A 72,089-nucleotide genomic window follows, 5' to 3' on the forward strand; every position below is an offset into this window, starting at 1 on the left:
TTATATGGTAGAAGGTAGAAATATGTTGAAAGAAATAGGCTTTGATATGTGGAGGATCATTCCATTATGAATTTAATAAAAACAACGACGTGCGCATTTGATTATTTCATTGCAACAATCTGATCGATATTATGACTGGACCTCTATTGGACTTTAAAACAACAGTCAACCTGTCTGTTTATAGCGTAGCTCTGCTATCACAGCACAGCCAGTTTTGACTAGAGGAAAGGTCAGTGTAAGTCATACTCAACTGAGTTTTTGTTTTAGATTACTCTCCTGCCTACTTTATTTACAAGGTTTAATTGTTGCATCCAACAGTTATGGTGTCCAACAGTTTGAAATATTCAGTGCAAATTCCTTTGAAGAGTGTCTAATCTGAACGTCCACAAAAATTTACAGTGAAACTTTCTGACGAAAATCCCACGTTTCATGCAGTAACATCACAACTGTGTAAAGTGTTGCTGGAATAAGTGCTGTGTGTTCTTACAGGGTACACTGGGTAAATACCAAAAAGAAATGGAAAGATATTAAAAGTATTTTAATGTTTTTGAAACTTCACCACTAATCTTCCTGACCCACTGCATTTCTTTCGCAGAATCCACGGCTGCTGGATGATGTCAGTTTCCACCCATGTGTTCGGTTCAAGCGCTGGGAAGCCGAGCGGATCCTCTCCTTCATCCCACCCGATGGAAACTTCCGGTTGCTCTCCTACCACGTCAGCTCTCAGAAGTTAGTACTTTGCTGTGACACAGGCAACATACAACCGTTCATTTTCTAGTTCAGAATCCTGCTTTAGTTTGTGGAATCTGTCTTACTTTCCTGTTCACCAGAGAGGGGTGTTGCAGCCCCAGCCAGTGATAGATAGACAAAACTATTAACTATAGTCAGTGTCCTAAAATATGAATAATTAGTTTAACTGGCTAGTAGCAACATTTAATCCCATAGTTGACTCATTACATATATCTAATTAGGATATAAACAGAAATGCTAATCCATAAAGTAGGATTCCACTGTCTAATAGCTGATGTTGTTTTATCACCTTCAGTTTGGTAGCCATCCCAGTGTACGTGAAACACAACATCACCTTCCGGGAGGGAAGTTCCCAGGGGCGTTTTGATTTGACCCTGGGCCCCAAACAGACGATGGGCAAGGCCGTGGAGTCGGTCCTAGTCAGCAGCCAGCTGCCCCGGGGCGTCCTCAATGCCAACCTGAACCCCTCCCAGGGAACATACACCTTTGACCCAGTCACAAAGGTAACTTTGCAGCAATCTTTATATCACAAAAACACAGATGAAGGGAAGTGTAAATGATAGAATGAATAAATGTATAAACCCGAATTATCTGAATATGTTTAAGAGACAAAATATTTAATTCTGTCATCTTGGTGCATTTTTTTTTTCTTTTTAAACCAGTTGTTGACATGGGATGTTGGCAAGATCAACCCACAGAAGCTTCCCAGTCTGAAGGGCACCATGAGCCTGCAGGCTGGAGCATCCAAACCTGATGAGAACCCCACCATCAATATTCAGTTCAAGATCCAACAGATGGCCATCTCAGGTACACACACACCATCTGAACCTCATGTTCATGTACATGTGACTGTTGCCTTTCAAGAATTCCTTCATTTCTTATTTGTGATCCTCTCTCTTCTTGCACTTAGTGACCAAGCTGAACATTGAATGAGATTCACAATTTCACTGTAATAATGAAAATGAGCTCCACTTTGCTTTTTAAACCACAGAAAAGTTAATTCAACCCCCACACAGTTAGGCTCAGTCTGGTCAGCTGACAACCACCTGACAGTCCCATTGTAGGGGAACAGTGAGATGGTGACCACTAGATGGCGCTACACCCATAAATAAACCTCCTTGCATGACACCAGGAAATAGATTTTATTTTCAGTGAAGTATAAAACAACCATCTTAGTTTTTCAAGTTTCACCAAGGGTTGACACATTTATGAAAATATGATGTTTTACAGTGTGACACAGAATGTAACGGTACTACTAAACTCGGAGCAAACAAAGCCTTTGGAGCTTTAGGAATCTCTTGTTGAAATCTCTGTAGAGGTTTTAGTTGAAACATCTCTAGAAGAGCCCTCCACCATCAAGCCAGATAGTTAACCCTGGTATTTGTTCTGTTCCAGTAACACATAAGTCTAATAAATTCTTGATGTTTTTCTCTCCTTCATCAGGACTGAAAGTGAATCGGCTGGACATGTATGGTGAGAAGTATAAACCTTTCAAAGGCATCAAGTACATGACCAAGGCTGGTAAGTTCCAGGTCCGGACTTAAAGACTGCTTCTCTGTGACAACCGGACTGAGCCACCATGAGACTAAGGGGTGATGTGATGGGAAAGAGGAGTTGGTACGTTCCTTGTGCTTTAGCATTTACCCATGAAGGCTTACCAATACAAACTGGAGGCTCCTTGTAGCAGTTCTGAGTGGACTATTACACATAGACATGAAACCTCTGTTGTAGAACTTTGCCTAAATCAGGCAAGTTTGAAGCAAGTGTCCTAAAACATTTCCAACACTGTCCTTGCTGAACTCAGACAAACCACACTAACCCAATAAAGATTTGTCCATATAATACACCGTTTACAGGATTTTCACTGACGGTGTTAACAAACCAAATCCATGTATTTAGATAAGGCTGGATTACTGGATAAATGGACCCTAGAGTATATTAAAACAGAGCTTCTACACAAAGAAATTAGAATTAATTATCAAGTAGTGACCTGTACATTATGCCAGGAATCTACGATTCTAGGTTCAGATGACTCTGCAAGGTAAATGGTATTGACAGTGCTGTAGCACATTTAAGCAGTTAAATTCAAATGAAATGGCACGGACCTACAATAACGGTCTGAGCTCCAAAGAGTCCCAAAGAGTTGTTACTGCCAGTGAAAATCCACACTATACTTCTTATCCTGCTGTCCAGGTTTTCTTTTTTTTTCCCCAGCACCCTGGGCCTTCTTTTTTCTGTTTATTCTGTTCTTTGTTTCTTCTTTGCTGCAGTTTGATGATATTGTCTGCAACACTGGAGTCAGCATGCTGATGTATTAGACGTGTCTCTGAAACGGTCCTCAATCTTTGAAGTTGTTTGTTTGTTTGTTTGTTTGCAAATAAGAACGATACAGTGATATTTTTTTGTTTTTGTTTTTTTTTAGCTATTTATTACCAGAAAGCCACGCATGTTCACCTCTTTTTATTCAGCTGTAATTGTGATTAATTACAGAATGTTGTCATTAAATTTCTTGGAAAATAAGGTTGATCCTGACAGTTTGGTGCTTAACCCTATGGTCCAAATGCTCCATAAATGTTATCTCAGCCTTTATAGTATGATGTGCATTTTTGTTTTAAGTTTGTCTTTGCATACATTGTATAAACATAAGATTATGATTGTCACCATGGAAACTGGTGAGCTGGATGAATCAATAAGAGTGTAATAAAGTGATGCATCTGTGCCTCAGGGTCTCGGCTGGAATCAGCCCACCATCACATTGTGGTCTCATAAAGCTGGCTTGGAGAGTCATGGTTGCTACAGATACAGTTTGGTGTTATCAGCTCAGAGTAGAACGAAAACAAAAGTGTGTTAAGATATAACAGCGCGGTACCTCAGAAGAAATGCTTTGTGTTTACAGCAAAATGTTTGTGTTTCTTACACAGTCTCCAATGGAGTGTAAAAACGGTGAAAAAAATAAAGAATTTCATGTGTTATAACCGAGCAATAACACTGATTACTCAATGTGTATAATGTGGTGTTTTCCACATATGGTATTGTGTTACAAGAGTCAAACTGTCCTTTGAAGTTATGATTACATCCATCAATGAAGCAATTGGTTTAAGGTTGTCTGTTTGCTTGTACGTGTGCGATTACTGGAACTATTATGAGCAACCCTATATGAAATTGTTCACAGAGGAGGGGCTTAGCCCAGGGTGATTGGCAACCAAAAACAGATGCCAGTTTCTGTATTCAGTGGCTTCACTTATATAGAACAAGAAAATAACATTTGGCATCATATCTTCAAAGTAAATTAAGAGAAATTAGAAGACACTGGCTTAATGTCACAATCTAATACAGATTCACACATCCTTCTGGATCCAGGAACTCTTACATTAAATAAAATTTAATGCATTGTTTGTAGGGAATATCAAGTGTTTTGGTGAAGGATTGCAGTCTTGGAGTGCGGTTTTTTTATGACAAAGTGAAATTAAAAAAATAAATGAAAGATTCTCTTGACTGCATATACAGAAAATGCGTCCAGTTTTGAAGTTAACCAACATTAAATGTTGCACATACACCCAGCATAACTATCAGACATGCTCAGCTGTAGGTGAGTTGTGGATGTAGGTTTCTAAAATATGTAAATATTTAAAAACACATTTCCATTTAAGCAAAGATAGGAGGAGTGCCAATTTGTTAGATAAGATGGCAATGTTTTGTTGATCAGAAATTACTGATAAGTAATAACAGTCCTGTTTTTTTTCTAAATGGGATTAAAGTATTGTTGGGTTTTTTCATGATGTCAAAACATCTGGTTTGAAACACACTAACTGCTTCTCAAGATCTTATATAAAACATCATTTTTAAAGGTAAGACTCTTTGGATTATTTTATGGTGACTTCCACTTCCAGATGTGTGACATCAGCCCTGTGTCTTTGCTCCATCTGGCTGGACTCCAGTCCATAATTTACTTTAACCCCTCCAAAAGACAATCTACTACCTTTTCCTCCCTCCCTCCCCCCCATCGACCAGACTGAGCCGTTTAAAGTCAGTTATGTCATTTGGGTCCAACTTTGTCCTCACTCTTCTCCTTCGTGCATCGCTTTTTTTTTTAGCACATTTCTAAACTTCTTTCTAAACCTTTTTTTCCTTTTCTTTTTTTTTATCATTTCGAATATTCACATTTTTATTTTTATTTTTTCTTTCGCTTAACTTTGTCCATTTTCAAACACGTTAAAGGCTGTCGCGACAGAGGAATATCGCGGCATTTAGTGGTAAGTTATCGCTCGCCATTATAATAATGTGGATGTTTTTTTCCCTCACAGCGGCGATTTTGTTTGTTTGTTTTAACAACCGAGAAACGAAAAATTCTGAGCAGCACACGTTATATGTTATATACCAAAATAACGCTTTCCAAAAAAATAAAAATTAAAAATAAATGTGCAGCTTCGCATTAATTGCCCACAGCAGGTAAGTTTTAAACATGAATATAAATCAAAAATGTGTATTGAAGCTCGGCTAACGTGCCGTTTTTGGCACCCGGGGCAATTAACCGCGTGCCCTCGCTTACAGCCCAATCTGCGCTTTGTGTATTGAAGGCCAGATAATGGGCATTATCGTAATGTAAATCTAAGGATGGCTGTTAAGTGTTTATCTGATTGCTTTGATCGGTGTTGGCCGGCCGGGCGCCCTGCAGTGGTCCCTGTCGGTAAGCACGTGGACATACAGTAACAGTAATAACAGCAGTCTGGGTGGGGAGGGGTGCTCATGCAGACTTGACACTGGCCGCAGCACATTAAAGAGACGACACAACTGCTGATTAACCACGTGCTTCTTGAGTAGTTGCCGGAGCGCGTGCTGCGGCTGTGCAGCGCAGTGTTTGTAGTTTAATATCCTAGCTATGAGTCAGAGTTTATTTACACTGTTGCATGTTTACACAGATAATGGCACTTCAATAAAATTCTTCTGCAACATTGTCACCGCTTATCAACTTCCAGCTGTTGCTTATCAGCTAACTGACAGCTACGTGAGCGACTGCCATTGTGTCCTTAAAAAGTAGTGCCACTGTAATGACATTAGCTGTTATTCCAATTTCATGTTACTTTAATGTTAACTCTACGCTGTCTTGCTGCAGAGGACATCTATAGGTTTGTCTTTACACCAAATGTTATAGAAGTAATTGCTAAAGTTTTTACGCGGAATAAATCTGTTTGGTAGCTTAAGGGTGCTATCTAGTTAAGGTTAGCTAGGAAACAAAGCTGCCAACTAGCAAAACTTCAAATATAAGGGTACTATAAATGCCTCATAGACCTAGATTTACAGGTTGTAAGTAGTTGGTTTGTCTTCCATAAACTCCACATTTTGCAAACTGATGTTAGTTTTTGGCCATACTTGGATGAGGGGGCAGTATTTAGTCATCAGCTAATGCTAGCTAGTTCGGTTAGCAAGCTCTGCTCATTAACTGTACTTGTGCAATGGACAGACTCACATGTTTACTTATAGGTGCTTAGTAACAGACTAATAAAATATCAGAATTTCACTTACCACAAGGGAAACACCACCTTTGTGAACCGTTTGTAGGACTGCTACACAGCCAGTAATATTATTTCTCAAATAAGTGGATTAAAATGTTCCAAAAGGCACAAACAGCACAGGATCCTGGAATGCCACAGTTCAGTGAACCTCCAATTAGAGGAGGTCACGTCCCTAATCCAAGTATCCAGATAGACGATTGTCCAGTTATAAAATAACAGCGTTACTATAGATTATTTATTAAAGGGGAAACTGTCCATAAGAGGCAAACAAATGTTTGTTGTATCAGGTTGTATAAAAGCTCCTTTTTAAAGCTCCGAAGGTTGCTTTTTAGCATGGAGTCTATGGGGAATGACTTGCTTTTGAGGCAGTTCATCTAATGGTCTCAAGTGGCCATTAGATGAACTGCAGTTTTTTTAGCAGCTCCACTTCTTCTCAGTCTCAGAGGTTGTCACTTTATATCTCCCCAGAAAATCATTGTGACCTCTTTTTAAATTTCCCCACCCTTGAAGGCACTCGTATATATTAGAGATCATCTAAAAGTTACAATAAACAGCATGTTCATTGGAGGTAAAGTGGTTTAGGTTGCCTTTGATATGTGCTAAAAGCACCTTGTGAGCAGGCTGTGAAACCAGGCAATAGCAAAGAAACCGTGGGTTTTCTCAGCACAATTCACTTTACTGATGGTTGACTGGAGCATGCGACTACAAGACAAAGAAGACTGTCCCTGGCTTCAACTTATCACCCCCCTCCTTTCATTCAGGGAGACATAAGCCCCCCTGTCCATGTGGGGCCTGCCATTATAACACAGTATCTTCTCAAACTGCTCACGTAGGCTTGTATGGCTATGAGCCAACTGGATGCACAGCACCGACAGCTGTGTTCAGAAACCAGACGATATCCAGACAGCAGTCAGGCTGAACTCTAATGTTGGGCATTTAATGTGAAGCCGCCAGTTGTATATAAATAAATGTGTAAGAGTAGGCAATAACACATTCAGACTTTTGGGCCCCACGCTTTAAACCTTGCAATGAGAAATGTATGAAAACTTCTTTTTGTGTTTTGATGTTGATTTTAAATGTTTTGTCCTCTCCCTCTTTGCCTTTGTTGTCTCTGCACACTTAGACAGAGCCTGGCTTCCGTACACAAAGCCATGAGTGGGCTGCCGGCCATACCACAGGGAAGCTGGGATAGATGGACTCCAGACTGGAAGTTACCACACAGATTCTCCAGGGCCATTCCTGTGACCAGCAGCACAAACATTACATTGATAATGCCATCTTACCTGTAGACAAAATGAGCATCAATCTAACTTGTGTAGCAGCAGCTGGTTTAATATCCAAGTTAAGTTATCTTCAAAGACTAATCCAAGACAAGTTATCCATCTCCCAATCTTTTTTTAAGAGCAGCCAAATGATTATGCCATATTGAGATTTTAGCAGATGTTGCTTTTAAACTCTACTTTTTAAACTTAACTGCATGTATATCGACTGTTTTCAGTCTTTTTAAATAATAGAACTGAACAAATAAAGCAGGACAGTCATTATGCCCAGGCCGAAGGGAGGAACGAGTCTGGCACCTGAGAATGTTTACGAGTTCCCCGCGGACATGGAGGAGGCTCAGTCTCTTCAGTTGCAAAGGAAATGCATAGAAACAACATCCCCATTGAGCAAATATATCGAAGCTGAGCACCAGGAAGCAGGGCTCTTCTCTCTGTCTCCATTGGACGCCTCACTGGAAGCCACGCTTGACCTCCAGAAGAAAAGAAGAAAGAAATGTGGAGCCTGCACTCCTTGTCTCCGCAAAGAGAATTGCGGTACCTGCGCAAACTGTTTGAACCGTAAGACGGGCAAACAGATTTGCAAGCTGCGCAAATGTGAACAGCTGAAGAAGAGGCGGGACGAGTGGGAAGTGGTTGAGGTACTGAAACGCTTGCAATCTCATACAAACCGTTAGCACTTCCAACCCATCAAATTCTGATGCTTGGTCAGGACCTATAGGATTAGCTTGGTGTGCAAGGACTGTCTGAAAAGGAAGCTGAAAGCCAGTGTCATTACTGTTGTAGGTAACTAAAGAAATGGAAGGATGGTAAATGTGTTGATAGGAAGGAATGTTTAAACCCAAACCAAGAGTTTTTTTCTTAACCCAACCTAACTTAACCTAACTGTGACAGAAAGAGCCAAGTCAGGGCAGAATTTGACTTCCTGCCTTCTGGTTGGAAGTCATTTGATGATGCAATTAGATGAATGACTGTTGTTATTCACCATCATCTTTCAAAACTGCATTCTGAAGCCTTACCCAGCATGTAAATAAAATATTTTACAGGAGTAAATAGTAAGGAAAAAGGATTCCTAATCAAGCATCAGTATATGACAAGTTGGGAGTGAAAACATCTTGTCTCTTAACTTGAGTTATCGTAATACTGCTTATACTGTAGATTTAGAATACCAGAAGTATCAACGTGCTTTGTGTAAAATGTTTTTTTTCTTCCTAAAGGCAGGCTGAAAAAACCTGACCACAACAGTAAAATTATGGGCAAATTATCATACAAATATTATCATATCGATTAACATCCATCCATTTCAGTGCATTTCATGGGAACGTTCGTTCATAGGACATCAAGTAAAGCACAAAAACTGTTTTTCTTTTGTTTGCCTGAGAGTGTTTGCTGATTGTCTGCCTAAAATACACCAACATCATTAGATTGCAAACTTCCATTAGAGGCTTTTCACACTGCAACTTGTTCTGCTTTTTAGCCAGAGAAGCACGAAAGAGCGAGCATTTATTACAGATCATTACATGATCACAAATGTCTTCTTAGTGATGTCCGTTCAGACGGATAGAAGGAACCTTTGCTGGACTATAAAGGGACGGACAGTTGCATGCGTCATATATGGAGAGTTCATGTTAAATTAGTTACTTTAGAGGAAAAATTCCTCACAATGTGAGTCACAATGTGCAAATCAACCTCAAATGACCCAAATATCTCGAGGTACTACATTTTATAAAGTGATGCAATGCTCTGTATTATAACAAACAAAACAAACTGCTTGGTAGAAAAAATTCCAAAGCATTTATTTGCAAAAATTTGGACAAATTATATATATATTGTTAATTTTAGAAGTAAAAAGAACAACTCCTGGACAACAGCCCCACTGGAAACTATTCTATTGGAACTAAATTGTTCACTCTGTTTTGAGTAGTCAGAAAAGTAGATAGATCTTTATCTACTTTAAATGTAGTTCCACAGTGGGAGTGTATATATGTTGTGTGTGATACTGATGGGTAATGTTGAAACCATCAAGGTTTTGCAAGTGTTGCAGTTTACATGAATATTCTCCGTAAGATAAGGCAGTGAAAAAGTCAACAAGACAGTTGAGCAGACCGAGTGGACTAACTGTGACGGTTACCCAAGATTCCGGCAGTTGCCTGTGCTTTGTCCTTTGACCTCTTGAGGTTTTCTAATGAGGGTGGGGGTTAACCTCGGGCCGTTTTTTCTATTTGTGTGTGCGTGGGGGTGCATGTGTGTGTAAAGAAAGAGAGAGACAGAGTGCGGGGTTTTAAAAGTGCTCACTTGTGTGTGTTAATGGAAGTGCGCGCGTGGGACTATGTGTGTTTTTACATGCACCAGCATCTTAACCCAGGGGGATGGGCCGTAAAGTCAAGTAAGAGGAGGACGGGAAGATGCAGTAAATGGTCAGCAGTATTGGAGGGGGAGAAGCAGGAAAAACCTACAAAAGCATGACCAAGGAAGGAAAACACACTGCGCCAAAACAAGCACCTTGAATTTTTTGAATTTTTCCCAACAAATATGCCTAGAAAGACAATTGGATTTGTTTTCATATGCTTTAAGATCATTATGAGAGAGAAGAATTTGCACACTAAAATAATAGAATTAAAAATTAATCATATATTGCACAAGCAACAGATTGTAGTGTTTAAACTGCACAGTGTTGGAATGATAGCACCCCACTGATAATAACCAGGTTCCTATAGGCTGTAATCTGCTTGACATGCTTCCATTTGCGCATACAAAACTCCCTGTGATGGGATTTTTGCTGTTGTTTTGGCACATACTATTCTATCAGTCTCTTATATGTGTCAATATAAAAGTAATGTAAATAACACACCGCAGACAGTTTGTCTAGGAGTTTAAACTGACAATCAAAATCTAGAGGAAAAGGTATGATGTTTGCTTAGCCACAAACACAAAATAATGGTTACTATCAGCACTCTTCTGGCCTGTCCTGTCTTGTCTGTTAAATGGCTTCTGAAGTGGCAGCAACAACCCATGAACAAAAACCATGCAACACAGCAGCTGAGCATGAAAACAGACAAATGACGCAGTGTTTTATGATGCCACTTTTTGGTGAAAAAAGTGCATGCCTTTGAGACAAAGATATGACGGGAAACTTTTTAAACTTTATATCTGAGCATAGCATCATGGTCAGATACGATCTTACTACAGGCAGACAACAAAGTCAGGATCATCCCACAATTCCAGCAGAACAGCTGAGCTAAAGCTTAGCTGAGATCCTTATGCATTCTACTAGCAAATATTACATAGGGTGCACAATTTAATTTAGCTGACCTCCTGTTACTGTGCACTGTGGAAAAGTCATACTACAAAAGTGTCTCATACCATTCACATCCTTGCTAACAATGAACTTTACCATATACGTTAAACTGACAGAGAAATAACTTTGGTTGAGAAGTTTATCTATTTGTCTTTTAGGGCAATAGAAGTCTATATGTGCCATTTCTCTAAATTCTCTCACACTTATTGTTCAACCACCCGTTTCACTAATTTACTCTGCCTGTATTTTCTGAGCCACACTAGTGACTGAAAACATGCATATATTGATCTGTGCTTTGGTCAGTCCATTTTGGTCCAGACTGATGGATTTCAGCAGCCAGTGGATGAATTGTTAAGTTTTTAGTGCACACTTATTAGGTCATATAAGTACTGTTTCAATGTTGAATTAAACATCACTATTTGAAACCTGTTAATACAAGTTCAAATAGTGAGATCAGTCTGTGTAAATGTAATCCCTGGCAGCTAAAAGCTCAGACTTCAGACAGCTCTAAACACTGTTTCAGACATTTTTTCTGCTTACTGGAGCACCACCTCCATGCTGCTCCAGTACAGTTGCACATACAGTTGTGGTCATGATTTTGCATACATACACTTTGCATACACTCATCATGGTAACTAATGTCTTGGTATTTTTTTTAAATGATTTCTTTCAACTGTTCTTTCTCCAGGGTGGAATCATTATACAGCACACATCTTTACTGACCTTAAATAATAAAAATTGGGCACACAAGTTTGGATTTATTTGGGATTTTTTCTAATCCACACAGGACATACAAGCTTAAATATATAAATTTAATGTTTCTGGCATAATTCTGGCTGGATATTTGACCTCTTTTCCTTGAAGAACTGCTAGGGTTCCTTTAAATTGTTTGGTTTCCTTGCACAGACTTAACTTTTTAGAACAAAACACAAATTTTTCAGTTGTGTTGAGGTTGGGGCTTTAGGAAGGGGTTCCACAAGCTTAATTTTAGCATGTTTTAATGTGTGTTTGGGATGATTGTCCCACGACGTTCAAGTATGTTCAACTTTCAACCATCTAGCTGTGCATTTGAGGCAAAGTATTTGGAGATAGTTCTCCTTCTTTATTATTCCAACCACTTTGTGCCGTACCACTGGCAGCAAAATAGCGCCTGAGCATGATGCTACCACCACCATACTTGACAGTTGGTACGGTGTTCTTAGTTTTGAAAGCTTTACTTTTACTCCTCTAAACATTAGTGTTGTCATTATGATCTTTGCCTCATCTGACCCTAAAACCTTTCTCCAGAAGGCGTTTGGCAAATTTGCAGGTGTCCACATGGGCAATGTGGACACCTGCAAATTTTAGTTAAGCCTTGAAGATGTAGATTTTGGAGCATTGCCTTCTTTCTTGGTCAGCTTCCTCTCAGTCCATGATGAATGTAAAACTCGCTTCACTATGAACAGTCTTGAGTTAATGGCAGGCTTGTGCCTTGATTGATGTTTCATGGGTTGTTGATAAACATCCTTACTAGTTTCCTGTCAGAGTGACAGTTTGGGTCTTCTTTCAGACCTTGGCAAAGTGACAGGTTCACTGATCCATGTCTTTAGCCAGTAGTGTAGTTCAAAAAATACTTTTGTGCACCCACAAAATTCAAGATAGAGTAAATCAATAAAATCAATAAATTCTTGTGTTTCTTTAAATCATTAAAAATGTATGCTGGACATTTTCCACCCTGGAAAAGGAACAGTTTCGAAATCATTAAAAGCCACAAAAATCTTGATGTTGTGTTGTAATCATTTGCATATTTCTGTCCTAGTCACTGCATTGTAAAACTGTGACTTTCCCTCTAAAGATCAGCGTGTCGGTATTAGCATTGCAACTCAAAGCTCAGCCTAACAGAGCTGCTAGAAGGACTAGACTCGTTAAAAAATGCATGTGTGTAAAACTGGAACCAGATCTTATTGATCGTGGGGGTATGCATTATTGAAAGTGTCAAATGTCATCGAGTAAACAAAGTGTATATGTAGCATGAATTAGGAGGTACTACCAGTTTATGTTTACATTTTTCAGTACTTTTAGCTACTCCTTTATTTCTGCATGTTGGCATAGATTTTCTACCAGATGCCTTTCCTGACATAATCCTCCCATTATCCAGGATTGGGACCAGCACAAGGGTTACACTAGGTGGTGACCCCTTGACACTAAAGATACACTAGCTTGTGACCCTGTGTGTAAGGATAATGTGTTGACTGCTACATAGAAGAGCCACAGTTATATGGTTTATATTTCTTCATTTTTCGCCAAGACAGCAACACGGCAAGGGCCAAGATTCCATGTAGCCTTCAAAGCTATAAGGATATGCAGTGTTTTCCACAGATTCATTCAAAAATGATCTCTTCTGGAGGCTCAGAAGATGTGCAAAAGATGTGGCCATCCATTCATCATTCATTCGTCAGTATCCTTCCCCCGCAGTCCCTCTATCTCTGCCCTCTATCCTCTGTATGGATGCAGCAGCTGAGTTCCTGACTGGCTGCGAACCGCATCCTCCATTCTCTCCCGCGAAACTGCAGCTCACTGTTGCATGTGGATAATGTGCTTTAAAGGCTTTCTTTCCCTTTTAAACCCCTCGAGACAGGTGACTGTTATTGTTCATGTGAATGAAGTAGAGGATTAGGGTTCATAGAAGGATGTGGAGCATAAAGAGCTGGGGTGCCTAGCCCAATCAATGCTATTAATTAGACTTTGTCTAATTGCAGGCCAGCTCTGCCCTCCACCTGCAACCTCGTGAAATTTAGACAACACACAATCAGAGGAGCTTTAATGAGCCTCTCTGTGGTCTGTCTGTGAAATAAGTGTGTTTGTGTGAGTTGGTCCAAGTCTGGGAAGACTCTAATTGCAGGTGGCAGCGAAAGGCAGGACCTGTGTGAATGAAGCAAAGTTAAATGAAGGCATGTATAGTTTGGGATTATGGCACTGTCTGGGGCTGTGATTATGCTCTGTCAGCGACTACCAGGTGTCTGCTGGAGGATGGTAAAAAAGACTAAAGGGGGGAGGAAGGTTTGGTGTTTGGAGAGATGTGGTGGATTATCTTCTTCCTCTTCATTGTTTAAGGAAACATCCATCCAATTCAGTCAAAGCTTGGCACCATATAGCAGAGGATGAACTTCTTTACAGCTCTGCTAATATTTCTACTTCTACTATAATCAATGCTTTTGCTTTGTTCTCTATAGGCGTTTTCTTTATTCCAACCCACAGAAACAGATTCCATCATCTACTATCTGTCTCACCACGCTTACTCGTATTCCTGCCTTTACTAATACACCTTGTGCTACCTACTACTGGCTAAAGTGCGTCTCCTATGCTGGCCTACCTGTAACGAAGCAAATTAAAGCCAAGCAGCCACTCGCGCTGTCCAGCTTGCGACCAACACCACTCTGCTCTGACATAAACACACACATTCATCCACACACGTGGCCCCCCATCTGACGTAAGCAGAGGGGATTTCCCGTGCCATACGAGTGCGCAAACACTACAAAATGCTGTGTCACCGTGTGGCTGCCTCGCCTCGCCTCGCCTCACCGCGCCGCGCCGCCCTTCAGCTCCCTCTCTGCCTTTTTCTCTCAACTCTCCCTCCATCTCTGCCCACCTCTCGCTGTCTGTCCATTTTCACCAGGCTGCCTGAACTTTCGCTCGCTTTGTCCCGTCTTTGCACAGTTTTCTAATCCATCAGCTGCCTTTTTTCTTTCCCCCCCCACTGTCTCATATCATTGCCTATTTGCAGAAATACATCGCTGCCCTCTTCTTCTTTTTAATCGTTGCTTAACTTCCCATTTCATATAAAGTTGATTGGTGAAAGTGCATTCTGGTTGCGGTATCCGATCGCTGATTTAGACCGAACAGTTCCCACACACGCACACACACGCACTCTCCGATCCTGTTGGTTTTCGGAGATGATGTTCAGGACTCGTGCTGATGTCGAGTTTAAAAAGATCCAATCCAGAGATGATCTTTCATACTCAGAATATAAACATTATGAGCGCAGGCCTTCGAAATATGCTCGGCGTGTCTTTTACACAGAGACCGTAAAAAGGAAACGCAAGTTCCTGGCAGCCCTTTAAGCTCATGTTTGCATGCGAACACAGTTGCAGGTGATGATGTTACAGGAGCGCACAACAGCATCGCTTTTAACAACAGCACTTCTCTTGCTTTGAGTCAGCACACTGGGCTTTGCTGTGTAATTTTGCCCATCAGAGCGGGGGTGTCTGCTGTCTCCGAGAGTGTTTGTGTGTGAGAGAGTGTGTGTGTGGGTGCATGCATGCGTGCACTGTGCAGTCCAGTCCACTTATTGCAGGCAGCCCTGACACAGATGGTGCTCGGCAATACCACATACCAGAGGCATTGTTTAGGGAAGGCCAGTTTCAGGAGATAATTGACAGGCATAGAGAGGACCCATCCCCCCCACATCACATACATACATACACACACACACACACACACACACACACACACACACATAGCCAGACACACACCTCCCGCCCACCTTCACTTTGTTTCTTTATGTCTGCCATTCTTATATGGTGCTGCACACACACAAACACACACATGAAAACGCAGACCCTTTCTTTTTTTTTTTCTTTTTTTTTGACCTGCTCTTATTTTTTTCTCTCACTCCGATCTCTCCCTCTCTCCCTCTCACCACCCTCACACGCTCTCCTTCGGTTTCACCCTAGCAGCAGCCCAGCCGGGCCTCTGATTGGTGGACGTGCTGCCTTTGTGTGCTATCTCTAGTGTGACGTCTCTCCGGCGAGCTGTGTATATGTGTGTGTGTGCATTTATCACGAGTGTATATGTTTGTATAGAAATAGAGAGGGGGGAGGGGGTGGTCGAGGGGACATTCACAGAAAGAGAAGAGAGAGAGAGAGAAATATCAGCAGGAAGGAAAGAGCGATAGCGATCGTTTAGAAAAAAAATCCCTCTTGTATGTGTGTGTATGTGTGTATGCATATGAACGTGTGTGTGTGTGTGTGTGCGGTAGACCTATTGGCATACGAGCAGGAGCGAGAGAGAGAGGGAGGGAGGACGGGGGTAGAGCAAGAGAATAAGTGAGAGAGAGGGAGAGAGAACGTGCGTACGAGGGCTCATGTAAAGCCAGAATAAAAACACAAGATGGCTTCCTGAATGGGCTGCTGCAACACAGACGGGAGAGAGAGAGACCGAGAGACCGAGAAAGAGGAGTGGAGCGATAGAGAACGAGAGAAAGAGAGAGAGAAGAAAGAGAGAGAGAGAGAGAGATAGGGCTGAAGGAGAGAGAGAGAGAGAGGGAGCCGGAGTCTTCTGATGGGGATTCGGTCAGCGGACGGAGGAGTACAAACCGAGGCAGCTCAGAGGCTTGGAGGGTAAATATTCATCACTCCAGACTATTTTAGGTTTGATAGGTGGGTGGGTGGGGGCGTGGAGTGGAGTGGTGTGGTGGGGGTGGTGGGGATTTGGGGTGGGGGGGTGGGGGGGTATCGGAGGTTGGCGGGACTCAGCTCGAGACACAACACACAATTTAACATTGGGGTCGTGTAGACAAGAAGGTTTTTTCTTTGGGGGGGGGGGGTTGCTATTGTTTTCCAATAATAATAATGATCAGCCCTGCTTTGATCTACCATTTCCATCTATTCCATGCCTCTCTCACTTAACCCGTCCACTTTGGATTCTTTCACCTTAAGATTAAAGGGGGGGCGGGGGGGGGGGGGGGGTATGCTGACATCAGATGATCAGACATATATATATTAGAAAGGTTGCACCAAGTCGGGATACAGACATTACATAATTCTATAACTGAAATCGAATCTATTTTGCGTCTCTCATTCGCTGTCCCGGCAGCAGAGGGAAGTGCCGGCTCACTGTTTGAGCAGAAATCAAAGAAAACAGATTTGGCTTTTTGATGGTCGCTGAGGTTGACAGGAATGGGATGAGGAGACTGCGGATGGCAGAGCCCGTGTGCCATTGTGCACAGCTGTAAAGGTGGCACATTAATGCTCAATGATGAGTCTTTTTGAACAGGCCCTTGTCGCATTATTCTATTGATTCTTATTCTTCCCCTCCTCCCTCCCTCCCTCTCTCTCTCTCTCTCTCTCTCTCGCTCTCTCTCTCTCTCTCTCTCTCTCTGCCCCCCCAATCCCTGTTCTGTTGAATGACTGTAAAGGTGGAATATTTGGACGACAACGGTCAAGGCTGCTTGGGAAGCCCAGAACTGGCAGCTGAGGTAAGAGATGACACTTGATGGGTGGGTTTGAAATAGTGTTTGTGCCCATGTCTGTCGTCTGCGTCTATGCATAATCTCTGCCCGTTTGCTGCTGTTGGATGAGGTGTTAATGTCACGGTTAGTCAGCCCAGTGATCACTTCCTCTTCTCAGTCTGTCTGTATCTGTTTGCCTGTTCTTTAAAAAACAACAAAAAAAAAAAACTTGATTACGCATGTGTGTAAGAATTGCTTTAACCAGTTGTAACTGTTACACAGCTGTGACTGTCCTCGCTCTGTCGCTGGTATGTCATGCACTCCTCTCCCCGGCGGATGCCGCGTTATCCCTCGTATCATCTCTAAGTGGAATATAGTTGTGCCAGATCCCTTTAGTCTCGTCTTCACACCCGGTCTTTGCCGCCTGGGAACTGACTCTGTTTAATACAGTTCCTCCGAGTTTATCTCTGAGGCGCGCCAAGTTAAAGCGCCCTTACTGATGAAGTGGCGGCATCCTCAGTTTAAAGCGTCCCACGCTGCCCGCTGATTGGTGCCAGAGCAAGGCATGTGTAGATACAAGAGGCCGGGGAAAGGAGGAGGGGAGGAGGAGGAGAAGGAGGAGGAACTCTGCACGTTGGCTCATGAGCTGGGGAGGCCGTCCTGCTTCTCCTAGGTTCTGGAGTCAAATGAGGTAAAGGGAGTAAAAGTTAGTGGGTCACGCATGCGTATACGCAGTTGATTGTCGGGCGTAGTAACCTGTGGCGTGTCGCTGCTGAGTGCTGCTGTTGCCTCAGCTCGCCGGTCCGGGGCACACTCGTCTGTTTATGTGGAAAGGCATGTAGACGGATGGCGTGCGAAGTTTCATAAAGGAATTTACTGAACATCAAACAATTGTCTGAGTTCTAAGAATCTTGTGAAGTCCTCTCCCAAAAGGGGAAAAAGACAGCTTTGATCTGACTTCTGTCACGTGCGCCGAGAGCGACCTAAAATCCTAGACGAGCGAAATAGATTCACCTTCACATCTACAGTGATATATGTCAGTGAGTTTCAAATGTCATAAATAGGGTTAGCATGGTTCTATGGTCTACTTTAGCTTACCTCTAAGCTGCTTTAATCCCAATCCATATGTGGGCAGGCTCTTTATCTGCAAGGTATATACGACCATCTGGTTTAAAGGGGGAATATAATCTTTTTTGTGTTTAACAAGTTTCTCTGCCTTTATAGTTGTCCTGAGCTCCTGTTTGCAGAGGGTCATGGTTGCCGTGCGTATCCTGGGTGGAGTGTTTATCTCGACCAAGATCTGTTTCCTTGTCAAACATTTCCCTGGTCGCACACAAGCAAACACAGTCTACACCCAACAGACCGAGGGCACCATTTTAGAAAACTAAAATAAGCAGTTACAGAGTATCATTAGGCATGTACAGCCCCAAGAACATTAAACAAAATGGTTTAAGGTGAGTTTGACAGCAAGTTTGTTTTTCTGCTGTTCAGGAAGCAAAGCTGAATTGAGAGGTGTACCACAGTGGGTTACAGACAGACAGACTGCGCTCGTGTGATTTCTTTCTTTTCTTTTTCTTTTTTTTTTCCACGCCTATGCACAGGATTTCCTCTTCATGCACGAGGCGAACTTCACACAGGTGGGAAACGAGTCAGAGACAGAGTAGAAACCCTGACGCTGCTGTGTACGTGATGGCACATGGAATGTTTATTAATCACTCGTCGAGCTTTGGAATCCCCGGCCTCTTCGGCAAAGGGTTAATACTGACCTAGTTTCCGTGGCAACACTGAATGTCTGATGACATCATTGCTTTAATTTTAGCTGGCGTTCGGCATCCAAGGTTGGTCACGTGACCAGCTAGCCGGCACCACATGTGCGTATTGTGTGTGTGTGTTTGTGTAGTAAGTGGTTTGGTGTATAGTACAAACTCAGGAAGTGGAGGGTTTGACATCACCTCTTCCATTCAGTGTTAGCTTTCGATGTATTTACTGTTCTGTGAGGTTTCCACTCAGTCAGTAAAGAAGTTAATGGTTTATTCAAATTTGTGTAAACTGTGACTGTGAAGAATTCCCGTAGTTGGTAGACTGGCCTACTTTGAACAGATCTTTCTTGTTGATGCTTTATTTTGGGCATTTGTTATGTTATGTAACAATATTAGTTTTTTTTTCTAAGAAATGAAAGATGCATCTTTACTTCCTGAAAATACAAATTGTATTATGGGAAGTAAAGACTATTTAAACAAAACTACCAAATGGGTTAATAATAACATAGCTTCTGCAATCAAATGCACATTATTGTGAAACAAGCCACTCCTCCTTTCTTTGTGTTTTGCCAGACTTTGTAGTATTTTTTTTTAAAGCGGTCTTTAAAAATGCAATAGTTCTCCAGAATTTCAGAAAGGGTTTGTTTGGACAGAGGCTGCTTTTTCACTTATTTTTTCAGCATAAAAAAGGTTGAACCAGTATTATATCTAGTTAGAAAGAGCAAATTTTAAATTGTTTGTAGGTGGTTTGTTACAAGCAGCCTGTCACAATATGACCCAATTTGTTCACATTTTGTGAGTTGAATCTATAAAAAATGTCGAGGATAGCACAGTTTGACAGGGAAAAAATAGTATTTTTGTACCAATAGCAGATTCCCAAGAGCCATCAGCCAAAGGCAAGGAAAAAAATCCAGCAAAGACCTGACACAAGACCTGAGTGATGCATCTAGTCCTGAAATATCTTGTAAAATAATAAATCCAACTTTTTCACACCGTCAATATGGATACAGGAGGTCAGGAGAAAGGTACAGCAGTGAGCGTCTACTTTATCTGTAAAACACGTTAGAGGCTCTGTCATGGTTTGAGGCTGCATTTCAGTCAGCAGTGTTAGGGATCTTGTCAAAATTGATCATAATACGAACACAGAAAAGTACGTTTCATTTTTAATCCACCATGCAATACTGTCTGCAGACAATTACAATGATCCCAAACACACTGCCAATGCAGTAAAAGCATACCTGGATAGAAAGACACATAATGGAAGTAGAACACAAAAAGTAGAAACATCCATAAAAGTGATCTGAATGTCATTCAAGAAACCTGGAGAACTATTCCTGAAGACTACTTAAAGAAATGATAAGAAAGCTAGAAGCAAGAAAGAATAAAGATGGCCATACCAAATATTGACTGTTAAGCTTTTAACAACCTCAGTTTTAGGGAACTTTTGAGATGGATACCTCATGAGTAAAACCTCTATCTGAATGTTCTGAATTAGACAGCGAGCTTGAAGCAAGTTTTCATCAAAACAAGCTGGACACATAGCACTGTGCAGCACATAGACTGTCTACAAAAAGACAGATAAATAATTACCCAGTGTACAGTCCGCATAATCACTTGACACACCTCTGGTCTTACACTGAGGACAGGCTGTTCAGAAGTCACTTTAGATTAGGGCTGGGCCATATCATACCGTTCACGGTAATACCGGTATAATGTTGGGCAACGATAAGAAAATGAAATCTCGTGATAGAATATGGGTAAAACGCGCATGCGCAGTGCCTTTGTTTTCATACGCACATGGCGGAAAAAGCATGGCGGCGACGGAGAATGAGAAGGGCGAAAGCGGATTGTTGAATGAAACGGATGAACCAGAATTGGTTTGTGAAAATGTTGCAGCTTCAGTGGTGTGGAACTGGTTTAGCTTTCGTCCGTCAGATACACAACAAAGCACTATTTTTGGTAGCGCATGCTAGCGGGCCGTCGTTATTACCGTGTTTTTTGGAAAATACGACACACTTAAAATCAATCCTTTGATTTTTCTGAAAATCGACAGTGCCCCTTATAATCCCGTGTGCCTTATGTATGAACTCTGGTTGTGTTTACTGACCTCGAAACGATTTTATGTACACGGCGCTCGAAAATCTGTCAAATGTTTTAGTACGACTTTGCTAAGCTACAAAGCCGCACCGCTTGATGGATTGTCGGAGCATTATGACTATCGTAGGCAGGCGCCTCGCGGAGTGATACGTACTGTGCTTCAACATAATGTTACCGTATTGTGTGTGTATAACCTCTTTTTAAGTTTTGTGGATGTTATACATGGTTATGCTGAGTATATGTCGGCCAATTTCCACTGGAAATGCCTTTTGGTCAAACTGTCAGCAAGGAATTTGCATTTACACTGTTAAATTTTTATATAACTTTAATGCACATAAAAAACAGCTGCTTGTTTAAGTGAAAATACATCGATGGGGGTTTTTTTTGTTTTGTTTTTTTTGCACTAATAAAGTTGTGGAGTTGTAAAGTGTTTTGTCTAGTGTCAATTATATCGTCAGTTATATCGTTATCGCAAATTTTCAAATGTATATCGTGATAAATATTTTTGGTCATATCACCCTGCTCTACTTTAGATGCACTGGTTGAAAAGTACATGTTCGCCGAGATTGTAAAAGAAGAAGCACTCCCAGGATTTCAAAACATCACATCTCATAGGTCCTTGTGGAATTTGATGTGACATTTTAATTTATACAGTCACCAATAATTGCCTCACTTGTATGCAGTCATTAAGGACTTGCAAAACCCTGAACTGTTGTCATGTTCCATTTCTAATTAATGACAATTAGCAGACATTTCTCTCGGCACTGCCTCGCTGTGCTGCTTTGGGTTTCTGTTACTAGTGACCAAACCTGGCGGGGGCCTGGATTGGTATCCTGCGAGCGCGATGAGTTGCGGTCGGTGGCATCGTTGGTGGTGTCTGATGTTAGAGCGAGGTCGTCAGCCGCACGGTGCCACAGTTAATAAAAAATGAATGGAGGGAGAAGGGGGAGGAGTCATCAGCTGTTGCTTGAGCTCGAACTCTCGCCTCTCTGGCGGCTGCTCTGCTGCTCCCACTGGGCACCCAGTTTAAACAATCCTGAATCCCACTGCTGCCAGACGCTGCCAGGTTTTATGTAATACAGCCCAACAGCTGTGGGAGTTTTCATGCCATAGTATCAAAACGCACACACAAAAAAGGACGATATTAAAGAACAAAGTCTATAACTGGAAACATACAAGAAAAGCACCGCATCTTCCCAGTTTCCAGTAGTTATCTGTTATGAGCCCAGCTTTCACTGGAATGATTAAAAATACACGCTGAACCTTCACATGTGTGTTGATATAGACCATCAGCAAACACAGTGAAGGCTTTCTTGTTTTGCCACGGTCGAGCACTGGCCCTTTAAGTCTGGCTACGCCTGACTTGAACATATGGGAAGCTAATCTTAGCCCGAGTCCTGACAGAGAGACAAGGCTGGCAACCAGCCACCGTGCAGGGGCTGAGGCAGGTTTCTGTTGCTTTATGTCTTTCTCGCTCTCGAGTCTTAAAAATTAATATTGCAACCCAAAAGTCATTACCAAGCCTCTCAGTCAGTGTTTCACCTGTCAGAACACACTCTGCCCATCTTTACTGCTGCGTTCTGTTAATGATTACATCACTGTCCAAACAAATCTGACCACTCAGCTCTTTTTCAGCACTTGGCATACAAAAGGCGAGCAGGTAGCGGTACGCAGTGTTCTTTCACAGGTCCAAACCGTTCTGAACTCACTTGTTTTTCATTTATTTCCCTTCACCCTGTTTGTCTCAGGTCCAAAAACTTTCTGATAACACATTCTGTTCTGTTCATTGATCCTGCTGTTGTTCAAATCCTGAAGCACAAAGAGCTGTCTCTTAAAAACAGCCCCCCCTTCCCCTTCCTCTTCTTTTTGTGGCTCCACCCTGCTTAACAGCCTCTTACCCGGCACCACCTTTCCCATTTTTTTCCTCCTCTCCTCCTTCGCAAGCCACTCCTCCATTTCTCTTTGTGAGGAATAGCGAGGGGTGGGGTTTGACGGGGGATAGGCGGGTAGGCCTTCCCCCAGCTGGGCAATTCGTGCTGACTTGCACGTGCCAAATGTCAGGAGGTATGACTCAGACTTGATATACACTACGCTGTGGTGCAATCTACACCTAAACATACCCTGAACTTAACACCGTCCTGGCTGAGTGGGGGTTTGGCACGAGTGTGTTTGGACACCAAGCTGAAACAAAGAGAGAAAAACAGCCAAACAGACAGGTGCACAGATGAAATTAGGTGATGCCTGAAAATGAACAATAGGTAAAGAGTCTTGTTGCTCAAGTTACAGTTACAGATGCAGTTACACATACTCAAACAGGCAGTTTTCTCATTACTGTTTTTATGTGTTTTTCAGAAAACCAGTTATGACTAAAAAAAAACTTAACCCACACGCTCACACACACACACACACACACACACACACACACACACACACACACACACACACACACACACACACACACATTTTGTAGATTGTATTGTAAAAAATGACTAAAGTACATGGAAAATAGTGTAGTGTTCTGAATCATAAGAGAAGCATTAGAATATACATACAGGACTTATTATGTAAATAAAAGTTCACATAAATTCTCCATATGTTGCTGTACCTGTTCTCTGTCTCTAGATAGAAATGATACAGAACACATTTAAAAGTCTCCCCTCCAAAATATGTTATGATTACGACCTTGGTGCTAAATATAATGTGCCCTATGGTCTCTGGCCCCTCCCCACCAATAAACCCAGTGACCCTCAGTGGACTGTGTGCATACTAGTGTGTACTCTGTGTGTGTGTGTGTGTGGAGAGAGTGGAGAGAGCTCATTAAAGCATGCCTCTGCATTTGTTGACAGTGTGTGTGCATGCACTGGAGCGTCTGCGTGCATGTGAGCAGTTTGGAGGGGGGGCGGGAAGTGAAAGATAAAGAGATGTGGAGCAAAAAAAAAAGAGAAAGGGAAGGAGGGGGGTACACACAGTGTGTCAGATCCGATGACCTTGATGCCATTAGAATGCAGGACAATGTGTGCTGGGGATGGGGGCGCACAGAGGTGGATAGAGGAAATGGAATCAGCTGACAGGAAGTGATGTTAGGAGAGGCAAAGGACCCTTGTGTCATGCTCCTGTGAGTTTGGTCACTGCTGGGAAAAAATGTTTTTTTAAAGCACGTCTAACAGTGAAATCGCAAGAATTCAACTCCCGGACTGCCTGAAAAGCAAACATTTTGTTCTCTGTCGGTATGCTTCATTCACGTACACCTCCCACTAGTGAGGTGCTGGCAAAAAAAAAGCAAATTGAAAAGCTTGTTTCACTGTTTGAGGGTTCTGTGTCAGGACTTCGTTGAAAAGAAGAGGATGACTCAAGCTTTACTCATAAGCGAGCACACACACTGCTGAGGATGGACTTTTGTTGTCAGTCATCCCTCCTACAACCTAGACCTTTCCTCCGTGCTGCTGAGAAAAAGAGCGAGAGCCTGAGAATTGAGAGGGAGAGAGAGAGATGAGGGCGTGCAGTAACTCATCTTGGATGATAAATGTGACTACACCGTGAAATGAAGTGATCGATGAGGAGTCTTCGTTACCTCTCCTGTGTGTCTCTCAATGCCGAATTACAGGTTTACCGTAAGTGCGATTTCATTTTCACTTAAATGTCAAGCTGCGTGGATTGTTGTTGTCATTTCAAATATCGGGTAACCTCGATGACTCAAAAGTTCACTAAAGGCACGACTGCCCTGCACTTCTAACGTTCTCTTTCACCGCGCTACAGTTGTGCTCACGAGGTGACTTCACACCAGCTCTGTTGAACAAACCTGAATGGCAGCATTGGAATCCACGAATCGCACGGCAGCATCTTAAAGCGACAACGCGCTTTTCTGCCATTGCTGCTTCGCTTCGGTAGATTTCTATTCTTTTTGTCAGAGATGGCCAGTCCGATGGTGGTGAAGAAATTTTGAGCAATGTCTTATGTGAGATGACACCGATGTAAGCTGATATGAGTCATCAAAGAGGACATGTGCTTGAATCAAGAGCACTCTTACTGTAAATTACTCGTGCCTTCTGACATGGAGCAAACTGTGTCAGCTTACATGCTGTATTTACAGTGTGGGCACATCATGTGTCGGAAACAGCTGAATCCCTTCCCTCATGTTGGTGTTTTGGTCAAACAGCGTTTCTTTGTTTTACTCAGCTGTGGACAGTGACAGAGTCAGGCAGAGTTCATGTTTATTAAGTTCTCTTTCATCCTCTTTGCCTCGCTCTCCAAATTTTGGATATAAACTATGGAAGTGCTAACTTCACATAAGACGGGACTGTTTAAGGAGCCTGTTGTGTTCGGGAGATGTCTAAAATGAGGAAGTGTGCGTACAGAACAGATTCAGGGGTTAAGCCAAATGCTGAGCGAGAAACGCTGTGTCACTACAGTCGGGGGAGTGAGCGAGTGAACACCAGCCAGCCGGGTGAATAAAAAGAGCGTGCTTTCTGAGCTTCAGTTTTTTTGGTGTGGTTTTGGTGATGGTGGGCATGTGCTCGGGATGACACGCGCCCACCCAGTGGTGGAGGCAAGCGTCCTGGTGGGAGACACTGATGACGATGACGGTGACGGTACAGCTACGTCACCGCCACATGTGTTTCCTACCTCTCTCGCTCACTATACTCTCCCTTCCCACTCATTGGCCCTCCCTGGTCACGTGACCTTAATGCTCTACTTCTCCTTCCCCTTCCTTTTTAGACGGCTCGGGCTGTGTTTCTCTTTGGGATTGACGCTCATCTGTGTGTGTACATATGAAATTGTGCGGCAACAACGAGACAGACAGTGTGTGCAATTTTACAGCGCCAGAGAGCGAGCGCGTGAGAAAAGTGTTGGAACGGTAATGCAATAAGCTATGCTGGATGGAGGCAAAAAGCTCGGGAAACAAAACAGTAGAGACGAATTGAGAAAGAGAGAGAGAGAGACAGGCAAAGGCAGATTGAAGATGCCAGAGAAAATGAGAGACCAGGAGAGACAGGGAAAGCCAAAGGAAGTGAAGCAGGGAAGGGCTACAGAAGTTAATCCAGCCACAGCGCAGTGTAGCTCACACATGCTCAGTAATATAAGAGAAAAACACTACGCAGGAGCTGACAGCGATCTGCATGAGGGAGACGGCCATAATACCCAACCTCCTCCTCCTCTTCCTGGTTAAAGCTTCTCCAAAACTCCAGCAATGTAGGAGCGAAGAGAGGACCGCAGAGCCGGTCACCCAGAGGCGATGACGGCGTTCATAATGATAATGCCAGTGACAGCAAGGAAAGGCGACAATGGTGAGGAATGGGAGAACGTTGTCACACGCTGGCGGACGGGTAGGACAGAAGCCATCGATGAACTGTGATTAGTCGGCTCCTCGCGGTCTTCATTCGGCAGCAACCTCCTGACCCTTTTTCTGTTTGTGCCACTCTCGTACCTCTGGTTACAGAATCAGTATCACACGAACAGCTGATCAACTCTGCACATTTCAACAGTGTACTCCACAGATTTCCCTCTTCCTATCTCCACTCTGTTCCTCTTCCTCACCGATGTTGAAGAGTCGTGCCCTTCTCACTCTCCATTGCCCAATTCAGCCGTCTTGCTGCTTTACTCCTGAGCATATAGGTCTTCTTTCGTTTGCTTCCCAACATCTGCAGGAGTGAGTTGACATCATAGAGTGTTGGTGATTTCTTTTAAACCAAGTGACCCTGAGCTTCCTGCAGTCGGAAGCCTCCTACTTTGTTTGCGTCCTTTGGATCTTGGATTAAAGGGCCGGCAAGAGCGCCAGCAAGCCTCTCCCTCTCTTGCGAGAGCATCCTAGAGGATCTGTTATCAGTCACAGGTGTAGGTCTGAAGCTTTTCCTGTCACACGAGGAACAGGGAAGCGATGTGAATGCGGACAGGAATGAAAATGGAGATGGAACAACCATCATCGGTGGTTTCTCCTTCGGCCCGCGGTGGAGCCCAATCTAGATGGAGCAAAAATGTCCGCGAGGAAAAAGAACGGATGTCGTTTACAAAAGGCATAAACAAGGAGTGTAATTATGCTTTTCTCTGCTCCCTTTTCTCTCTTTCTTTTTTTTCCTGTGTTGATGCCATTGCGCGATGAGATTGCGTTTTCGCTTGCAAGCCGCTGGTTTGCCTCTGCGGTCGAAAGCAGACAAGCTCTGTCACACTCAGAATTGCCAGTATTGGGCTTATGGCGATAAACAAAACACACACACACAGAGGCAGAGATAGAGCCTTATATATAACATAATCTAATGCAGCAGAGCACATAATGTGGAATGGGTGTGGATAGAGACCGAGAGGGGTTTTCTCACTGGTAAGGAGCTCTGCTGCACTGTGCTGTTTCCAAGGCTGCTGCTGCTGCTGCTAGCAACTATCCCCCCCACCGCTCTCTGTGTTTCTGCTCACTGCGCACTCCTCCATTCCATTCGTACGTGCCCGCTGTGGCTTAGATAATGGCCTCTCGCTCTAAACACACACTGAAAAGCGCGAGAGAGAGAGAGGGGAGAGGAGATGGAGGGAGAGGCTGCGCGAGAGGGAGGGCAATGGAGGGAGGGAAAGAGAGAGGGGAGGAGGAGGAGGAGGAGGGGAGGTGAAGGTGGGGGCTGCGAGGAGAAGCCGACTGCATCTGTAGTGAAGAGAAAGAAAGAGGATATTGAAAAAGGGAAGGGAGGAGCAGACAGAGATAATGAGAAAGGAAAAAGCAGAGAACAGAAAGCGCTGGTCATAAGAATAGGCAAGAGAATGAGAAACGTGTGCGGTGTGCTGGGGGGAGGTGTGCGCTGTGCGTGCGGCTGGCCGTGTGTGAGTGCATTTATGTGTGTGTCACCGCTCGCTCTGTCTGCGCGCCGCCCGGGCTGGGAGAAATAGAAAAAAAAAAAAAAACGAGGAATACAACCCCCCAACAAGGCCAGATCGCTCGTGGACTGCTGCTGCACCGGCAAGCAATTCTCATGCTACTCTCTGTTTCCTCTTCTGCTCCCCACTCTTCGACCGGTAGCCCCGTCTGGACGTCCAGGACGACGTAAGTACGCGTTTGCTGTGTCCTAGAGGCTCTCAGCCAGCTTCATATTGTCAGGGTCTCTGCTTCATGTTCGGCACGACAGCAAAAAGGGGAAGGGGAGGGGGTGGGAGAAGAGGGAGGAGGATAAGAGGGAGGATGGGTTGGTGTTGGATTTAGGTTCAGCTGTCTACTCACAGGCTCTCGCCACCGCCGCCGCCGCCACCTCTACTATCCTCACATATTCTGTCTCCTCCCTCCAGTGTCAGGGTTAAAGAGCACTCTCACAAACAAAACTGCACAGGCTTGTCTCGTTTAAAGGGCTCCCAGACTCAAGTGTCTGGTCTACCAGGTTCTACAAGGTCTAAGCCAGTTGGGCTGGTTGGTGTTTTTGGATACACTTTGTGCCGTTTTTGTGTGTCAAGTCTGCACAAGATTGTTTGTGTGCGACACAGAGAGAATACAACAGGCTATGTCGTAGTGTAAATATTTGCAAAAGCACGTGGTTTGTGCAGTTTGGGCAGCCGGGTAGGTGTGAAGCGGTGCAGGTGTCAGCGCAACATTTCACAATCTGGACTGGTTTTAGATCGACTAAGTTTTGTCAAAAGAGCCTTTAATGTGTGTGTTTGTGTGTGTGTGTGTGTGTGTGTGCGGTGGAGGAGGGTTTGGGTTTGTTTGGCGTCAAAGCTCAGCGAAGTCCATTTGTTCCGGGTGTTCAGCTTCGAACCCCTCTGACCTTTCTTTTGCTGCGTTTTGTGTGCACAACTGTGAAAAAAGGAGGAAAAGAGAGTGTCAATGTGTGACTGTGCGTGATTGTGGGTTCGTAGGTTATGCAGTCTTGCAGTCGCTCTGTTTCAACACACTGCAGTTCTCATAACTGCACGCAGCTACCTCCACCCCCCCTTCCTCTTTCCCATCTGATGCTACTGATAGTAAAAACATGGGGCCTCTCACGTATTGCATGCCGGCTGTTCGCTGCACCCTCCTCTAAAACTCTCCGGTTTCCAAACCCGCTTCACCTCTCACCCATAACACCAGCAACCCCCCCCGGGAGCCCCCTGCTAGACACCAAGTACAGAAAGTGAATTCAGAAGGCTTACAGAATGTCCAGTAATTAGCCACTTCAAAGGCTCATTTCAATAATATTCAAATGATGGGGAAGCTGGACATCAGGCTCACTTCTGCTACCGCACACTAATGGCTCTACAAACTGAAGCCCTTTTCTTTCTTTCTTTTCTTCTGGTGGGGATGATCTAATACTGGGTGATTCAGATCTACTTACATTATATATTTAAAAGTGTATGCATAAAACAAATAACGTCTTCCTCTGCGACATGATCTTCAAGCATCTTCTAGTTTTTTGGGCTCTTTAAACTGAACACAACTGCACAAAGCATGCAGCAGGTGCGAATTGAAGCATCTCAACTATTTACAGTAATACAGCCTGCAGACTTCCCTCTGTGTTGCTAGCACATCTAATGTAGTCATATAGTGCCACTGTTTCACTCTCTCGTGAACCTCTGAGCAAGTTCAAATGCAACAACATGAACTCTGTCAATGATTTCTGAAGCTGCCCTTGGATTATCTTTGTTTGCTTTTCTTCTCTGCTGGATTCATTATAATATAATCTACAAGGAACCAACCTGAAGACTGAATGGGTTGTACACTCACTGGTTTTATTTGCAAACCACATCTGGACTTAATGTATTAAGATCACTGAGATTTAGACAAATTTAACAACATAACTTTTGAAAGATTGACACCACTTTACATTTTGTTCCATTGTTCAAGCAGACTAAAATAAAAAGTTTGAAAATATATTTCAAGATGACCAGGTTGGCATTTTGACTTGGAGGAAAAGAGATAATAGTATAGAGCTGCAATCTCTGAAAAAAGGAAGTCAAACTATGAAAAACCTCACAGCCTACAGTCATTTTAGATATGGAGAAACCAGAAATCAGAAATGAAAACTAGTGAATCAAATTCCTGAACTGCTACACTAATGTTTGAAAAGCACATGGTTTATAGCACAAGCCACTGTCACTACATATATATACATGCTCAGTGATCACGTTTCAACAATGTGGAAACACTGAAAGCTTAAAATGAGTAATCATCACACAAAATGTCCCTAAAAATGGCTTGCTTTGACTTGAGATGGATGTCATAGTAACTAATGACGCAGAAACAATAAAGCACAGATTTAAAACTGCAGCAGTGTTTTAATTGTCCTGTATCTGAGTCGACCCTCTGTACTGTAGCAAGCTGAGAGGGCCAGTCACTTGGGATTCTGGACAGTTTTGTGTCAGAGAAAGCAAAGACTCATGGGACTGTTTATGTTATTGAATTAAAAAAGTGCTATCATGGGTCAATTTCTGTGCAGTGTTATGTGCAATATGTGGCCATTAGTAATGCGCATTTACTCTATAAATGATAACTTAAGCTATCCTCCTATAGCTGTGGGGTGCTTGATGCTTGGGAGTGTCTGTAAATTATTGAATTAAACTAGTGAATTTGCTTTTTCAACCACTTCCCATGCAAGCCCAGCATCAAATCAACTGTGAAACCTGACTTGGGAAGTATTGTGCCTGCTTAATCTACTAAGCGTGCGTGATCAAGCCAAAATACCACATGATAACAATCTATGATCTGAATCATAGAACTAATCAATAATCACATGATTAATGTTGCATGTGGTCACTCAGATGGAAAACCTCTTACTTTAAGTGAAGGCTTAAAGTCTGACTCACAAATGTATGAGTTGTCTTTTTGTAGCCTGTTTTCATGAGACCTCTTTGCATCGCATTTAAACACACCAGGCAGACTTCACTTTTTGATGTGCAGGGTTTCTGTTGTGAAGTGTGTCTTTTAACACAAATCACATTCTTTTCCTAAATGTTAACAAGGACTTTTGTTACACTTATCCAATAAGTGGAAGCAAAGATGAAAAGAGAGCGCAACAAAATGAATTAAAGGGACAACAAAGCAGCACACAGTATGAAAGATTCAAATAAGATGCAAAACATGGTCTCCTGATATTCCTGTTCCTGTACATCTCTAGGTGTAGGACATAGGACTGCCACCAAAAGATATAACCAGCCACTGGTGTCCCACATAACAGTGTTGCTTAAATCACAAAAACAGAAAGGTTTTTGGTCTTATTTTATACTGAAAATTCTGGTTCAGAAGCGGTGACATGGAAGCAGATTGTTTTCAGTTTGCTTCTGCTTTCACTATTTGACCTTCCCCAACTTCCTAAAAATAGAATGGGTCTTTAAATAAGCATTAATCATATGATACATAATCTGCTGGGGGGTTCGCCGTGAGCATATCCAGTGTGTATTCAAACTAAACACCAGTGCATACATACAGGGGTTAAAACCCTCTGTGTTGGTGTCATGACAAAATAACTGTATTGTTCAATCATGAGGTTGTGTTAAAATGTCCCTTCACTCTTGAACAAAGGACACCAGTATTTTGTAAATCCACACTTGGTCAGCAGTTCTCTCAGATAAATCTCATGACTGTACTTTCAACATCCATAGCAGTTTGATCTTTGCTCAGCTTGATTTATATCTACTGATGAGTAGCTGTTAGACAGGAGATTATCTTTAGATATTCAGGCCAATTTGGGTTTACCATTTAAGGTCTTGTTTCAGAGGAAATGAATTTTGGTCTTGTAAAAAAAATGAGTCTACAAACCCAGTAAACAGAGCTGTGCTGCTCACATCCAGACACTTAGTATATAAAAGAACTGAAGACATTTCTTGATTCTATACACTTTGGTAAAATGGCGCAGGCCATAATGAATCCACTTCTTCACTATCTGATTTGATTTATTATTTTATAATTTACATTTATAAATTATAAACATTTACATGTTATAATCAAGTAATTGTGTTTCTGAAAAGCTACACTAAGCATTTGACTTGTTTCCCTTATTGGTTTCTTGAGATAAAAGAGTAAAATGCTGATAAGTCCTCAGTGTTTTTTTTAATATTTCCAGTAATAAATTATGAAAACAGAGTCCAAGGATGTGGATTTGTACTGCATTTTCTTTTCTCTGTGCTTCCCACATCTGGCTCACAATGTCTCCTAACACCACTGCCTGCTTTGTATAGCCCAGCGGATCTCAAGTAGAACGTCCATTTATAAACAACTGTGGAATTTTGTCACGTGACCTGTGACTTACCAGTTGTAAAATAAGCCCACTGAATATGGGAAGAGTTAATTCAGTTTACACCAGCCTTACTGGTGTGACCCGGAGAAACTTTATGCTATGCATGTGTGAGAGGTGGGTGGCAAACTCTGGATAAGAGCTGGAAAGAAGGGAATGGAGTCCTGGATTACTGGGTTGATACTCATCCAAGGAATGCTGTAATAGTAACTACTGAATGCCATGAGTACATTTAGTATAGCATAATCTAGTTTAGCACAATTACTATTTTAAAGCCATACCTAATGTGTACAATGTGCATCTGGATCCATTGTTTTTCACATCCTCATTACCTGTGCTCTGTGTTTGTCTTTCAGACTGTTCACAAAGTTACTTCAGTGGATGGCCCCAGAAGTGGAGGCCAGATGGAAATTGGGTCACATGACCGCCTCCAGGAAGGCGCGCTGAGCCTGGAACTGGCCAATGGGGTGAATCAGTACCCTAATGATGGTGAGCCATCTATAGAAACAGAGCAGCAGTGTGCAGAAAGCGTGCTGCCAAGGCAGTGCTGGGTGCCTGGACATGGCAAGGTCAGCAACACCCAACAACAGCAAACGTGTGGTGCAACCCCTGCTGAACCTGTACACCATGCAGACATGGAGGATGCTCACAATCTGGTGGCTTTTTCTGCTATTGCTGGCTCACTGCCTCATTCTTCCTCCTCTTCCTGCCACCTCTTGCAGGCTACTACAGCCTATTTGTATGAGAAGTTTACCCAGGAAACAGGCGCTGGGAAGGCTCAAGCTAGAATCTCTGCAGGGGCTCCTGAGGGTAGCTGCCCACCTTCAGAAGACCTGGAGACCTTACAGAAAGCACTGAGCCAAGCAAAACATGGACACAAGCCTCCCAATTGCGACTGTGATGGGCCTGACTGTCCAGACTACCTTGAATGGCTGGAAAAGAAGATAAAATTAGCAACCAATGAGGATCAAGGCTCCCACAAACTGGTTGATACTCCCTCATATTTACAACCTCACATAGAACAACCCCATTTGCTGCATCACTCTCAGACCTACCAACAAGTAAATGGTGGCCACCATCTGTCTATTTCATGCTCCCAGCAGCAACAGGAAACCCAAGGCCCTCACCCAGATCAAGTGCCCTGCTCCAAACCACCGATTCCTTGCTCGCCACAGGTGCTCTCCATAGCCAAGGAGAAGAACATCAGTCTTCAGACAGCCATCGCCATAGATGCTCTGACACAGTTATCTGGTACTAGCCCACAAACTGCCTCTTCCCCAGGTCAAACCCCCTACACAAATAACCTCCATCACCATCAACACAACCAAAACACCGCATCTCAGCCTCTTAATGGCAATGGCATAATCCCATCCTCTTCTGGCACCTACTCATCTTCTTCACGCTCTCAGTCTGTCCCTCCAGGACTACAAACTAGCCAGCAGGCCCTAGAGTCATGTGAACACCACAGACCCCAATCCCAGGGCCATCCGCCCCATGTTACCCCTGTCCAGTCCTCTACCTCTCCCTTCCCGTGTCAGGGAAAACCACCAGGCTTCAACCCGAATCCCCAGCAGTGGCAGCAAGCCTCAGGCACAGGATCTGAACACAGAAATCCATGGATGTGTGTGAAGTCTGAGCCTCAGTCTCACCTTGCCACTGCACCTCATAGTAGCTCAGACCCCATGTCAGAGCTCAAACAGCTGCTTGGTGACACCAGTAGCAAGTTTAGCAAAATTCCTTTTAAGCTTCCAGCTTTGCAACAACTTAGTTTGAACCAGAATGGGACTGTCCAGGCCCAGGATAACCCGGCATTGGTCAGGATAAAACAAGAGTCAGACTCTGCTGACCACTATCATCACCCTGCCTCCATGGGACATTATGGTATGGCTAATGGTCAGCACCAGGGTCAGCACTACCCTGGCACTCCCCTCTCTCCTGGCCAAGCAGCCATTAGCCACTCCACTCAGGCAGCTCTACAACAGCACCTTCACTACAAGAGGAATCTTTTCTCAAACCACCCCTCTGGCTTTGGAGGCGTTGGCCCACGTGGGCCTCTGGCTTGCCAAAATTTGAAAAAATGGTGGCCACAGATGGATGCAGAGGCCCTGTCACATCTGGCCATCAAACAGGAACCCAAGAGGAAAAAAATCAGCCAAGGATCTCCTGGTCTTAAAGCTATGACTGAGACGTTTTTGGGTCCTCCCCTCCCCAAACCCAAACAGATAATCATCAAGAAGCCCAAACAGAAAGCCTCCATGCCAACCTTTCTGCCTCAGACTCAGATCACCATACAGAAACCACCGGTCCACATGATGGACAGATCCGCACCCCTGGCCAAACTGCAACTAGGTCCACTCGACCAACTGCCCCGCCACAGTAACTTCACTCAGGCTGCTGCTGCTGCAGGCCTCCCTGCCCCAGCCCAATCTCAGGTATCCATTTTCAATTCCTCAATGACACCCACTTCCACTGTTTCTGTTCCATCAGAAAACACTCCAACCCAGCTGGGCCCTCTACTCCCACCTGTGGGGCTTGCAGCTCACAATAAGTCAGAAGAGATGGGCAGCCTGGCCTCCAGTAATACCAGCACCATGACACCTATGACCTCCACATCCTCACCCAGCACCTCAAATGTACCAAGCGTCTTTAACTTGGACCCGAAGTACGAAGAGTTGATCCGCCAGTTTGAGGCTGAATTTGGGGACTCAGTTCCAGACATATCTGCCAGTCAGCCCGTGGAGGAGACTGCTACAGCCCCAAAGTCAGGAAATGAATCCCTGAGCAGTCCTCAGGACCTCAGTCCTGCATCATCATCCACCTCCCAGCCACTTCCCTTAATTTCCACAAGTCAACCCACCCCCACACCTCATCGAGATCATCAGATGGGAATGAGCAAAGATGAGTCCAGGACCCAAAGTGAGGCATCCTTGAGCCAGGCATCTGCAGAACGCCCTATGGAGATGCAGCACAGGGAGTCCGTTCAAGTTGCTCTGAAACAGGAAGATATAGTGCAGCAGCAGTCCAGAGTGGTGCAGGATACTTTTAGCATGCCAGCTTCTCCGCTGTCAAAACGAATGAAAATTGAATCCTCGGGTGATATAACAGTATTGTCCACCACCTGCTTTTCTGAGGAGGACACACCAACTAAGGAAGGTGTGCCCTCTTCACCATCTCTCAAAGGCTTCTTGGACTCTCCTTTACGCTATCTTGACACACCCACTAAGAGCTTGCTAAGTACTCCTTCCAAGGATCTTCAGGCAGAGTTTCCCACCTGCACCTGCGTGGGTAAGTTTTTGCATCAGTCTCAGCCTCTGCTTATGGTCACACAGCTTACTTTCCATCCACAAAGTGCATTTCAGACACAAATTAGAAATAGTCTAACAATAATAAGTCTTCTGCAAACATTACTTATTAATCTCTGACTAGAGATCAATTTGAGTCTTTGTCAATTTGAGCACATTTCGTTGTCTTTGGAAATGTTTTATTCCTCCACTAAAATAATCCGCATATTATGTGGCCATTGTAAGCATTTCATTTTGCTTATTGATCTAAACAGATTGACTTTTAGATTTTTTCACCCCTTTCCCACCCCAGTTCTTTCTGGTTTTCTGGTTGGTTGCAGCTAAGAAAGAATGTGCAAGTTGCCAGGGTGCGTGGTAGTGACCATCTAGACTGTGACAGTGAGGGGCAATAAAGGCAACATGCAGGAACAATAGCAGTGGTGGCAGAAGGACTCTTTTGTGTGGGTTTGGGTCTTGCAAGAAAGCAGAACAGAGCCTTTGTTAGACAGAATGGAGTTCAGTCCCATAGTTTGGGTAGCACCCTGTTTAGGGAAGCCTATTTATTTACAACCAAGTAGGTGGTCCTACAGTTGAAATGTTTCATTTAAAGACATTATAAGCTGGAGATTTAATTTGTTAGACTACACTCACATTGTTCTAATGCATAGTGTCTCAGTAAGTCATTAATTAATAACTCAGTAAATCTGAATATTGCTGCGTTAGCTAATGTGGATAATAGTTTATTAACTATTATTAACTATTAACAGACAGGCTACTAAGAAATGACAACCTGTTTCTTGGAGTTACTGTGTACCAGTTGCCCACATTGATTTTATCTCCCAGTCAACACTTGTCACTGTATGATGGCAAAACTATACCATAGACAGATAGATGTTGTCACTGTTTCCACCTACAACAGCATTTCCAGTCAGTCTCTCTGACAAGGCAAAAAATCTTGTTTGTGATATAAGCATAATACAGAAAGCTTTTTTTACTGCAACATTTGATTGACAACTTTGATTAAAAATCGATTGTGATCTAACAGCCACTCGATGTACACAGACTAGTTTTAGGACTCCCATTTTTCAAACAAATATAAATATGTTTATGTTATTTACACATATGCATGTGTAATTTATGGAATCTTTTCTATTGCACGTACATTGTATTGCATGCATTGCACAGCCTTTTAAGCCTGTTGTGTGACTGACTCAGAAAGCCCAAGAAGTGTATCCAGGGGTTAGGTTGGCTGGTCGGACGAGTTGTTTTACAACCAAGACTAGACGTGGAGAAAACGGGTAAACTGACAGTTATTCAGCTGTCAGTTTGCCGGGTGTGGATTTGGGATGGATTAAGGCCTGGTCCATAAAATTGTGTTGCATCTGAGCACTAAAAGGAGTGCACAGCAGTGGGAAGAGCAGCGTCAATGACACACACTTGCTAACCATGTGGTGTTACTAGGGGTAAAGACCAACAAACAACAAGCCTTCATAATTATGTTACACATTTCCTTTTCTAAGCAGTATAGCATAACACTGCATAGGAATGGGTTGTTTTTAACACAGACACAGGATACAGCATATACATACACACACACATTTTTTTTCTTTGCACATAAATGGACTATGACTACTCCATTTCCTGCCATGAACCACGCCCTGGAGCCTCCTTTCACCAGCAGCAGAATGTGACCTCATGTTGCCTCTGGACACAACCACACACACATACAAACAATACACACACAGAGTGGAAGACCGCATTTCAGATCATCATCATCTGATAGTGTGGAGCGCACTAAGGGCATTTTTTGGTAATGTTGGCATCCACAGTTGTACTTTAGAAATGATACAAGAGCAAGAACAACACAATGTTAGTTTAACAACACACAGTTAGCTGATACAGCTGGGCAATGCGAAATTCCTCGAGGCCATCATACCATTAATCTGCACAGTATCTCATAGAAAATGAAGTCATAGGGTGTGGTTTAAAACCATAGGTTTTGTGCAGGGGAATGGTCAAATGCTCACACATACTCATGCACAACATCACCTCAGATGTACACAAAACACACACTAACACTCCCTCTAAACATCCCTACATACTGAGTCACACACTACCTCAAAAAGCTTCTGCTTCACCATGTTTTGCTCCCCACACCACTCCCTATGTGTGTGCGTTCGTGTGTGAACGTGTGTTTGAACTGGATGTCGCAATGAGCTCTACTTTCACATGCTTCTCATAGAAGATCTGGCTTTACCTACAAAGAAAATATCTTTGAGTTTGGCCAGTAATACATCAAAGCACATCCGCTGTACCTTTGTCCTTTTACAAAACACTACAACATGTGAGAACATGCAAAGCCAAGCTGTACTTTTCAAGTCTTCTTTGTGTGCAATTTAAGTGACACTCAGATCCAAGAGTTTGTTCGTTAGGAATTGGGGCTTAGATGTAAAATTTTTGGTCAATGTGAAAGGCAAAAATGTTTTTAAAACCAAAGATTCAAATTCAAAAGAGAAACTGTTTTAAATAGGCTGATGTTAGGGGACATTACCACCAAAGCTATAGATTTGAACAGCAGTGACTATATTACCCAATCTTGTTCCGATTCTGTGTTGAATTCATGCTGTAGTGGAATCACTGATACACTGTAAAATCCAGTGTTTATTGTCAATTGCTGCTACAGTTTGTATTCGTTTTTCAGATAAAATGTTGTGTTCTTACTCTGTACTGTCTCCCCCCCCCCAGAGCACATAATTGAAAAAGATGAAGGGCCCTACTACAATCACTTGGGATCTGGACCTACTGTGGGCTCCATACGAACCCTGATGGAGACAAGGTATATTCTCTTCTCTTCTCTTCTCTTCTCTTCTCTTCTCTTCTCTTCTCTTCTCTTCTCTTCTCTTCTCTTCTCTTCTCTTCTCTTCTCTTCTCTTCTCTTCTCTTCTCTTCTCTTCTCTTCTCATGAGTCCTCCTCCTCACATTTTGTCCTTAGGGAATCTGTGACCTAGAATCTAGTAAGAGGAACAGGAAATATCAGCATCATCAGCATATCACAGGCAGAGCAAAAAGCACAGGATTAGCAGCAGATGACAGCTGATAATAGGAAGAACACAGAAGGAAGAACAACTGATGACAAAATACAATAAAATATGGAGGAAAAAATGAACATTGAAGCAGTGAGGGGAGACAGAGAGATGGGTAACCTTATTTATGAATAATGTAGATATAAAAATGAGTTTGGTTTGTGTGAAACTTAGAATTTCACATGAAATGTCACAAATTAAAGATAAAAAATGTGTTGTCACATGTGCATCTATATAAATAGATTGTATATGTGTAGATGTGCATATAAATTAGGTAAAAAACATTATTAAAGATCTTTTTTTCTAAATGCTTTTATTTTTAAAGGGCATTTTAGAGAGCAAAGTAATGTAATTTTAAATACTCTTATTCCCTTTATAAATGCAGGGAGGATGGGAAGGTAGAACACTTTTATGGGCCCATTATGCTCCACGTATTGGCAGTATTGCACACAAACAGCAAAGTATCCACACATACCATTTATACCAGTACTGAGGGTGCGAGTACTCGCTGCAGTGTTCTCCTGAGCGATAGCGACACCCATACTAAACCTCTACGTCAGGTGTATGGGTAGAAGAAGTGAAAACTGGAAGCAAATGTAAAGTTTTTCCAGAAAGCCTCAGACTGTATAATCTCTGTAACTCTCCTGTACTGATAGATCAGTGAATTGGAGGTCAAAACTGACATGATCGTGCACTCGTGTCTTCAACTTGGGGAATATTGCAAAAGCTGACGAATGCTTGACCAGCTGAAACCAAAATGACACTAAAGTGCAGCTTGTGCCAGAGGACTTGATGGCGCTTTTTGTCTTCGGTACCATTCGCAAGAGGCTGGGTGGACGAGCATAATGAGCCCATTAGAGGGAGGGGGAATCATGTGCAGCCAGACCGGCTACCTAACCACTGAAAAGAGAAGCTCAAATTGCAACACACGGAGGAAGTGTGACTTCCTTTTCTGATAGAAACACCATTACTCCACTTGATCTTTACACCACAAATAATTGCTTGCTCCTGTAATCTCATGTATAGAACCCTTAATAAGCAAACTGCAGCTGCAGCCTCAGTAATGAAATTGCTGTTGGGTTATCTTGCAGAAACATGCCACGAAACAACTCTTTTCAAGGTTGAATTAACGAATATCTTTCTCTGCAGAATGTAAACACACTTTAACCTTTTTTTTTTTTTACCAGATCTTTCACTTGTGTTGAGCTTCATTTTCACAATGCTGAATGCTGTAGTAGTTGCTATTCATTGAGAGGCTGGATTTCTGTAGGGCCAATGAGTCATTAGCTCCCAGAGAGCGCAGCTTGAGTAAGTGAGGGGAGAGAGTGTTCAACCAGAGTCCACTTTTTGTTATTTGAGAGATGACGCAAGATGTTAAGCCCCTATAGTCCCTGGCTGACCTTTGACCTACCCCTCACCCTAGCCAGCCACCCCTGTGGTGACAGAGCCTAATCCCCTCCCACTTTCTCAGCCACCTCAGGGTGATTCCTATTCAGGAGGTGCACGGCGTATTCACTGCCATGCCAAATCTGCTCAAGGCTGAGGTTTTCACAATGGCAGGTATCTGGCTGACAGGAGACCTGATATGATCTGTGAACAAACATCTGACAAGGCCCAGTGACATACCCGCGCCCCGGTGCAACCTCTGACCCCCTCTCTCCTCCTGTGCAACTACAAACAGACCTGCAGAAATACACACCACGCACCATTAGGACACAAAAACAAACAGAAATGTTTGTGTACAATTGCTAATGCATTCAAGCTACTATCAGCACAGAAATATGTCCAAGAGAAGTCCTTTTGGCCCGAGTTGTTTTGGAAGCTAAGGGATCAGATTTACTCTGCCATGCTTGTGTGAATCTCAGCAGAGGACTGTGAACATGCACTCCTAATCAAGTTGACTTGTTTTTGTCAGGATTGACATATAATGCTACTCCCTCAGACTACTTAGAGGCAGAGAAAAATGAGAAAGGCAAAACGAACATTTGGAATAAAGACTAAGAACCACTGTTGATGAGGTCACTTGTGGCAATAAGAAACCTTTGATTAATATCCCTCAGTGGAAATCTGAAATCTCCTGTTACTGATCAGGTGCTGCTGGAACTGCTACTGAGTAGCCGTTCACTGTCCATAGTTATTGTGTTTTGGTACCAATAGCATTTGGCCAGCATATTTTTCTGCTCTCTTAATCAGTAATGTCACACTTTTCCATGGTTTTTGAACACATGGACAAACTGGAAAGTTTTCCCAGTTTTACAACATTTTTTGAAACACAGTACCTTTAGAAACTGTACCTGCACCTAACTACATGTGTGTAGTCTTTTGGCGGGTTTGAGTATAGCTCTTAAAGGTGACCTTCCTTGGTTGCTGTTACAGTCAGTTCTGTAAAATTCAAAGAATAAGGTCAGAATATGCAGTTTCTTTTTGAAGGTTCAGGCGTTCACGCTTCTCTGAATGCTCCTTTTCACACCATTTTTCTACTTTTGGATCTGTGTGATGTCAGTGAGAGTGGATATCCTGAATATGACCATCTCACAGGTACAGAGAACTGGCTGCATGAACGCCACACCCACCTGAGATTTAGGCCTTCTGTTTGTGAGACGGTAGCTATTCAGAATAAAGCTGGCTTAAAGGAAGCTGAACAGTTTGTTCTACACATTGAATGAATTTAGGGGTCTTCATCAAGTCTGACTTGAGATAAACAAGGAATATTTTGAAATGTGCAAAGCTTCATGTAACTTTTCTAGTTACATGGAGCTGGAAATGAGCATAACAAGTCCCCTGCAGCAAAACATGAAGGTTCAGTATTTAAATGTCCCAGTTCCTTGTGGTTGGTTTGGTTTCTCTACAGAGACAAAACATAGAAATGACTGCAGTGTGTTTTTATATGTAGGACATTGAGAGTGTCAGGTTTTTATGTCACAACACTAAAGTCAGACATGCAGTAAAACAGTGAATTGCTTCTCTCTGTATGCAGGTTTGGAGAGAAGGGGGAAGCCATCCGGATTGAGAAGGTGGTTTACACAGGCAAAGAGGGAAAGAGTTCCCACGGATGTCCTATTGCTAAGTGGGTAAGTAGCATCACAGCACATCCAAAATGCGGTTTTGAAAGATGCTGGATAACTTCCAACACACATGCCTACAACAGACAGTAAGCAATAGTGTTGAGAGACATGTCCCTACACTGTATATAAAGGAGGGACATATCATAGCTTTTGGGTCTGAAAAGTGAAACCAGTGCTAAGTGCCTTTCTAACAGCCAGGGGAGTAATATCTTGAGCTGAAGTCTATAAGAAGTTTACTGCTCGTTTGATTCATGCATCAGTAAAAATTATGTTAATTTTATAAATGAATGTTACACTAAAGAGCGCGTTATACCCTCCGACTGGTATGTGGTGAACAGCACCGGTCAAAAAGAGTTGACGCCCTAGCTGCTGTTGTGCACCTCTTGACTCTTGTTACATGGTGCTACAGCTGCAATCAGGTTGAAGACACGCATGTACAATCGTGTCATTTTTACCTAGGTTTTAATGATGACTACAGAAGCTCAGCGGTACATAGATTATACCATGGGATATGCTGCAGCAGTTTGAAAAGATGAGGCTTTGCTTCCAGTTTTGCCTTCGTCTTCTCCTGTATCAGCGCTGATGTGGAGCGACACCTATTGTTCAGGAGAATACTGCAGCAGGTACCTGTGACGCTTTCCGATGGTATCTCCAGCAGTGCACAAAGCGACCAATGGGCTTTGACCAACAAAGGCCCTAAGAGTAAAGAGAGGCTGACCAGGTGCTAACATTTGTGTCAGTTCAAGTGAAAGATAAAAAAGTGAGAGTGAGGTTTTTTTTTCAGTGTTTATCCCACCTGACAACACTGACAGCCTGTCAACAAGCAATTTATGTGGCGTGTGAGTGTGTGTGCATGTTTGTATAGTGAGGGGTCCTGGGGAGACACACAGGCGAGTTGCCATCCACAGTGAGCAAATCAGTAGGAGGTCTCACTCTGTGACAACTGCCTGGCCTCCTCTCCTGTGTCACCCCTGACACATCCTGCTAATGACTTTATGGATTCAAAACAACCACCCTGCTGAGGGAGGGTGACTGTTTGGGTGTGTTTTAAGACAGACAGTCTAGGAAGCTAGGGGAGCTGACTTAAAGAACTGGTATTCAGTCACAGAAGTGGGTCAGACTTTAGTTCAAGGAGTAAATATCCTTCTTAAATAAAATGTAACCCTCAACTATGTCTGGTTTGTCACTATATCAAAATGTATGGGTGTGCTGGACATCTGCTGGCCAAATGCAGGAACTACAAGGAGCTCTTGGAACATCCTATCAACTGACTGAAATTGTATTTGACTTTATTAGCATTGGATTTTTGTGTGCGAGTAAAAGCTCACAAGCTTTGTTTCCTGTCAGGTGATCCGTAGAGGCAACGAGAAAGAGAAGCTGCTGTGTCTGGTGAGGCAACGTGCAGGCCATCACTGTGACAATGCTGTCATCATCGTCGTCATTATAGCCTGGGAAGGTGTACCGAGGGCCCTGGCTGACCAACTGTACAGAGAGGTCACAGACACGCTCACCAAACATGGCAACCCCACCAGCCGACGCTGTGGCCTCAATGAGGAGTGAGTAGGGGATGGCTAGTTTTTCATGTGAATATGTACAGAAACAGTCTGGATGTCTGTCAGCAAATGGATGGACTTTTGAATATATTGATTTTTGAAGCAGATGGTGTTTAAACTCTGGGTATCTTTTTCACACATGCCACACATGGTTGTCCTGAACATTTATAAACATCCTTAGACAGAAGTGCGTGTGACAACAGTAATGTCTGACTCAGTCCGGTTAGACATTAGCCTGTCTTAAACCTGCCAACTCTCTAGTACAAAGGCAGAGTGGTGTTTCACCCATGTGTGAAAGCACAGGTTATTGTTCATTACATTCACTGCTAGTCAGTCATGTGTCCAGCCTCTTTGCATGTTCAGAATGCTTCTTCACTTTAACAACACTATTGTTGTATTTATATTTCCAGTAGTGGGAATAAGTCAGAAGCAGTGGAGAAGTGTGGAAAATATCCTGACCGGATCAAATTTGTCCAAAGTTCATATTCATGACATAAAAGTGAATTTTAAGACAAGAATTACGACAAAAATGAAACGTGTACATTTTGTTCTCTGTTACACTGTTCACCTAGTACCCAGCCCTTCAGCTAACCATGAGTAAATGTTAACACACCCCCGTGTCTGGTGGCTTAGATACTCACCATCTGGGATGGAGAAATAAGTCTTGCTTCTATCTTCTGTGTAGGCACTGAAGCTGCCTTTGTGTTTCCCCCCAATATGTGTGTAACATACAGCAACTTTGACATATAAAGCAATTTTAATAAAACTGGACATTATTAAAATGTGTGGCTTAAGTCTAAGATGATCTGCTGTAACACCATTCAACATTGATTGCTTCAAATGAAACCAACTGTCTCGCTAACACTCTCAATTACAGTGGTGCACACGAGGTAGTAAAACATGCCAGACTGCACGTCTTCTATGAATGAAGCTCAGTGTGCTCTCTGTCTCCCCCTACAGCCGTACTTGTGCCTGTCAAGGCAAGGATCCTGAAACTTGTGGTGCTTCCTTCTCTTTTGGTTGCTCATGGAGTATGTACTTTAACGGCTGCAAGTACGCACGAAGCAAAATGCCGCGAAAGTTCAGGTTACAGGGAGAACACCCTGAAGAGGTACTCATCACGCGAAAGCTGCCTTTTTACAAGCATTGTATGAGTACATATGTATGCAAATGAGAAGATTAATATAATTTTTTTATTTCAAAATTCTTTTCTCTTCTTGTTCTTTTCAGAATAGTATCTGTAAATTTTAAGATACCACTTTATAGTTTTGTCTGACCTGTGATTCATGTTTTCATCATCAGGAGGAAAAACTCAGGGATAACTTCCAGCAGCTGGCAACTGAGGTGGCTCCTGTGTACAAGCAACTAGCACCACAAGCCTACAGTAACCAGGTGTGTTGTACAGGCACATGTCTATTAGCAAACCAACATAGGAAAGAAGATCTCAGCAGGAGATGTTTCTAAAGACACAAAACCAACTCGCACGCATTATTACCTTATGATTTAGTACACCTGTGAGGACTTGGCTTTGAGAAAGGAAGCAATCTTAAGTCTTGTGTTTCTGTGTATTTTAAGAATGCAGAAATTAGTCACTTCCTATAGCTGGTTTAATGCTATCTCTGTCCTTTACGTCAGTGCCAGACAGAGTCCAAAGCTCCTGAATGCAGGCTGGGCTTGAAGGAAGGCCGTCCATTCTCTGGAATCACTGCTTGCATGGACTTTTGTGCTCACGCTCATAAGGACCAGCACAACCTGTACAATGGATGCACAGTGGTAAGATCATTAAACCTTTCTCTTTTTTGCACTGAATAATGGCTACATTGTTAATGAGCTGAAAATGCTACATAAAAAGTGCGGCTGTTTTATCACACACTCTGTGCCACGCTCTGCCAGGTGTGTACTTTGACAAAGGAGGACAACCGAACAGTGGGAGAAATCCCAGAGGACGAGCAGCTCCACGTGTTGCCTCTTTACACGTTATCCCCGACAGATGAGTTTGGCAGCGAGGAGGCCCAGAACCGCAAGATGGAGACAGGAGCTATCCAGGTGCTTAACGCTTTCCGCCGTGAGGTGCGCAAGTTGCCCGAACCTGCCAAGTCATGCCGACAGCGCCGACTAGAGGCAAAGAAGGCTGCCTCAGAGAAGAAGAAAAATAAACTCATCCAGCAAGCAGGAGAGACGCCGGAGAAGACGGGGATCAAAGCCGAGGTCTGCATTAGCAGTTCCCCTCAACCCCAAGGCAATAAAGGTTAGTTACTGTTTTAGATCTAAGTAACTTAAAATGTCCTTTGTGTTTACCTGTTATCACCGGATTGTAAAAGCTGAAATACTTTAAGATTTTGACTTGTTTGTAACCCGTTTTCCTTACTTTTCTTTTGTGTCAAACAAACAGCAATTATAAAACAAGAGGTGAAGCCCAACATCAAAAAGGAACCCTTAAACGGATCGATAGATGGATATTCTGTGCAAGCAGTAGACCCAGTAAATCCCATGTATACAAACCCCGTCTTCTATGCAAGGGGAGGCCTCCCCACAACTGGCCAGCCCTCTGCACCTGATACAGTAAATGGTTTCCACACCAGTTTGCCCCCAATGGATTATGCCTACTACAGGTGCTCACCCAATACACTTTTCCCCCCTGTACTGAGGACCTATGAGGGTCGAAATGGCTCTTCGCCCAGAGCTGGCTGTAAAGCTGTCCAGGTAGATCAGAAGCCTGACATTCAAAACTTTCAGTCCAGGGTGGCCCTTTCCTGCTCCAGCCAAGCAGAGCAAACCAACCAACCAAATCACACGACTTACACCCAGGCCCCAGTTTATAGCCAATCCCGTCCTTCCTCTGCCTCCTCTGAGTCCTCCAACAGAGGCACGCCGGTCATCAAACAGGAGCCTATGGATGTGCCAGTCTATGAAGGCACGCTTCCAAACCAGGTTGGAGCCAACACATCAAGAAGCCCCCCGCAACCTGTGACCTGGCCTGGGCACAAGCTTAATGGAAGTTTTATTCCCACCACTTGGGATGCCCATCAGAAGCATAAACAAAGTTCCGAGGCCTCATCAGAGAAACAGCAGCAGTTTCACCAGCATCTCCAGCAGCGGCAGGCCTCTCCTTACCCGCAGCAGTGGTCATCCTTCCTTGGCTTAAACACTATGAGGGCTTCCCCTGCCCCATCACCGTCACTCCAGGTACCTCCCTCTCCATCTCCATCCCCTCAGCTAGGCACAGTGGTCCAAGGTAACATACATCAATCTTCCCCACGCCCTGGCACTCCACGCCCAAGCACCCCTCACCCAGTAACCCCACAGCCCGGTGTCTCTCACGCAGGCCCACTTACACCACGGCCAAGTACCCCACATCCAGGCACCCCCAGGCACTGGGCGAGCCCTGTTGCTAGCCCACAGCCGCAAACATGGGGCATGGGGCCTTATAGCCCTGGTATGAAGCACAGCAATCCTGCAGGGGCCTATCCCGACAAGATCTGGTCCAAGACTGGAGAAAGTCGGTGTTCCACTCCGGTTGGGCCCCAGGAAAAGGCCTGGAAGTCTTTTGGAGGTTCTGTGGCAAGTAACACCCCTTCCCCTGCTCCAGAGGGTCGCCTCTTCCCCGATGCCCTGCAGCAATCAGATCAGGCCTGCTACACGCCCAGCCGAGCAGAGAGCGACGCCGAGAGCACCAAGAATTGCGAAGAGGACGAGGATGAGGTCTGGTCTGATAGTGAGCACAACTTCCTGGACCCTTACATAGGCGGGGTAGCAGTGGCACCAGCCCACGGCTCCATCCTAATCGAATGTGCTCGTCGGGAACTACATGCTACCACTCCACTCAAAAAGCCTGACCGCTCCCACCCCTCCCGCATCTCCCTGGTCTTCTACCAGCACAAGAACCTCAACCAGCCCATGCATGGCCTGGCTCTTTGGGAGGCCAAAATGAAGCTGCTGGCAGAGCGAGCACTGCAGAGGCAGCAGGAAGCGGCTCTCCTTGGCCTCTCCCAGGAGGATATCAAGACACTCGGGAAGAAACGCAAGTGGGGCGCTACGGCGGCAGGCGCTAGTCCAGGACCTGGACAATCTAAAGACAAGAAGGAGGGGCCGGTGACGCGGTTATCCCCCTCGTTCTACACCACCTCTACGGTTACTGTGTCTCCCTATGCCTCCACCGTCGTCACTGGGCCCTACAGCCACTTTGTGTGAGGACACATAGACACAGAGTGACTGATAGCTACAGAGTGGTGCAGTGGAGGGCTGGAGAGAGAGCACTGAGCAGAATCAATGTCTCTCAGCCGTCCCGCAGTCTGGCATCCCTCCATCCTGCCTCCCTCTACAGTCCACTTGGAGGAGGGGGACATTTTTATTGTTTTTTACCTCATGTCAGGCAGTGGTTTGGGCTTCAGACACACTGCCTGTGGTGCTCTTCCTCTCTTTTCCCCGGAGAGGAACTCCATTGCTTTTTCTTGTTTATAGAATTTTAATGATTCTAATTATTGCTATTATTATCAATATTATTATGATTGTTACTGTCAATGTTGTTATTACAGGTATTATTATGATGAAGACTTGTTTTTTTTTTTTAATTATTGCTCTCTTCATTAATGTTATTATTAATAAGGTGACCTGTTTTGTTTTGGTTTTATATTTTTGTTAAATCAATCAGTCTGAGTTTGACAGACTTGGACACTTGCTTTTTCCATGTTTGGAAAACATGCACCCTTCCCCCCCATTTGACTTTGTTCTTATCAATCTTAAAGCTGTACTTAGATGAGGAGGAGCCATTATCTCCCTGATACGGCAGAAAAATCAACAATATAGTAACCACAATCATTTCTTTTAGTTTATAAAGACATTTCTGGGCCTTTTTAAAGAATAATCCCAATAATCACCATTATGAAGATCCTGATCAAAAGCTTTGATTTTTAATGAATCAGTACCAGCATCACCACTGTCAAATACGCCACTGACAGTATGTTTTTTCATTATAGCAAACAACCATCTACACAAATATTACAAAAGATAAGAGTAAGGAGGGAAATCACCAAAGCCCTTTTGCTCCAGGCACCTAGAAAAAGCGCAGCGATTGGTTTCAAGTGTCATGCTGAAGGAAGAAAATAGTCCCCGGGCTCAGAATAACTCTTAACCATTACTGCGAGAAACCTTTGCAGCTTGCCTTGTCGTGATGATGAGATGATGCGCTCCTCCTACTCTCCCTTCTAGCTTCTGACTGGTGCTCAGCTTCCTGCTCTGATCGATTTCCATTCCGCTACTCTTCATGGTACTCGATGCTGTATTTAGGTGCTCTAACTCAAATTCGGCTCAAGTAGTATTTGCAACTAAAAAGTTTGTGTTTCGGCCCAGGTGGGATACCAGAACACTGGGATTTACTGCTTTTAACACAAAGGTGCAGAACTTGTGTCGTGCTAGGGAAAAGTCCTAACGAGTTATCTCACAGAAGCTTTCCTGTGCTCTGTGCGGAGAACTGAAGTTCTCATACCCGGTGCTCCACAGAGGCCAAAACAAGTGATACTACTTGTGCAAGCCATTTAACCCAGATCTGCTATTCCCACAGGTGGCACTCTTTTATCTTCCTATAACATTCAAATAGGAGTGAGCACTTCCCAGTGTAAACTCTAGAGGGCAGCGTCGACTGCTGTTTCAAAGTGGTGTGTACAAACAAACCTATAAGCACTTGGGATTCATTTAGATGACAGCCTTGTCTCATTGTTGCTTTAACCATCCATGGCCACTAGAGGGGGCTCTCCACCCTGCTCGCTGACCATAGATTGGACTTGATAAAACAGCTGAAGGCAAAGCTGACATTACAAATGTGCCACAGATGTGAACGGGAAACCCATCGTGGGTTAGAGCAGCAGGAAACAGTGTTGGGACAGCAGTGCTTTTGGTGCTCACACACACACTCTGGTGCTCTCCTATTACACTTGATTTACTGTGAAGGGCCCACTCCTTTCTCTGCATGGTGCTGTCATCTTTGAGCAGAGCGAGGCGTGTCCTTCCGCAGGCACCTTGTCACCGCAGAGCCAGCCAATCAAAATGGCCACCGTGTGGTTCAGCTCCACATTGGGCTCAAAAACTGGTTTCCTTTAGAGGAGTTTTTATTTTATTTTATTTTTTGCAGTTTGTTGTGGCATGTAGTGATTTTTGTCTCAAACAAAAAGAAAAGTACACTGTACAGGGCAGAGAAAGCACAGTCATTCACTGCATTTCTTGGTAACCCATTTAGCAGTGCTTTTCACAGAGAAAACAGTACTGAGAGATAAAAGGGAAACCGTAGAAAATTTCTGTAGCTTCCAGGGTTTGGCGCCGAACGTGAGCGCAACAGATCGATGAATCTCTCACTTTGCGTGCGTGTGTGTCTGAAAAGAGCCAAAGAGAGAGACTATTTGATAGCCTGGTGAGAGTCCTGTAAATCGCTCGTTTTTATTTTCCTCTGTGGTCACATGGTTCACCTGCAACATGTGTCAGAAATGAAAATGAGAGACTGCTGATGCAAGCCGACTCCCAGCTGCTGGGCGGTCGTTTGGGCCAAGGCCCTGGTCATCTGTGAAAGACCCTGTTACCTCTCCCGAGTTTCTCCAGCTCTCTACCTCACGCTGTAGAGACACTGGTCACAATCACGACTTGCTACTGAGGGCAGAGAATCATGCATGTCCCTTTGTGTGCTCTAGATCTCCACACTCATTTTAACCTGCTTTTTTTTTTTTTTACTCTTATTTATTACTACATGGTGATAATGATAATGATTGTCTTTGATGTTATTGTTTTTTTTTCATCATTTTTTATATAGCTAATACAAATTGTACATAAAGAAGAAAAGATTTATAAAAGCACTTTTAATCTTGATTTTAATGACACAGAAAGAGCCGATTATTGACAACTTGAAGCTTCTTTTTTTTTAAATTTCCTCAAGAGAGAGATAAAAAATGTAAATATCAAACTATTTAGGTAAGATTATTTAACTTGTGAGGAAAGTAACAAAACCACGAATGACATGGGGGTATTTTTGAAGTCTCTGACAGCCCTGAACATCAGTAAACAACACTTGGTCCCAATGTGTTGTGTGCAAATCTGTGCTTAGTCACTCTGCTGTTTTTGCTTTCCTAATACTGTACCCCCTGTCGGCATGCGACTGACAGAGCCCCAGAAATTTCTGAAAACGATTTAGTCAGCCCAATTCTGTAACATGAAACCACACTCAGCTGACTCACTGGCAACAGTAAAGCGAAAATAAGAGATCCCCTGTGTTGCAGTTGTGCTAATGTATGAATTTAGAGTTTTAGCTTGACAGCTTTCAGTTGTTGTTATTTTCAATTTTGTTGACATTCTCAAACTCTGTGACAGATTCATGACAGCATCGCATTTTTAAAAAAAAAGCCCCCAAACAAACGCCAAAATCAGAATAATGTGATTTCCACATTCCCACGAGCGTGATAAGAGTTACCTCTTGGCTAGTTTACTAGCTTGACTTAAGCAGCTGATTAGCTTAGCTTAGCAGAGTGGCTGAAAACATGGGGAAACAGCTAGCCTAACTAAAATCGAACTGCCGGCACTTTAAACCTCTTAAACACACGTTAAGTAAGGTTTGTCAACACCATTGTCACATTGGTTTTACAGGGGGTTACATCCCAGGCTAACAAGACCACCAGCAGATATTTCATAAAAAATAAAAAAGAATCACTGCTTCCAGCCTGGAAACCGTCTGGTACAAAGTCCTCTGAAAAGAAAAAAACAAAATAACAAAAAGGAAACAGAGAAAACAGAGTGAGCTTTAAAGCTGCTGGCGGGCAGATTTTGTCACCTATGTTGCTTCCTGTGTGCCCGGTCTTTATGCTGATCTCAGCTGTCTGATAGCTGCGGCTTCATGTTTATCATACAGACGTTAGAACAGTACAAAGTTTTTCTTCTGAGTGTCAACAGGAGAGAGAATGGAAAGTTTTTCAATGATGAACTATTATTTACTATCAAACACCCCCCTATAACTATACTGACTGCCACGGAGCCAGTCTGAGGTGAAACATTGGGCGACGCTTTAATGAGTTACTGCCCAGCAGTCTTTGTCAGTTGTGTCACCACCGCCCTGCTTGTTTAGATGTGTCATCATTATTATTCGCTCCAGCTTTTGTAATAGCCAAGTATGCACGTGGCAGAAAAATCACAGCTCCCCCGCGGAAGACTGCAGATCTTTCATTTGCCATGATAATTAGGTGACCCACGCCATGTCTAACAGTAGTTTGATAGTGCAGTAACAAGACCCATTTTACTTATTGAGCTTAAGACTTGCCCATATATTAGTCACACACACACACAACACAAACAATTACTGAAACAACAAAAGGGTGCTGAGGATATGGTGCATATGATATCTTGGTGACTTTGTACATTTCTAAATGCTTCATAACTTTGGTGGATGGTTCTCATGAGAGGCACCACCTCCCAAGCGGACAAGTACTGAGATCCTGGGGGGTGAGTCGGTTCAGTCGGTGCTATGATGCTATACCTTAAAAATTCACTGTGTTAAAAAAAAAAAATACAAAAAAGGAAAAAAAAGCGAGGGATAAATAATTACCACAAATATTTTTCTGAGCTCTTCGAATGTCAAGAGAACTATACTTTTGATTAAAGCAGTTTCACAGGAAGGGAAGCTGCCCTGGTGCTGACTTTATGAAAAGTCTTTTGTTACAACGCTACAAATTTACATCTCTTTTTGAGGGCAGGTGGTGCACTCAAACTGTTGATTACATTCTCTATTAATCTTCATTCCATACTGTACTTGAATTCATTTAAAATAGGACGAGATATAGAATCATATTATATGAAGACTGTTAGCTGGGTTTTACATTTGGTACTGTGCAAGTACCAGAGGCTATTCAAATGATCTTTTGAGTATGTTGTACATGTTCATGTTAACTGAATGCTAAGATATTTGAACGACACAAAAAAAAAAAAAAAAATTGCGTACTGCCTCCCTGTTCCTCTCCCAAGTGATGCACTTCCTTTACTCACTCCCTCTCTTTCTTCTAAATTTTGTATAGTTTGTGACACACATAGATAAACACACATAGATTTGCATCTAACTGTGTATGGCCCACAGTCCTAATTTAACGAACACTTGAAATTTGGGATAGAGACTTGGACCCTGACCCATAAAATTAAATAAAAGGAAAAGAAAGGAAAAGAAAGTGAACCAACACAACTGGCAGCTACATTCCGTTAAGTTTGAGGATTGTTCTTGGTTCTTTATTTTTCATGTCAAGGATGCAGTATGTAAAAAAAAAGGAAAAAAAAGTGTTTTTGTTCAGTCTCTCTCTCTCTTTGTAGCTGTATGGTGTATTATGTGAATACATAGTGTATGTGGTTAAAAAAGAAAAAAAGAATAAAAAACCAACCCACAATATTGTTTTATGTTGCGCGATAAATAATAAAATTGAAGTGAAACACGTGTTCTTCTTAGTGACTTCATTTCTTGGTCAAGTTGTATTTGATTCTGTTTCCAAGTGCAGTGAGGATCACTGAGTCCTGGCCTCTGCTTTGATCAGCCTGCTCAGTGAAGGCTCATCTCATCCACTCCAATCCAATTCAACTTTATTTATATAGCACTTTAAAACAACAAAGTTGACCAGAGTGCTCATGGATCTAAGCACGCCATGGATCATGGATCTAAAAAGGGAAAACTGTAAATATTCAGTGTGTTCTAGTCTTTCAGCCATTGAAAGTGCAGCTGGGGAAAAAATGTGAGGGCATCATAAAGTGGACAAGGGTTAAGAGAGAAAGTGGTGACCATTTTCTTTCAATTCAATAAAAACATATTGGCTAGGTTCTCAAAAAATGTCTTTGTGTGGGTGAGAGTAGTCCTGCTTTTGAGGGGTCCAAGGCAGCTTTTTTCAGCTTATATTGGTATGTCTGGTCTCCTTTTGTGCATTAACGCCTCTATAACTTCAGACCAATGAATTGAAAGGTTTACATGTTTTTTTCAAGGCTGTAATTTTTTTCTAATGGTGCCCTATGAGAGTCGTACAGCCGGGCAGGGGGGAGAACACGTCTGCAAAACCCTGCAGCAACAGCCGCTCTCTGGGCCTGTGTGAGATGGTTATCACAATGGAGGGAGGCGGGAATTGTGGAATTTGGCACCTCCGGCTCCAACTCATTTTTCTCCTTCACCGGGCTCACAAGAGAAGTGGTTTCAGCCTCCATGCTTTAAGAAGGTTCAGGTGATGTGTCCTGTGTGGCTCCTCCCCTGTCCGACTGTACCACCTCATAGTCAACATCGAACACCCGCCGTGTGACCACAAAGGGCCCTTGCAACTTGGTGAGTCACTTTGGGCTGTAAGCACTTTGTATCCTGGTGAAAATTGCTTGAGTCTAGCCCCTCTGTTGTGCAGGCACTGTTGATGTTCCTGTGCCTGGAGCAAATTTTTGTCATGAAAAGGTATTTTTGGGATGGCTGGTTGGTAAACCAGCTGACAATCTAGGCAGTACGCGCACCGTCAGCGCACATCCGCTCAGATGCCCAACCAATAAAATCAGGCCATTATTTGCTCCAGAGTTTTATCAGTACCCACATGCAATGCCATTGGATTATAATGGCAGGGCAGAGATCATCAGGCTAATTCCCTCCACCTGGATCTCAGCCTCTCTGACACTGCCCCTCAAGCCCGCTGCACCACCCCTCCTCTGCAGTGGAGCCAATGACCACACCTCCCTGCCACAAATTAATTTATTGTTGAGCCACAAGTGCGGTCTTTAGCTCAAACAACACATTTGTTTTGCATTCAAACACAGAAGCTTGAAATGTTGTTTATTTTAAGGATGGTTTGTTTCCAGTCCTGGCATTACTGTCTGAATCCAAATGCAATGGCCTGAAGAAAGTCTTTAGCATTGTTGCAACTTTCCTTTGTCACAACCCAGTGGATCTGGGTTCGGAATACAATGACCTTGAACCTGCAGGTGACCACACCACCTCCTGGCATCCTGCAAGAAAACAATCATATTCTTTAGAATACCAACTTATTTGCTTTCTTAAAACATTTTTTCTTGCATTTGCTATAGAACAGATCTCAAGATAGACAATCTAGCTGCAATATTACACTAATACCAAAAAACACTGCAAATTTCATATAAACAATTATGCTATCCATCCATCCATCCATACACCCATCCATTTCAGTGTCTTCAGGGGAAAATGGGAGTGATGAGATTTAAAGTACACGGAGTGGAGGCTGATTGGTAGGGATGGGTATTGAAAAGATTTTCACAATTCCGATTTCATTTTCGATTCTGTTTAACGATATGATTCTTTATCGATTCTCTTATCGATTCTTATTTTTTAAAAAGGAGATCACTAAGGTCGATTAGCTTAGAACTTTGTTTTATATCTTCTCTTTGAACAAGATAGAAATTTAGGAGTAACATGGCCTTACAAACCCAACAGTGAGAACTTAAGAGATCCAGCCTGCGGCTCTTCAATGGGTCACAGGGTCCCCAGGAAAAAAAATATAAATGTAAAATAATAAAATAAATATTCTTCTGTAGCAATAACAAAGTATAACATAAATTATTCTGTAGCAATTACACAAGAATATCCAGTAATATCCCTGCCTACAATTAAACACATTCACTTACCGTAAATCGGGGCATCTGCTGTGGCAAATAGGTGCAAGCCTTTGACCACAAACTTAGTCACTGCTCGGTGACATTCGTCTATCCTGGCCTGAAAGTGATCCGTACAGCAGAATGCTGCTGCAGGATTGCTCTCCCCCCGCTTCAGGACTCCTACACCAGGAGATGCCAGACTAGAGCAGCGCAGATACTGAAGGACCCGTCCCATCCTGGCAACAAACTGTTCCAACTTCTGCAATCTGGTAGAAGGTTCTGCATCATCCGGGCAAGGACAGAGAGACTCAAGAGGAGCTTCTATCCCCAAGCCATCCGGGCCCTAAACACACACACCCGCCCTCTCACATCATCTGTAATTGACTGAGACAGGACTCTCTTCCAGACACTCTAAACCCAGGCACAATGTACATTCCAAATTCCTTTAATTTTAAATATGTTTATATTGTCTATTCTGTAAAATAGTCAGATGTCTATTCATATTAATGTACAGAATTCACCTGCTTGCTGCTACTACTGCACATTCACCCAATGTATATACTATATATATATATAATGTTCTTCCTCTACCCCCCCCCCCCCATTTTTCCACATGTCAAGGAGCGTGTCAGGCTACATTTCACTGTGTGTTATACTTGTATAACTATGCATGTGACAAATAAAGAACCTTGAACCTTGAACCTTGAAGGAGACGCTACCGGTAGACTGCAGCCAGAACTGCCAGCATCTGAGCCATCAAGACTCTGTCTGTCTCTCTCATCGTAGTCACCTAAATGCAGCGCACAGTAATGGCAGGTTTTGTAATAAGGCAGATCGCGCTAACATAACTGTTAGTTGATTATTTACCTGCCGCAATAACGGGAGAGGACATGCAAACGTTACCGCTGCTGCTCGGTTGAGATTCACTTGTCCGGAGCGGAATTAAAAACATGACATTCATTTAAGGTCGTCGCGTGTTTTGTGAGCAAATGCTTTTTCATATTCGTAGTTTTTCCTCCCTTAAATGAAATGTCTACTTTGCAAGTATTGCAAGTTGCCCTGTATGGAACTCCAAAGTGTTCAAAATTAAATAAATAAATAGGTCATGATGAAATAAATAACAATTGAATAAATAAGACACAGATATGTAATGTGAGAATGATATTGTGAAATAATGGAACACATTTTGAAAAAAATGCTCATTATTGTGAAATATATTGCATTCTGCTATATAAATTTACTTATTATTGTGAAATATTATTTCATGGTCATTATTTTTCCCAATAACAGAGATTATTGCTGAGGCATTTTATTTATTTCCAGCCGTTTTTATTCCAAAATGCCCTTTTTTCAAAGTCCGTCTTTATTTCAAAATCCCGTTTTTCCCAATGGTCTATTTATTTCATAATGCGACTTTTCAGCAGAATGACTTTGTCTGTCAATCAAGAGAGACAGGGCGGAGTCAGTTGATCCTTTACTCAGACATAAGTAATAGCATATGAAGTGTCGATTAGGTTTAATGGTGCAAGAACCGGGTTTCGATACCCATCCCTACTGTAAAATCTAATATTGTGTTTAATTAAAAATATTAAGTAGGCTGAACTCAATTTTTAATCAATTTGTTATTAGAACTCAATTTAAGTAAGTTACCAGTACTTTTGATGCATAAACGGTGATCAACTCAATTTATTTGAGTTGTCTTAACTTAGAAAAACCAAGTAAGCTGGGAGTTTTGCTTCTCAGTGTGGAAGGATGAAAGATGTGTTTTGAAAATGCCAGTCACTACCGTCCTCCTCCCTGGCACGGATCAGTCCGCATGTTCATGGTGCCAGCATTTGTTATGGAATATGTTGAGCAAACCTGGAGAAGCTTCAGGTCAAGATATTATTATTGTCATTGCTGTGGATCTTTACCTGATACACTGACTTGGTGAGTATATGTTTACTCTTAATCAAACTGATTTTGTGGTTTCTCTTAGTTTAGCACCAGGTTTATAATCTTGCTAGCTAGTTAGTGTTAGCCTAGCGTTGCTGCTGCCGCTGGGCTCATGTTACTTAAAAATTAACACCACAGCCTTAAAAACCTTATATAAAAATATGTCTGTGAATTTTTCTGTTGATTGTTTGAAATAAAAAAGTGAGATAAGAGCCCAGACAAAATTTTTCGGGAGGTGCAGCCCTTAGGGGTGGGGTGTGTTTTTTTTTTTCAATCCATAGCCACAACTAACTAACTAACTAACTAACTAACTATATATATATATATATATATATATATATATATATATATATTATATATATATATATATCATGTTTAACCTGAGTAGTAAAACACCGCAGGGGGTTGAAAACGATATGCCAGGAGTTAGCTGTGCTCGTTGGCTCTATCGAGCCTTGACCTCCCGATCAGCTATCGCACTGGTGGATAACAGAGCTCTCTGAAAATATCAAAGCACTTTTGCAAATATGTGATATTTTGATAAATTAAGTAGATATTTGAGCATTACACAGCTACATTCTCGCCTGAAATATCTTAAAAGTTTATTTTGTGACCCAGAACGGGTTGGAGCCTGTGTATGCTATGGGCAGAAATCTGTGCCATCAGAAACTGAATTTGAATAAGTTAAATTTGAATTTGAATTGCTCAGATTGAATCTGAATTGTAACTTGAATAAATGCTTTTGAAAACTGAATTTGAATTAGTCTAATTTGAAATTGAATTTATGGTTTGAAAATGATCATCACTAAATTGAAATTGAATTTTATATTTTGAAAATGAATTGATTTGCTTTGAAACTGCATTTTATCCTTAAAAAATTCAGCTCTCGAATAATTTCAGTTTCACTTCTCACCATTCAGTTTCAGTTCTACAATTCAGTTTCAGTTCCAAAATTCAGTTTTTTGGAACTTACATCCGGTTCCGGTTCAAGCGCAGATTAATAGAACTACGTTTTACTAGCGGACCGAAAGTGTTACTGACGGGAATCTACAGCATCTTGAGCTGAATTAAGACAGAAGTCATTCGTCATGTCGAATGACCAGCGGATAAACTCTCAGGTTGGTAATAAATGTATTACATGTATAAGAACAAGCGTCATGTTAACAAATGATAGCCGTACAGTAACTTTTATGCTTATTGTAGCTGTTAGCTAAAAACGCTAATTTAGCGTAGTTTGCCCTGAATTCAGCTTTGACAAACAAATATGATCTAGTAGAATTCCAAAGTTGTCATCTTGTACTCTCTCAGAGTACCCCCTCTGTATGCTTACAGAGACCCCTACAGCAGTGGCGGAGTGGGGGGGGGGGGCTTACTGGGCTTAAGCCCGGGTTGTTTTTTCAGAAGCCCGGGGTCTTTTGGAGTGTAATTTTTTCATAGTTAGATGCCTGGCTGACAACTGTATAAAGCAGAAAACTACACACAATATTCGAAGCACATAGTGCACACTGTGGGAATTTACGACTGTGCGTAAATCCCCCCTAATATTGGTATGATCCCAGCTCAGACACTAAGCGGGGCGGGGCAGCTGCTGCCTGCGAGTGCGCTGTTGGAGAAACGGAGCAAGGCAGACAGAGGAGAACTGAAGTTTGACCAGGTACCAAAGCAAATCATTCGTACCGTACAAATAATGTAAATATGACGGTGTATCACGAAAGATTGATACCAAACTGATCACTTGACCCATATTACGATACTTGCTCTTCAAGTGAATCAACAAATGGCGAAATGAAAAGCCGAACAACAACAATGCTGTTTCTTTAGAGAGTCTTAGCTTACATGTGTGTTTATTTCATATTTTCAGTTGTTACCCTCCATGGCTAAATAAATCGGTTTCAGTAATGCACTGATATACAAGAATGGACATAAGGGGCTTCTTTCAAAGAAAAAACTCTGGTAGTATTTTATATATTATGCTTTGTATGTTGTTCAGTATATTTCTATGCAAAACAAGAGGAACTTCAATACACAGCAGTATATTCACAGTTGAAACCAGATATTTACATACACTTTATGGAAAACACAAGAACATTTTTTTACTGTACAACATCAATTTAGAGTAAACCTGTTTTGTTTTGGATAAATAAATATTGAAATATATTTTGAATTAGTTAAATGTCAGAATAAAGAGAGACAGAGCTGTCTATTTTTTATCACTTTCATCAAATTTAGGAGTACACATACACTAAGTTTATTGTTAATTAATAAGAAAACTCCAGACGATTCCATTCTGAGCTGAAGAAGCTTCTGATAGGTTAGTAGAGTCCATGGATGCATATAAGGCAAAACACAGAGCCTGTTTCTTTAACATGGGAAAATCAAGAGATGTCAACCAAAACACCAGAAAAAGAATCGTGGAGCTCCATAAGTGTGGCTCAATTTTGAATACAATTTGGTGCCATTTACAATTAAGAAATACAGATAGTTTCTCTCTTTACTCTTAAAGTTAACAAATGTGTTTTTTATATTTATCAATCTAAAAAAATAAACATTTAGTCTGATTTGATGTTACAATTAAAAAAGTGTTTGTGTTTTGATCTGAAGAGTTTGTAAATATCTGGTTTCAACTGTATATTTGATGATGTTGGTGTTTGGCTTGATTGTCAGCACAAAGAGGGAGAGAGAGGAACAAAGAGGGAGATGGAGAATGAGGACAGAATAGAGATGAACAAGAGCAGGTGAGACACACATGTTAGTCAAATGGTTGTTTACCAAAAGTATCACCGTATCATAGGCACTCATGTATCTCGTACCTAGTGTTTCTTTTTAGGTTTGTTATTTTTCAAATTCTACATTTATTAAGTTATGCAGGCTTGTTTGCACAACAAGGCTAAATAATTATATAAACTGTTCTCAATCTAAATAGTGTACTTTGTTAGAATTAAAAAAATAAGTGTAGTGCAGGTCTATGATGATTTTTAGTGCTACTATCATCTAGTTCTGATTCTGGTTCTGTCTTGGTTAAATCCTAAGTAGTCCTGATTTTGAACTGTTGTAGTCCTGTTTTAATTCCGGATCAGTTCTGGGTCTGGTTGAATTGGGGTTTAGTCCTTGTGTCTTGATACAGCCCTGACTTTGTTCTGCCTTGCTGCTTAATTAAAAAACTAGTTTAAGGTGTCCTGCATATGTGATATACATTTTTCCCTATATGAAGTCATTGTTTTTTGAACAAAACTCAAAACAGAGCCAATTAATCTTTCAGTCATTTCTACACCCCCCCCCCCCCCAAAAAAAAAAAAAAAAAAAAAATCCCACATGCATACTACCCTTTAGGGCTAAGCCTCGGGTGTTTCAAATGTCTGGCTCCGCCTCTGCCCTACAGTAGGGAAACATGCAAAACAGTGTCCAAACCTTTGTATTTTAGCTTTATTTATGTCTTACACAGCATCCCAGCTCTTTAGCTGACTTAATAACTTTAGCTAAAGTGAATAGTTAGTCTAATTCATTAGTGCAGCATTACTGGATCATCTCTGTTTGAAGTGATATAATATGATATACAACTATCACTGTGTTTAACTACCATAATAATTCTTAGGGTACTGAGTGCATGCTTAATTAGATTTTTTTTTTTAAAACATACTGCTCCATTAATATGTTTGACAGGCTGAAGTTGTCGGGTCACCTCCTAAATCGACCATCTTTTACAGGTGTTTTGTGCCAGAAATGGAGTGTCCACTGAAGACTGAAGATACTGAATCTCTACGCCTTGCCATTGATCCCTCTTGTGCCTTCATCTAGACAAGAAACATTAACTTAACCACTCTCATATGCTCTGTACCTACATCACCTTCCCTGACAGTCGTAGCTTGGCTCATCTGAGGGTGAAATTATAAGAATGTGTTATTTTGCAAAGTGCTCTCTAGGGTTCCTAAATAAAATATGGCATTGAGGTCATTTCTTTTGAATTAATCCCTTCTTCTGAAATATAAGAAGCTCTCCTGGTTTTAATGGCACTTTGGATTTCCTTACTTTCTGTTCCACTTCCAAACCCAAATAGATGCTGACAAGCTGACACGGTAACATGGAAGAGGGAAAGAAGTTGGAAAGGACTACTACAAATAAACCTAATGCCTAACAATGAAAAATGTAAAGTAAGAACAATAATAATAATAAAGATAAAAGATGAAGTAACAAGTTTTTAGTTTATTCCAAATGATCATCCAGATGTCTGTGACATGTGATGACAAACATCATAATGGAAGGCCTTAGTCATCACATGCTTAAACTCATCATATATTTTTGCATATGCTGAACAGGCAGTCAGACATGCTGTAACTGTGGGGTAGAAAACAGCATGAACACCATACGGCAGGGGTCTCAAACTCCAGTCCTCGAGGGCATGGAAAAGTTGCATGACACTGGCCCTTGAGGACTGGAGTTTGAGACCCCTGTCATATGGAATATGACAGGTGTGGTTGAACTGCATGAAGACTCTGAAGTTTCTCTTCTCTTCTGGCAGGACAGGAATGTGGCCTTGTCCTGTGAGCCACTGTAAGGATGTACTTAGAGTAGAACTGGACTGTCACCGGCCTCAGGCTCTTCACCCTTTTCAAAGACAAAGCAGTCATTTAGATAAAATATTAGATATTGTTTACCTGTAAATGCAAAGTAATTTTAGAAATGTAATTATTGTCAAGAGTGAACAAGCACTGATAGTGTAATCTACAGCTGTGGCCAAACGTTTAGAGAATGAGAAGTGTTGTTTGCTCATTTACAAAGTTTGCTGTTTCAGTGATAGTTGTATATCATATTGTATCACTTCAAACAGAGATGATCCAGTAATGCTGCACTAATGAATTAGACTAACTATTCACTTTAGCTAAAGTTATTAAGTTAGCTAAAGAGCTGGGATGCTGTGTAAGACATAAATAAAGCTAAAATACAAAGGTTTGGACACCGTTTTGCATGTTTCCCTACTGTAGGGGTCTCTGCAAGCATACAGAGGGGGTACTCTGAGAGGGTACAAGATGACAACTTTGGAATTCTACTAGAAACAGTCGATCATATTTGTTTGTCAAAGCTGAATTCAGGGCTAACTACGCTAAATTAGCGTTTTTAGCTAGCAGCTACAATAAGTATAAAAGTTACCTTACGGCTATCATTTGTTAACATGACGCTTGTTCTTATACATGTAATACGTTTATTACCAACCTGAGAGTTTATCCGCTGGTCATTCGACATGACGAATGACTTCTGTCTTAATTCAGCTCAAGATGCTGTAGATTCCCGTCAGTAACACTTTCGGTCCACTAGTAAAATGTAGTTCTATTAATCTACGCTTGAACCGGAACCGGATGTAAGTCCCAAAAAACTGAATTTTGGAACTGAAATTGAATTGTAGAACTGAAACTGAATGGTGAGAAGTGAAACTGAAATTATTCGAGAGCTGAATTTTTTAAGGATAAAATGCAGTTTCAAAGCAAATCAATACATTTTCAAAATATAAAATTCAATTTCAATTTAGTGATGATCATTTTCAAACCATAAATTCAATTTCAAATTAGACTAATTCAAATTCAAAATTTCAAAAGCATTTATTCAAGTTACAATTCAGATTCAATCTGAGCAATTCAAATTCAAATTTAACTTATTCAAATTCAGTTTCTGATGGCACAGATTTCTGCCCATAGTATGCTACTTGTGGACTTGTGATACGGAGACCAAGTACTGTTCCAATTGAAAGTACACATGAAGCCGAGAACGCGAAAAATTCCGGGATGTGTTTTTGCTCCTCCCGTTTTATGGAGCATGTATCGGTGGTGACTTGTGTGGACTTGGTACAGCTAAATATCCCAGAATGCATTTAATCCAAAACTCAAATGTGGCAATGGCTACTTTTTCTGGGTCACAAAATAAACTCTAAAGATATTTTCAGGTTATTTCAGGTTATTTTCAGATTATATATTTGCAATTTTTTTAATGCTTTGTGGCAGCTTTTGAACATCTGTGGCATCTATTAATGTCAAATCTAGTCTTTCTTTAACAACATAAGCAAACTGCTTTTATATTTAACGACTTTTCTGTTTAATTACATTTTAAATAATAATAACAATAACAATAGTATTTATTTTGTTTAAAAAAATGTGTTTAAAAACAAGTTTTGTGGTGAAAGCTATAATCCAGATTAGTGGCCTGTTAAATGGTTAAAGTCTAGGTTGGCTTTATACTTGAGAATAAAGTAATATAGGTTGTCCTTCTAAATAATTAAGTTAAATTCCACAGTTGAATCATAAGAAACATTATACTTACATATAAACCCTGCCATATGTTAGATCTGGTCATTTTGCTTATTAGAAACTTTATATATTGGAAGTTAACTTTTAACAAGCATGTAATGATTATATTTAAATTAGGTGGTCTTTTCTTAAACACATATCTCTTCAGGCCTAAACTGACAGTGCCAATAATACACATTCAGACACAGTAGTAGATGGTGTTTTTAATACTATATGTGTTAGTCTAATTTGGTTGTATGGGGTCTACATAGACCTTCTGTGTTGTAAGTTATAGTGATTACACAGCCATTAAGGATCAAATCAGCTTCTAAAAAATTTTCTGTTTTTTCTCCCTCTGCTTGCTTCTTACTGTCTTTGAGGCTCGGGACCAGCACTCCTGCTGTTGGACAGAAAGACATCAGTAAGTATTTTGGTTTTCAACCCACATCCACTGCCCCTGTACTTAAGGGAAGTTAAAGACTTTCTTCTGCACTTACATTTGGATCACCTCGATCCATGACAGTCATTCAGGCAGTAATGCCTGGACTGGAAACAAGCCATCCTTAAAATAATACAACATTCCAGCTCCTGTGTTGGAATGAAAAACAAATGTGTTGTTTAAATGAGATACTGCACTTGTGACAGAACAATAAATATTTAATTTCTTTTTAATAAAATATTTTATTAAATATATAATAATTTATTAATATTAAATATTTTATTTATATAAGTAATGTAAGTACAAAACAAACTTGTGGTAGGCCTAAACTTATTTTCAGAATAATTAAATCTGAGACTTTGTTTCATTGTAAGATTATAACAGTGATGGCAATATAATTGTTTGTTGTTCAGCAGAACAGTGTCCAGTATGTTGGCTGTTATACTTTGTTGTGTTTGAAAATAAAAGTTGGGCTGATTTTAACATCATTACAAAAAGTGTTGTTAATTATTTTTAATCATATTCAGGTTACCACAAATTGTTTTTTTCATTTAGTTTAACTTTAAATGTTTGTCAGTAGGTAAACAATTAGTATTGTACAGTCAGAAATATCAAGTTATTCTTTTTTTTGAAACTTCTATTTAAATTTTTTTTTTTCACAAATCATGGTCACAATACATAATGAAAACATTGCCATTATACACACAAAAAAAAGAAAAAAGAAAAAGAAAAAAAGAAACCCCCCCTCCCTCCCCACCCGAGGCTCATGTAAAGAGAAACAGAACAAAACAAACAAAAAATGTATGTCACACATCTGGAAAATACGTTTTTATATAGTCAATAAATGGGTTCCAAGTCGCAGAGAATTTTTGTTGTGATGAGAGAACTCTGTATCTAAGTTTTTCCAGTGATAAAAAGAAAAGCACCTCCTTTAACCATTGTATGTATGAAGGAGCCTTATCAGACTTCCAGTGGAATAGAATAAGTCTACGGGCAAGCAATGTAGCAAATGCTATGGCATTTTCCTGAGATTTACTAATTTTGTATTGAGATGGCATAACTCCAAAAATGCCAATGCGGAAATCAAGCACTAAATTCTGCGCACTGATATGAGATAATACTTTAAATATATTTCCCCAGTAATTATCCAGGTTTGGACAAGACCACATCATGTGACCCTCATTTGCTGGATTATGTCCACACCTGGGACAGGCAGGATCGGCTTCTGGGAAAAATTTTGAAAGCCTCTCTCTTGTATAATGAAGACGATGAAGAATTTTAAACTGAATTAAACCATGGCGAATGCAAAGGGAGGAAGTATGTATACGATTCAAACAAGATCTCCACTCATCATCAGATAAATCCACCCCAATGTCTTTTTCCTTAAGCTCTGTATCAGTTTGTATATGACGGAGATTCTCCTTTTGCCAAAAGGATCCATTTCCAAAATGGTATCCACTTGATTTTTAGGAGGTAGGTAGGGGAAAGAAGGAAACAATGTTTTTGCAAAACTTCGTATTTGCAGGTATCTAAACATATGTGAGGTTGGTATATTGTAATCTCTCATCAGAGCATCAAAGGTGTTATAAGTTTCTCCTCAAAATAAATTGTAAAAAAACTTCAAAACATTATTATGCCAAATTTGGAATGCTTTATCTGAAATGGATGGCAAAAAAAAGGGTTAAAAGCAACAGGGAAAAAATTACTAACCTGTTGCAAACAGAAGTGCCTTCTGAATTGAAGCCATATTTTAATCGATGTTCTTACAACTGGATTTGTTATTTTCTGTTTTTGATTTAGAGCTAGGGATGAGGTTAGGAGGGGAAGTGGATTAAACATCAGTTCCATTTTTACCCAAGCCTCACCCTCGCTATTTTCATAAACATATTTCCAGTGCAATAATTTGGTGATATTAGCCGCCCAGTAGTAAAAGATAAAATTTGGCAACCCTAGCCCACCAGCCTCTTTTGGTACTTCCAAATATGTTTTTTCTATTCTGGGATTTGAATTTTTCCAAATAAATGTTGCTATTAATCTGTCTAAATCTTTGAAACTTGATTTGGTTATAAAAACAGGAACCATTTGGAAAACATAGAGAAATTTTGGTAAGACTGCCATTTTAACTATATTTATTCTGCCTGCTAATGAGATTGGAAGTGTTGCCCATTTTTTAAAATCTTGTGATGTTTGTTCTAACAAAGTGTCAAAATTATGAATCCGCAACTCGTTCATTGTGCGGGTTATATTTATTCCCAAATATTTAAACGTTTCTTTTTCTAATTTAAAAGGGAAGGCAGAGAAATCTTGCTCTATGTTATTAATAGGGAACAGTAGGCTTTTTGAATAGTTCAATTTGTATCCAGATATGCATCCGAAGTGGTCTAATACCTTAAGCAATTTAGGGATTGATGCCGTTGGATTAGATATATACAGCAATAAATCGTCTGCATACAATGATACTTTGTGCACTGTCCCGTCCCTAGAGATTCCGGCAACCTGACCGTCCTCCCTAAGAGCGATAGCTAAAGGTTCAATTACTAAATTGAAAAGATAGGGAGATAAACTACAGCCTTGCCTGCAGCCTCTACCAAGCTGAAAAATGTCAGAGGTTACATTATTTGTCCTCACTGCTGCAACTGGAGAGGAATACAGTATTTTAATCCATTTTCGAAACAATGGGTCAAATTCAAATTTATTTAGGACCGCATGAAGATATGGCCATTCTATACGGTCGAAGGCCTTTTCTGCATCAAGAGAAATGATTATTTCTGACTTTTCTTTTGGTTCTGATGCATATAAAATATTAAATAGGCGGCGCATATTATAAAATGACTGTCGCCCTGGTATAAAGCCGGTTTGATCAGGATTAATAATTTTTGGCAGTATAAGATCGATTCTATTAGCTAAGATTTTTGTGAGAATTTTGTAATCACAATTTAAGAGGCTCACCGGTCTGTAGGAGCTGCATTGTGAGGGATCCTTACCCTTTTTGTACAGCACAGAAATTATGGCTTGTTTCAGACGTCTTTTCTCCAGAGGTTTTACAGATTTCAGAAATTGTATTAGCTGATATGGATTGCTTAATTTCAAGTTATTCTTAATAGAATAGAATCGAATTCAACTTTATTGTCATTGCACATGTCAAAGGTACAAGGCAATGAAATGCAGTTTGCATCCATCCAGAAGTGCTTTAGCCATGATATAGATATATTACAAATATATATTAGCAATAATATAGATATGTAAGCATATTACAGAAATGGGTCTATTATGATATGTTATAATGCAGCGGTCCCCAACCTTTTTTGCGCCATGGACCGGTTTATGCCCGACAATATTTTCACGGACCGGCCTTTAAGGTGTCGCGGATAAATACAACAAAATAAAACTAGTACCGGTACCGAAGAAAAGAAGATTTATTCATAACACACGTGAAAAGACCAAGGAAAACCGAGTTAACGATAAAAACGATAACAAAATAACGCTGAAAACCGATAAAAACCCTGAAAACCATACATTTCACACCTGAGCCTCAACTCTCGCGGCCCGGTACCAAACGACTCACGGACCGGTACCGGTCCGAGGCCCGGGGATTGGGGACCGCTGTTATAATGTACACGGTATTAAGGTAGGTTATGAATATACTATAACTATAGGTATGTACAGGCTGTAGTGAGTACAAGCTATGTGCAGGCTATGAACAGGATATAAATATGAAAAACTATACAGAAATATGAAATAGAAAAAAACTATACAGAAATGTGAACTATGCAAGTTATAAAGAGTTGTAGAATTAAAAATTTTTGTATTGTACAGAATGATTATTTACACAGAATTATACAGTAGTGCAGTTAAGATAAGTGAGATATGTGGATAATTTCTACAGAGGCTATATAAAGTGCTAGTGGTTGTGAGTGGTGGTTCAGTCCATGTTATTGTTGTGTGTATGAGGGTACAGTTGTCCATTGTGTGTGTGTGTAGGTGGTTGTGGGTGTGTGTATATCCAGTCCATGTGTTAACGTGGGTCAGATGTTCAGGAGTCTGACAGCTGTGGGGAAGAAGCTGTTCCGGTACCTGGTGGTCTTAGTCCAGAGGCTCCTGTAGCGCCTCCCAGAGGGCAGGAGGGTGAAGAGTCCCTGTGCTGGGTGACTAAGGTCACTGTAGATGTCCTTTATGGCAGGAAGTGGTGCTCCGGCAGTTTTCACAACCCTCTGCAACGCCTTCCAGTCCGAGGCAGAGCAGTTCCCCTACCAAACTGTTATACAGTTGGTCAGGATGCTCTCGATGGCGCAGCGATAGAAGTTCACCAGGATGTCTGAGGACAGGTGGTTCTTCCTCAGAGTCCACAAGAAGAAGAGGCGCTGGTGAGCCTTCTTGACCAGCTTGGAGCAGTTGGTTGTCCAGATGTGGACTCCCAGGAACTTGAAGCTGCTCACACGCTCCACAGCCGTCCCCTTAATGTAGATGGGTGGATGTGGGTCAGCATTCCTCCTGTAGTCCACGATGAGCTCCTTGGTCTTCTCGGTGTTAAGCAGCAGGTTGTTTGTGTCGCACCACTCAGCCAGACGATCCACCTCCTCCCTGTAGGCGGCCTCATCGTTGTCGTTGATGAGGCCAATCACCGTGGATCATCTGCAAACTTAATGATGGTGTTAGAACCATCCGCAGGTCTGCAGTCGTGGGTGAAGAGGGAGTAGAGGAAAGGGCTCATCACACAGCCTTGTGGTACACCGGTGTTCATCGTGATTGTAGATGAGCAGTGGTTATCCAGCCGGACATGTTGGGGGCGGTTGGTCAGGAAGTCCAGTAACCATTTGCACTTGAGGGAACTGATGCCCAGGTCTGTCAGTTTCCTGATGAGTTGTGAGGGGAGGATTGTATTGAATGCTGAACTGAAGTCTATAAACAGCATTCTGGTGTAGGTGTTGCTGTTGTCCAGGTGTGAGAGGACAGAGTGCAGTGCGATGGAGACTGCATCCTCTGTGCTCCTGTTCTGGCGGTATGCGAATTGGTGGGGGTCCAGGGTGGGGGGGAGACAGGATTTGAAGTGATTGGTGAACCAATTAAAAAAAAATCAACATGTGGGATTTGGTTGTTTAGGAAGAGGGGAAAGTTTTGGGAGTGACAGTAACGGCAGCGAGACAGAGCGAGCGAGTGAGAGAGAGAGTTTTTAGATGTGGGAGATTTGTGACGTTTAGTGTGGAGTGTATACTTAGTGTGTTGTGTTGTCTTGTGTAGTTGTTCTGTTGTGTAGTTGTTTTGTTTTGTGTGTCAGTGAGGGCACTAATGAATGTCACAAAGGCACATTTGCAATGTAAACACTCTCACTAAGTAGAAAACCAGCGGAGTGATACACCTCCTGTTGTCAAGCCTGCAGGTTTATCTCTGTGGTGTTCTCCTCTGTCTTTTGGTGGAAAAACATTTTTTTACTGGCACACATAATTTGTGACACCTGATTGTTCTCTCATTTTAGTTTTAGTAATATTTTTAAGTGGTTGTACAAAATAAAAAAAATAAAAAAAACCCGGCAGATGTATTGGTTGCATTTTTAGATAAATAGTTGTATATGTTTACAAAATGTACAATTTATATTTATATTTGCATTTCAAGTTATAAAAATTTACTCAACATGTCTGTGTGTTTTTGTACAATAAAAAAAATACTACCAGGATTTTAAGTTCTTTGTGTGATTTCAGATCAGTAATACTAATGCAGAATGTCAGTGAAAAAACAACTAAATTAAGTTGCTTGCTGAAAAGAATGATACCAAACAAGGCAAGGGGGAAAAAATAAAATGAAACAATTTGAGGGTGAAATACAATCGTAAACTCAAAAGGAGTAAAAAAAGACCGGTTGTATTTCAGACCTCAGTGGGTTAATCCAACAAATCATGAAAAAATAGATTTAAATTTTTGTTCATGACAGTGCAGATTTCTGACATTTTGTGTAAATCAAGCATGTAACAATGTGATTGTTTTCTAACAAAAAACAGTGTGAAACTTAAGTTAGACTTGTGTTTGTAAATGAACCGCCCCATGTTGTGTAGGTTTCTGGATTTTATACTTATTGGGCTACATATGTATTTATTATACAGGCTATACAGTACATAACATACAAAAAACTCTCATGTTTTAGGTAACTAAAGTGTGTAATTATGTGGGCTACAGACAATAATTAAGTTATAGACTATATTTATATGAAAAACTTGTATCCTTACTGCATTTGAATCATTTTAACCATATGTAACCACCTGCATATGTGTTTGAAAAAAAGGCTTTGATTTTGCCACCCCTTTTGATTTTTTTGCCACCCTCATGCCACCCTAAGAAATTTTCTCTAGATCCGCCCCTGGCTAGGACCAGCTGCTCTAAGCACTTTGTGATGATGGGGGTGAGTGCTACTGGGCGGTAGTCATTGAGGCTAGATGGGTTGGAGTTTTTGGGTATCGGGACGATGGAGGTGGATTTGAAGCAGGCCGGTACCACAGCGTGGGCCAAGGACAGGTTGAATATGTCTGTCAGCACTCCTGCAAGCTCCCCAGAACATGCTCTGAGAACACGCCCGGGGATGCCATCAGGACCTGCAGCCTTGTGGACATTGATCCTGCTCAGCACCGCTCCTACATCGGTCGGGGAGAGAGTCAGAGGTTGGTGGTCTGGCGTCATGTCTGCTTTGGTTGTGGTTGTGGGGTTCCCTCGCTCAAAACAAGCATAAAAGTTGTTACGCTCGTTGAGGAAGGAGACATTAGAGGATGCGGGGGAGGGATCGGTGGTCCTGTAGTCTGTGATGGTCTGGAGTCCTTGCCACATGCGTCGGGGGTTGGACTTGGAGAAGTGTTCTTCTACCTTCTTTTTGTAATGGTGTTTGGCTTTTTTGATACCCTTCTTTAGACTAGCCCTGGCTGTACTGTAGGCGTGTGCATCTCCTGACCTAAAGGCGGTGTTGCGGGCCTTCAGGAGGAGATGAACATCCCGGTTCATCCAAGGCTTCTGGTTGGGGTACATGGTGATCCGTTTCTGGGTGGTGACACTGTCTGTGGTTTTGGAGATGTAATCCAGTACAGATGAGGCGTACTGGTCCAGGTCTGTGTGGGTGAACGTAGTGTTTTTAAATCTGTCCTGGAGCACTGCGTCTGTCCCCTCTGGCCACACTTTAATTGTCCTCACAGCAGGTTTCACATGTTGGATGAGTGGTGAATACCAAGGTGTGAGGAACAGGGAGAGATGGTCCGATTGTCCAATGTGGGGGAGGGGTGTTGCTTTGTAGGCTCCAGCCAGGTTGGAATAAACATGGTCTAAAGTCTTGTCCCCTCTGGTGTGGCAGGAGACATGTTGGTGGAATCTGGGGAGGACTGTCTTTAAGTTGGTGTGGTTGAAGTCGCCAGCAACAATAAAAGCAGCCTCGGGGTGTTTATTCTGGTGTTTGTTAATGGCTGCAGAAAGTTCTTTCATGGCCAACCTAGCATTAGCGTAATACTGCATACTTGCAATGAATAAGTTGTCCTAACAGTCATCTTAAGTAAGCTTTACTTAGTTTTTTTGAGGCAACGAGTTTGCATTTTTTTTTTGAGTTTTGGAAACTAAATATTTTTTTTACTCTGTACTCAACGTGAATAAGTTGCCTTGACTTAGTCATCTTAAGTAAACTTTACTCAATTTTTTTGAGGCAACGAGTTTGCATAGTTTTTTTGAGTTCTGTGAACTAATTAGATTTTATAGTGTGAAGAAAGTGGGCAGAAAGTTAATTGAACTAGACTAGTGATGTCAGCAATGAGCTCAGCAGCAAACCCTGTAAATCAAAACCTGAGCAAGCATCACCTGGTGAAATGTTACTTAAGTCTCCACTTACAATCTACCTCCAGTTATTTATATTACTCCACCATCAGTAAAGTCTTGTAGTTCAGCCATCTTTAAATCAACAGGGATCTGGATGAAGGGTTTCCCAATTAACACATGAAAGGGTTGGCACTGGCAACATTTGGCCAATCACATTGATTGGTGTACTGCCAGCTGAAAGTCAGTTTACAATAGCAGAATAAGCTATAATTTTAGAAAAAACATAAGGAGGTTACAGAGGAAGATGGTCGTTGTGATAATGAATGACAGAAACATCAGGAGGAAGGAACACCAGAAGGTGGAGAAGCACCAAGGGCTCAGAGAAGAGCTCGAGAAGATGTGATGTGATGAATCTCTGTAATACCAAGAATGGTATTACATTCTTGGCACAGTTAAAAAAAGAAGGCACGAAGTGGCTTCACACTGAATTTCACCTTTTTTCAGAGCATAAATGGCATTTTTCTCATCTATTTTCAGTATGTTAAATTAAATAACATTAAATAATGAGAAATAAATGATTAAGACCATGAAGGAGTCTCACATGATAATTGATAACTAGAGAATTGCCACACTAATGGTTATGTAAAAGTCAAACTACAGATGAAACTTGAAGCAAGTTCACAATCTTTGTTCTTTGTTCTCTTCCATTAACAGAAAGATTCATAAGGATATCAAAAGCTGCGTCATGCTTTTCCAAGTACCAGAAAAAAAACTTCTTTGTCCATCAAGGTTCTTAGTTTTCTAACAGCCTTTTTTATCAGTTCAGAATTTAGTTTCAAAACATATTTTTTTTATCATTTTCAAGTTAAGGAGTTACCATGAGAAAGAGAGAGAACAGAATTTCAAAAGCAATCATTGAGATGGCATTTTATTCATAAATCAGACTTTTAGATTGTAACTTTTGAAGTCCATATTGACACTGGGGCGCCATTAAGATGCAATACACCAGTG

The 72,089-nt window shown here is 41.9% G+C and overlaps 2 protein-coding genes and 2 long non-coding RNA genes across 7 annotated transcripts in view; 2 read left to right on the plus strand and 2 right to left on the minus strand.

The window, feature by feature from the left end:
• The window catches only part of ap3m2 (adaptor related protein complex 3 subunit mu 2), a 7,152-nt gene extending 3,407 nt beyond the window's left edge, over window positions 1–3,745 (plus strand). The window contains exons 6-9 of the mRNA XM_084945259.1: window positions 596–729; window positions 1,046–1,253; window positions 1,413–1,557; window positions 2,194–3,745. Coding sequence (XP_084801385.1) covers window positions 596–729; window positions 1,046–1,253; window positions 1,413–1,557; window positions 2,194–2,294 — 588 coding nt within the window. The 3' untranslated portion in view covers window positions 2,295–3,745. The remainder of the gene's footprint in view (window positions 1–595; window positions 730–1,045; window positions 1,254–1,412; window positions 1,558–2,193) is intronic.
• A 4,042-nt stretch (window positions 3,746–7,787) lies between these two features.
• Window positions 7,788–52,505, plus strand: tet3 (tet methylcytosine dioxygenase 3). 4 transcript variants are annotated; one of them, XM_084947589.1, is made up of 11 exons: window positions 7,788–8,181; window positions 17,014–17,073; window positions 32,434–35,362; window positions 38,104–38,194; window positions 41,419–41,512; window positions 42,854–43,062; window positions 44,020–44,170; window positions 44,362–44,451; window positions 44,695–44,832; window positions 44,953–45,307; window positions 45,452–52,505. In XM_084947589.1, exons 1-11 carry the CDS (start codon window positions 7,807–7,809, stop codon window positions 47,248–47,250), a joined length of 6,291 nt encoding a protein of 2,096 aa, XP_084803715.1. In that variant the 5' UTR covers window positions 7,788–7,806; the 3' UTR covers window positions 47,251–52,505. The 4 variants fall into 4 exon arrangements, with proteins under 4 accessions (XP_084803715.1, XP_084803714.1, XP_084803712.1 ...); XM_084947588.1 differs by lacking the exon at window positions 7,788–8,181 and adding an exon at window positions 16,070–16,216; XM_084947586.1 differs by lacking the exons at window positions 7,788–8,181; window positions 17,014–17,073 and adding an exon at window positions 23,078–24,514.
• On the minus strand, window positions 19,958–27,436 carry LOC146375659 (uncharacterized). The gene is made up of 2 exons (XR_014801885.1): window positions 26,048–27,436; window positions 19,958–23,084 (listed from the first exon to the last, which is right to left on the minus strand). It is a non-coding gene; the product is annotated as an uncharacterized LOC146375659 (long non-coding RNA).
• An 8,267-nt stretch (window positions 52,506–60,772) lies between the features above and the next one.
• On the minus strand, window positions 60,773–61,881 carry LOC146375660 (uncharacterized). The gene is made up of 2 exons (XR_014801852.1): window positions 61,801–61,881; window positions 60,773–61,194 (listed from the first exon to the last, which is right to left on the minus strand). It is a non-coding gene; the product is annotated as an uncharacterized LOC146375660 (long non-coding RNA).
• Between the last annotated feature and the right edge of the window lie 10,208 nt (window positions 61,882–72,089).

The sequence above is a fragment of the Perissodus microlepis genome, chromosome 12 (assembly GCF_051167445.1).
Source record: "Perissodus microlepis isolate ML-2025 ecotype Zambia chromosome 12, ASM5116744v1, whole genome shotgun sequence".
Lineage (NCBI taxonomy): Eukaryota > Metazoa > Chordata > Actinopteri > Cichliformes > Cichlidae > Perissodus > Perissodus microlepis.

Coding starts and splice junctions, on each gene's coding strand:
- tet3 (XM_084947589.1), top strand. CDS start 7,807: ATGCCCAGGCCGAAGGGAGGAACGAGTCTGGCACCTGAGAATGTTTAC. Junction 41,513..42,853: donor GATGTCCTATTGCTAAGTGG/GTAAGTAGCATC, acceptor GTTTCCTGTCAG/GTGATCCGTAGAGGCAACGA. Junction 45,308..45,451: donor TCAACCCCAAGGCAATAAAG/GTTAGTTACTGT, acceptor TCAAACAAACAG/CAATTATAAAACAAGAGGTG.